Raw genomic sequence first — 72,089 nt, forward strand, 5'->3', positions numbered from 1 at the left:
GTTTCTCAGCCTGGGGGGGAGAGTGGCACCTGAGGTGGGTCTAGTGCAAGAGTGAGCCTGACACGACAGAGTGTTCTAGGCAGAGGGACAGCACGCACAAAAGCATGGGGGTCAAAAGACAATGTACCTGCGGCCGGATGTGAGTGAATCCAGGGGAAAAGGTCTGGCCTGGAGATAAGAATCTGGGAGTCATGATTAACAATGGTCTTCATGGGTAAAATCATCCAGAGGGAATATAAATCTAGAGAATATACGGAAAGGTCTATAAGTGAATCTCTGACAGGGCGTGTGGGATCTGTGAGGTCTAATCTCCTGTCGAGGAAGAGCAGCCTTTCAGAAGATGACAGGACACAGAGTGAAGGAGAGCGTCAAGGGATGGAAATTTTTCACAATTTGGATCGCTGTGCTCCCAGACACTTCCTAATTTGTCTTTATTTTGACATGTAAGTAGAATATGTTCTTTAAAAGTTATTACGTTGTCCTACCCAGGGAACGCTGGCAAGCTGGCTTACTTTACCAGTGGCACTGGAATGGAGATGCATTTTCCCCTTTGCATTTTCACATTGCATATACAGAAATTAGAGGGATATATATATATATATATATCTATCTCGTGACAGCAAAAACATTTTTTAAAATTTTATTTTTTATTTTTTTAAATTTAAAAAATTTTTTGGCTGCGCTGAGCGTCATGTGGGATCTTAGTTCTCTGATCAGGGACTGAACCTGTGCCCCCTGCATTGGAAGTGTGGAGTCCTAACTCCTGGACTGCCAGGGAAGTCCAAAAACATTTTTTTAAAAAAGCCGAGAAGAATATTGGCAAAGAACCATTTGAGAATACATCTTTTGTTATCATCCCAGTTATTTGAATACAGCTTTTTACATATTTTAATTTTAATCAATGTTTTAATTTTAAGTTTCAATTTTAAAGAACTTATAGAAATGGTGGCAACTTTTTTTTTTTTGACTTATAGTTGATTTACAATGTTGTGTTAGAGCAACTTATTAATTCATAAAGCCAATGTAGGTATTTTAGAATGACTAAAGCAGGAGAAATTTGACCCTGACAAACTTAGTTAATGTTTAAGTGTTTAGTTTCCCAAGAGAGGGAAATGGAGAGTAAGAGGAACAAAACAAAACAAAATGAAAAAAGAAAGGAAGCTGGCTGGCTTCAGGCAGATACGAAATTATCACTGTAAAGCTTTATTTTGTTTTCTCTACAGGGAGAGGAAAGAAAGTTTAGGTGTTGAAAAACACATTTTAACATATATATATATACACAAAAAATGGTTAACAATGGGTTTGGATAGTAACTGGTGTCTTTGATAATTTTATCAAGCCATGCAATTAAAAAGCCAGCACTGCCTAACTCCAAATTATGGAAACAAAGGAGGGATAAGCCCTACATTAAACAAAACTATCTTTCTTTTAGGCAAACCAGACAAGCAAAGTGCTCATAAGGGTTTACTTGCTTTCTGTTTTAAAGTACTTGTCAAATGAACTATCTTGTTCATGTCAAAAGCCCAGGGGTCCCAGATGTTCACACTATTACTGAGTTGAGAGTCCTGGTCCAAGTAATGAGCACTTTAGTTGAATACATAGTTTTGTCTTTGCCCTTCAGCCAAAGACCGCCAGGAACATACCTGTAGTTTAACAAGTTGGGTTTATTGTTCTTTGTAGCAGGGAGCACACATACTGGGGAGATGTGAGGTGTCTAATATATTAGAAAGGATTTGTTATAGGGCTCGGGTTTGTGTATAGGATATAGGTCTGGGGCTTTGCCCAGGATTCCATACTGTGTAGGGAACAGAGGTGAGTCTTTGATTTGGTAGCTTAATACAGCTAATCAGGTACAAGGAAGGAAGTGAGGCTAAAGCTGTAATAGGTGAAGATGCTAATGCATATGGGCCAACACAGGGGGCTGTTTTGTCATTTTTGTGGTTTGGACAATGCTTATGTTTTTGTGTTCATATATGATACAGAGATCTCTTGGTTTTGTTTTGATTTTTCACGGTGGAATGGTCTTGTGTGTTGTTGGTGTCATGTGAAATGGTTTATGTTCCACATAATACCATGGTACAGCTATGTCAGGCCAACTCCTAGTAACGCCAGGGTTTCAAGCTGTCATGGGCTGTTTTCCCCTCTCTCAATAGCTAAAGAAAAAAATGTGACCCTGAGAAGAGGACTTGCTGAGCAGCGGAGGTAGACAAAGACATCCAAGGCGAATGTTGGCAGTGTCCAAGCACCACGCAAAAGAGGGAACCACTGTCTGTGGGTATTTCAGTCCCACATTCATGTACTTTAAACGTCCAAATCCTCTGACACCATCCCCTTGCTTTCATGTTCATCAAGGAACTTTTTCTCTTGAATTTATCTTTTTGCGTGTCTTCACATAGGGTAAAAATGTCCTGGTATTTTTCACATGATAGTTCATGTATCAATATTTCTAATAATAAATTGTTTTAAATTTAAATTATATTTATATATACTTTATATATATATAATTATACATAATTTTAGTATATTTAAATGTATATGTTAAGTAAATACCGTGACCTCACTTTTCTCCCCTCTTCCAATCTCCTGCTTCCCAATTGTCCGGCCCAAACAGAAACCAGTTATTCTGATTTGAACTTATGCCAGGAAAAAAAGCATTCAAACCAATAAAAATCTAGGCATTTATTTATAAGCTTGCTAAGTCTTGGTTTTCTCGTGCATAAAGGTGGGATAATAATATCTTTTCCTTATCATAAAGCATTTAGTGTCTAGTGTATGGTAAGAGCTCAATAAATTACTGCTATTGTTGTGAGTATTACCTTATATTTTCTACCTCAATTTTCTCTCTCCCTTTTGTGTTCCCCTGCCTGTCAGTGTTTATGGTATATATCCCCTGCCTGCCTTCTAAACTTCACACTTCACCAGCCTACTTAAGATCGCCATAGGTTATCTCACTGGGGTCTCAACCTCAGCTGTTCCAAACTGGACCAATTCCTTCATTCCACACCCTCCTCCCCCAGCCAACTACCTAGGTTTGAATTTCTGCTCCCCTAGTTGTGTAACTCTGGGAAAGTTATCTAATCATTCTTCACCTCAACAGACACATCCGTAAAATGTGTACTAGCTACCCCACAGGGTTGTAGTAAGGATTAAATAAATTAATGTAAAGCACTTCTGAAAATGCCTGGCACACAGTAACGTTCCATAAACGTTAGCTGCTGGAGTCATCTTTTTCCTGCTCTTAATCACCATCACCCTCAATAAGCCAGCTTCACAGCCTTTATTCACTGACTAACGACACTGCCGGGCAACCAAAGCCCTAAGCTGGAGACCCCACGTTCTTGTTTCTCTTTCTGCCTCATCCCCTACATCAGATTGGTTATCCAGTCTTGTGCTTTCTCTCTCTGGAACAGACCTCTCGACTCCTCCCCTCGACCCTCCCGCGGTCGGTCGTCTGGCACTCTTCATCTTTCCCCTACAGTGGGGAAAGATGCATCTTCCCACCTGGGGTCTGTCACCTTGCAGCCAATCTGTCCCCTCCATCACAGCCATAGGTCTCATTCTGAAAAGCAAATGTCATTCTAACAAGCATGTATTTACCATGCGCCAAACACGATTCTGGGAGTTTTATAATATTAACACATTTGTTATCTGTATTCGGTGACTTCTCTCTCTTTTATATATTATTTATTCAACACATCTTCTATTGAATATTTTTTCAGGTGCTAAGTCAGCCAGGATCCTGTCAGGAAACAGATGGCATGCCCAAATGTGATTTTAGGACAGTTTAATGAAGGGACTGCTTATAGTGATGCAGGGAAGGCACATGGAAGGGCTGGCGACCACTGGGCTCCACCACTCTCGGCTGATGGAGTGAAGGGGTGTGGTCACCAGACCTGGTAGGAGAAGGTAGTGTGGAGGAGCCCGCATGACAGGGAGAGTCAGGAAAAGCTAACCCAAGGCAACCATGCGGGGAGGGGCCGGGGGAGTAATTCCCATGACCTCACTTTCCTCCCTTCCTCCTCCTACAAGGTGCTTATTACCCAGCCTAAATGGATGCAAAAGGTAAGAAAACCCATTAAGGCAGTTTCTACAGTTCATCCTCCTTAGGGGCATAGAACAGGGTGGAATCGTGTAAACGGGGGATCTGGAGGGGCGGACCCTTAGTTATACAAATATAACATGAGCAGGCAGCCACTGCTATGGGGAGGAACGTCACCGGACCTTTCCTAGCACGACAAAGGTTATCCCACTGACAAAAACCCTTGATACACAGTGTTCTAGCAAGAGCAAACAGGACAGATGGAATCCCTGTGTTCCTGAAGCTTCCATAAAAGTAGACCTTAAAGGAAGTCTATAAAATTCATAGATTCCAGCCTATTCTTCTGCCGTGCTTTCATATATATGCCACTTGCCAGCCATACAAAAGTACTTCCTGTCTCTTCCAGCGGCAGCGGGGTAGGAGTGCAGGGAACTCACACCCACTTTTTGCTTTGGGGAGGAACTAGTTCATGCTTAAATCTCACTGCAAAGAAGGCTGGAAAACGTAAAAGAGCACATGGAATCTTTTAGTGAGTACCACTGTCTCTGTCAGAGTTTCTGAGTATTTTTTGCTTACTTCCTAGTTCTTAGCTTTGTTCTATTGAACAAACCCCTAACATAGTCGGCCAGTCAATTGCAGTTCTCTTGAGATTTTTTTAAGAACAAAATGACACGCAGAAATTTTATCATCAGCTAATACACATGAGCTAACGGCCTAACCACCCGCCAGAAGGAGCTTGAGAAACATTCCATAGATTTCTGTTAAAGGAATTTGTGCCAGTAATTTTACAACTAGGTTGTGAAAGTGGAAGTAAAAAGACTGAATTTTCCTTATGCTCTCGTGTGCCGGTTATAAATGTATTGCCTCTGGTCTCCAAATTCCAACTTTATACGGGCTCTGTGGTAGAAGTTGGAGTTCCTCTGGGCCTGCCTTCCTTACAGAAGCGTGATGCTAGGCTCTGTGGGGAGAGGGCACTGAGGGCCTTTGCAGGAGGGAAGGATGACTCTTGCCGGCTCAGGCTGCTGCCCCGTTGTGGTGGGTCAGCAGTGAGGGGGCGAGGACACCGGGTGGCTTCTACTCCAGCCACGTGCCCAGAATGCACATTCCCTGCATGACCTCCAGCCCTTACTCGCCCTGGGGACCACCTTCCCACGGCCCTCCCTAGGGGGAAACCACACACGCTGGGCCTCCAGCCTTCAGTGGTGCCCTGACTCCCTCACAGGCCCACCTGTCCAGAGTTTCTCTCTCCTGGGTCCCTCCCCACGTGGCTGTGGAGTGTGACCGGCCATCTGCCTGTACGGCAGGTTTCACACTTCAGAGGCAGGGTTGAGTAGTTGTGGCAGAGACTCTGTAGTTCCCAAAGCCCCAAATATCTATGGAAAGTTTGCTGATCCCTGTTCTGGTCTATCAGTGGAAACAAACACACAAAAATAAAAAGTAATAAACACAAAGCATCTTTTAAAACAACTTCTGTTGCTCTATTTGGTTTTTCTCCATAAAAGTGGTACTTTCATCTTATTCTTTACTTCTTTATGTTAACCCTCAAGTTTTTAAAATGAACATGTATTTTTATGGATAAACTCAGTACAAATATGGATTTAGAAATACCTCCTCCTGTGCTTTGGGTTACTCTGTAATAAGAATGGTCTTAGGAGCAAACGTTGGATTTGTACTCTGCCTGTATTTTAATTCCCTCCTCACACAAGAAAGCCAACAGCCATTATTTGAAGGTATGGGTTTGTTTTACAATAAGTCCCTAAATATGGCAACCTTTATCAACTCATTGAAGAAAGCCAGGCCTTCATGAAAATAATATGGCCTTTTCATTTGTGGGTGGTACATTTCATGAAACCAGGCAAGATTTCAGAGCTATACTAATGTTCTTTTTTCCCCTCTCCCTGCCTGAACTTCGGCTGTCACCTTCCTTCTTTCTTTACCTCACTCCCCAGTTTATTGGGGTCAAGGTTGCTGGGTGCAATGATAATGAATAATGTAGTTAATTGTGTTCTTCTTTGGACTCTAATTTTTCTTGAGATTCAATGGATATAAACACTACTGCGTTCTAATTTTCCTCACAAAATATTGTTACAAGAAGTCCTGAAAACATTTTTTGCACTTCATAGCATTTTTAAAGTGTTAATTTTCCTGCATATCAGTTATTTATCTCCTGCACATGTGGTATAATTCTTACTAAATATGGATTCATTATGGTAAATGACAATAGAAAACATCTTATTTTTAGACTTCAGACGGCTAAAAAGGGGAAATACTCTGAATAGGATAACAGATCAAGGAAAAACATGTATTTGGGGAGCCATGGTTTTTTCTTTGAAAACTTTTTTTCTCTAAGGAAAATGTTTTCTCTATTTGGTTGCAGCATCATTAAGGTAATCAGTTGATACTTAGCATTTTTAAATGTTCAGAGAAAACATTTTCATTTTAAAAAAATAACTATAAAAAGGTAACATATAAATATTATAAAGGTCTGATGGGTATGTCTTCGCCAGCACATGGCACATGCAGACCTCAGAATTTTTTTTTCCAGACTGTTTATTAGCGCAGGTTTAAAAAGAAATTCTTTTAAAAAATTAGCATTGGTAAATACTGTATTCAAAGTATGAGACAGAAGTAACATAGACATGGATGTTTATCTCCTGAAATTTCCATAAGAGCCATGATAGTAGAGACCTCATCTGATTTTCTTACTACTGCTTTCCTAGCACCTAGCTCGCAGCAGGCGCTCAATCACAATCTGTGGAATAAATAGTTTGTACTCCCTCACGCCTCCCCAAACCCTCAGGTACCTCATACCATCAATTACCCTCTCATTCTCCAACCTCTCTCTCTGCTGGCTATTGACCCTCAGCAAAACGAACAGGCCAATTAAGGAAAACCCCTCTGCTCACCCAGTCCTGGCCACTTGCCCTGTCCTCCCTACTCTGCCTTCACATCCAACTACAAGGCCTTCGTAGAGACAAAAGAACTGGAGTAGGTAGTTATTTTGGTCTCACAGAAGTCCCAGCTCCCACCTTTACCAAAAGTCCTTATTTCCAGGAATGTAAAGAAGAGCTTCCCCACAGCTCATGTATACCTTCCTGAACCCAGGACCTGGATGTGTAAAGTTATCTACAGCTTTGCTCAGGAACAGCTTTGAGCTCCAGAAGTCCTGTCATAAGGCCTGTCCTCCAAACTGATTCTGGCTGAGGAACATTCCCAGGTATTAGACCTGCTCCAGTTTGCGTTCAGGACAAAACAGAAACGTGCAGTTCTACATGGGGTGGTGACTGTGGCATCTTCTGTGATCCGAAGAATGACTTGAATGCAGTAAAAAGTAGTTTAATACTAAAAAATGTCTCCCAGCTAAATATAAATAGGGAGATATTTTAATAAAGAGCACAAACTAGAATATGCAAAATGAGAATTGCAACTAGACCTTAGATGTCGCCTCGGGCTTTATGCTGATTCCATGCCATGTGGTGATCCTTAATTCACACTTTATAGTACCTTAAAGGAATTTCAAAATGATGTTAAAGAGCAATTAATGTGTAATAAAGTGATACTTGGATAAAGAAATGGTAATATTTATCCATATACCTGACTGAAGATTTATATCAGGCTTACATTTCATAGCAGTGATCTAACCAGAACAAACATTTTTATAAAACCATGATGTAAATGACAAATGCCTACCCAGAATCTCCCTAGAATCAGAACCACTGATTCTCCTTTCTTGCAGATGCAGCTAACACATGATATGTGCCAGATTTTACCAGCTAAAAGAATTTTCAGAAGATAAAACTAGCAATATTAGGAAATGACTTGTATGATAAACTATTATATACACAGCCTCCTTAATGAGAAACAGAAATCGCACCAAGAAAAAACACAAATTTCAAGCAAGAACACTGTTGCACACCAAATACCAAGGAGTAATTGTTTATGCTTAGATTAAAATATTGATTTGATGATGTAATTGTGTTCCACCTTTGCATCTAAACAAAGATTCGATTCACCTGCTGACCCACATTGATTATACTAAAAAATAATAATAATAATTCCAAAGTGGTCTATAGACGGCTTTGGCAGGATTTGCTTTAATCTGAAAGAATAAATAACTTCCAAAAGTCACATACACAAAAGATCTCAGAATAAAAATTTAAAATCCATCAAAGAAATCAGTTGTAAACAATAAAAGGCTTATTGTATTACTGTACTACCTTTTTAGGATATCACCAATTTTCAATGGTATGGGATTCACACGAAAGGCATTTAAGATACAATGGAGAGGGCAGAGTCAAGATGGTGGACCAGGAGGATGCAGAATTCGTGTCTCCGTGCAACTAGGGCACCTACCAGGCACCGATGGGGAACCATGGACACCTAAGGGGACAGCAGGAACCCCCAGTGACTGGGTAGGACGTGGGGCGTGGGGAGAGTGAAGGGGGAGGAGAAGTGGAGGTGGGACGGTACTGGCCCCCTGAGGGGCGGCTGGCGGAGGGGAAGGGATCCCACGCCCAAAGGGAGATATTGGGGGACCATTGGGAGGGCAGAGGAGCAAAAGGGAGCATGGCCAGATTTCCCCTGCCCACTTGGGCCCCCAGGAACCTGCTGAGATCCTGGGCCTGATCCTCTGCCCACCGAGGCCCCCTCCAGCCACGTGGGTCCTGAGGGAGTGGGAGGGAGGGAAGGGGGAGCAAAAGTAAAGGCCAGACCTCCGGGACCAGCACCCCTGAAGGGCAGCTGGGGGAGGGGAGGAGTTCCTACACCCAGTGGGACCCACCCATGGTTAGAGGTCCAGTGGGGATGGGGAAGACCCTGGGAGAGGCGGAGGGGTAGGGGCACAGAGGAACAGAAGGGAACGTGGGCAGTGCTTTCCCTGTCCACTTAGGCACCAGGGAGGCTGTTGGGCTCCTGGGCCTAATCCTCTGCCCTCGGAGCCTCCCTCCTGGTGTGCAGAACCCAAGCCCCGCCCCTATGCCCCCACCCAGGGCCCCACCTCTACACTCGGAGACCCCCTGTGAGACCCCTGCCAGCACGCTGGGCCTAAACCCCACCCACACAACCCCACCCAGGGCCTTCCCTGCAAGCTCTGGAACTCCACACGCCAGAGGCCCCCCCTTTGGACATGCTGCCTCTCCCCTTCCACGCAGGTCCTAAGCAGAGGCCCTGCCCCATGCTCAAATGTCACCCCACCCCAACCCGCCTAGGTCCTGCCCCACCCTAAACCTCACCCCTGCCTAAGTTCCACTCCCACCTAAGCTCCGCCCCCATAGCCAAGGCTTTTTTTTTTTTCCCACTTTTAGATTGGGATTCTGTTTTAACTTGTTGATTCATTGTTGTTGGTTCTTTTATATTTTTATATAAATTGTTTCCCCCCCCTTTTCTTTTTTCTGTTGTGGTTTTATTTTACCTTATTGCAGTTGTTTCAATTATGTTTTTACATTTCCTGATATATTTTTTATCATTCTAATTTTATTTTGTTTTTTATTCTTTGATATTGTACTGCTCCTTTTTTTCTTTTTTCTTTCTGCCACGCCATGCAGCTTGCGGGATCTTGGTTCCCAGGCTGGAGGTTGGTCCTGAGCTCCTGTGGTGGGAGCTCTAAGTCCAAACCACTGGACTAACAGAGAACCTCAGACCCCAGGGAATATTAATTGGAGTGAGGCCTCCTGAAGGTCCTAATCTCAGCACCAAGACCTGGCTCTATCCAACAGCCTGCAAACTCCAGTGCTGGATGCCTCAGGCCAAACAACGAGTAAGACAGGAATACAGCCCCACCCATCAAAAAAAAAGAAAAGAACGACAAGAAAATGTGTTACAGACGAAGGAGCAAGGTAAAAACCTACAAGACCAAATAAATGAAGATGAAATAGGCAACCTTCCTGAAAAAGAATTCAGAGTAATGATAGTAAAGATGATCCAAAAATCTCGGAAACAGAATGGAGAAAATACAAGGAACATTTAACAAGGTTCTAGAAGAAATAAAGAGCAAACAAACAGTGATGAACAACACAATAACTGAAATTAAAAATACTCTAGAAGGAATCAATAGCAGAATAACTGAGGCAGAAGAACGGATAAGTGAGCTGGAAGATAAAATGGTGGAAATAACTGCCAGGGAGCAGAATAAAGAAAAAAGAATGAAAAGAATTGAGGACAGTCTCAAAGACCTCTGGGACAACCTTAAATGCAACAACATTCGCATTATAGGGGTCCCAGAAGGAGAAGAGAGAAAGGACCAGAGAAAATATTTGAAGAGATTATAGTCGAAAACTTCCCTAACATGGGAAAGGAAATAGTCAATCAAGTCCAGGAAGTGCAGAAAGTCCCATACAGGAAAAATCCAAAGAGAAACATGCCGAGACACATATTAATCAAACTATCAAAAAATAAATACAAAGAAAGAATATTAAAAGCAGCAAGGGAAAAGCAACAACTAACATACCAGGGAATCCCTATAAGGTTAACAGCTGATCTTTCAGCAGAAACTCTGCAAGCCAGAAGGGAGTGGCAGGACATATTTACAGTGATGAAAGGGAAAAACCTACAACCAAGATTACTCTACCCAGCAAGGATCTCATTCAGATTTGACAGAGAAATTAAAACCTTTACAGAAAAGCAAAAGCTAAGAGCATTCAGCACCACCAAACCAGCTTTATAACAAATGCTAAAGGAACTGCTCTAGGCAGGAAACACAAGAGAAGGAAAAGACCTACAATAACAAACCCAAAACAATTGAGAAAATGGTAATAGGAACATACATATCGATAATTACCTTAAATGTAAATAGATTAAATGCTCTAACCAAAAGACACAGATTGGCTGAATGGATACAAAACCAAGACCCATATATATGCTGTCTACAAGAGACCGACTTCAGACCTAGGGACACAAACAGACTGAAAGCAAGGGGTTAGAAAAAGATATTCCATGCAAATGGAAATCAAAAGAAACCTGGAGTAGCAATTCTCATATCAGACAAAATAGACTTTAAAATAAAGACTATTACAAGAGACAAAGAAGGACACTACATAATGATCAAGGGATCAATCCAAGAAGAAGATATAACCATTGTAAATATTTAAGCACCCAACATAGCAGCACCTCAATACATAAGGCAAATGCTAAGAGCCATAAAAGGGGAAATCGACAGTAACACAATAATAGTAGGGGACTTTAACACCCCACTTTCACCAATGGACAGATCAACCAAAATGAAAATAAATAAGGAAACACAAGCTTTAAATGACACATTAAACAAGATAGACTTAATTGATATTTATAGGACATTCTATCCAAAAACAACAGAATACACTTTCTTCTCAAGTGCTAATGGAACATTCTCCAGGATAGACCGTATCTTGGGTCACAAATCAAGCCTTGGTAAATTTAAGAAAATTGAAATTGTATCAAGTATCCTTTCTGACCACAACCCTATGAGACTAGATATCAATTACAGGAAAAAAACTAAAAAATACAAACACACGGAGGCTAAACAATACACTACTAAATAACCAAGAGATCACTGAAGAAATCAAAGAGGAAATAGAAAAATACCTAGAAACAAATGACAATGAAAACACGATGATGCAAAACCTATGGGATGCAGCAAAAGTGGTTCTAAGAGGGAACTTTATAGCAATACAATCCTATCTCAAGAAACAAGAAAAATCTCAAATAAACAACCTAACCTTACACCTAAAGCAATTAGAGAAAGAAGAACAAAAAACCCCCAAAATTAGCAGAAGGAAAGAAATCATAAAGATCAGATCAGAAATAAATGAAAAAGAAATGAAGGAAACAACAGCAAAGATCAATAAAACTATAAGTCCGTTCTTTGAGAAGTAAACAAAATTGATAAACCATTAGCCAGACTCATCAAGAAAAAAAGGGAGAAGACTCAGATCAATAGAATTAGAAATGAAAAAGGAGAAGTAACAACTGACACTGCAGAAATACAAAGAATCATGAGAGATTACAACAAGCAACTATATGCCAATAAAATAGACAACCTGGAAGAAATGGACAAATCCTTAGAAAAGTACAACCTTCCGAGACCAAACCAGGAAGAAATAGAAAATATAAACAGACCAATCACAAGCACTGAAATTGAAACTGTGATTACAAATCTTCCAACAAACAAAAGCCCAGGACCAGATGGCTTCACACGCAAATTCTATCAAACATTTAGAGAAGAGCTAACACCTATCCTTATCAAACTCTTCCAAAATATAGTAGAGGGAAGAACACTCCCAAACTCATTCTACGAGGCCACCATCACCCTGATACCAAAACCAGACAAAGATGTCACAAAAGAAGAAAACTACAGGCCAATATCACTGGTGAACATAGATGCAAAAATCCTCAACAAAATACTAGCAAACAGAATCCAACAGCAGATTAAAAGGATCATACACCATGATCAAGTGGGGCTTATCCCAGGAATGCAAGGATTCTTCAATATACGCAAATCAATCAATGTGATACACCATATTAACAAATTGAAGGATAAAAATCTTATGATAATCTCAATAGATGCAGAAAAAGCTTTCAACAAAATTCAACACCCATTTATGATAAAAACTCTCCAGAAGGTAGGCATAGAGGGAACCTACCTCAACATAATTAAGGCCATATATGACAAACCCACAGCCAACATCATTCTCAATGGTGATAAACTGAAACCATTTCCTCTAAAATCAGGAACAAGACAAGGTTGTCCACTCTCACCACTGTTATTCAACATAGTTTTGGAAGTTTTAGCCACAGCAATCAGAGAAGGAAAAGAAATAAAAGGAATCCAAATCAGAAAAGAAGTAAAACTGTCACTGTTTGCAGATGACATGATACTATACATAGAGAATCTTAAAGATGCTACCAGAAAACTACTAGAGCTAATCAATGAATTTGGTAGAGTAGCAGGATACAAAATTAATGTACAGAAATCTCTTGCATTCTTATACACTAATGATGAAAAATCTGAAAGAGAAATTAAGCAAACACTCCCATTTATCACTGCAACAAAAAGAATAAAATACCTAGGAATAAACCTAAGGAGACAAAAAACCTGTATGCAGAAAAGTATAAGACACTGATGAAAGAAATTAAAGATGATACAAACAGATGGACAGATATACTAGGTTCTTGGATTGGAAGAATCAACATTGTGAAAATGATTATACTACCCAAGCAATCTATAGATTCAGTGAAATTCCTATCAAACTACCAATGGCATTTTTCACAGAACTAGAACAAAAAATTTCACCATGTGTATGGAAACACAAAAGACCCTGAATAGCCAAAGCAATCTTGAGAAAGAAAAACGGAGCTGGAGGAATCAGGCTCCCTGACTTCAGACTATACTACAAAGCTACAGTAATCAAAACAGTATGGTACTGGCACAAAAACAGAAATATAGATCAATGGAACAGGATAGAAAGCCCAGAGATAAACCCATGCACATATGGTCACCTTATCTTTGATCAAAGAGGCAAGAGTATACAATGGAGAAAAGAGATCCTCTTCAGTAAGTGGTGCTGGGAAAACTGGACAGCTACATGTAAAAGAATGGAATTAGAACACTTCCTAACACCACACACAAAAATAAATTCAAAATGGATTAAAGACCTAAATGTAAGGCCAGACACTATAAAACTCTTAGTGGAAAACATAGGCAGAACACACTTTGACATAAGTCGCAGCAAGATCTTTTTTGACCCACCTCCTAGAGAAATGGAAATAAAAACAAAAATAAGCATATGGGACCTAAAACTTAAAAGCTTTTACACAACAAAGGAAACCATAAACACGATGAAAAGACAACCCTCAGAATGGGAGAAAATATTTGCAGACGAAGCAACTGACAAAGGATTAATCTCCAAAATATACAAGCAGCTCATGCAGCTCAATATCAAAAAAACAAACAACCCAATCCAAAAATGGGCAGAAGACCTACATAGACATTTCTCCAAAGAAGACATACAGATTGCCAACAAACACATGAAAGGATGCTCAACATCACTAATCATTAGAGAAATGCAAATCAAAACCACAATGAGGTATCACCTCACACTGGTCAGAATGCCCATCACCAAAAAATCTACACTTAATGCTGGAGAGGGTGTGGAGAAAAGGGAAACCTCTTGCACTGTTGGTGGGAATGTAAATTGATACAGCCACTATGGAGAACATATGGAGATTCCTTAAAAAACTAAAAATAGAACTACCATATGACCCAGCAATCCCACTACTGGGCATATTCCTTGAGAAAACCATAATTCAAAGAGTCATGTACCACAGTGTTCATTGCAGCACTATTTACAATAGCCAGGACATGGAAGCAACCTGTGTCCATCAACAGATGAATGGATAAAGATGTGGCACATATATACAGTGGAATATTATTCAGCCATAAAAAGAAACGAAATTGAGTCACTTGTAGGGAGGTGGATGGACCTAGTCTGTCATACAGAGTGAAGTAAGTCAGAAAGAGAAAAACAAATACCGTATGCTAACACATATATATGGAATCTAAAAAAAAACACAGAAGGTTCTCATGAACTTAGGGGCAAAACAGGAAAAAAGATGCAGACGTAGAGAATGGAGTTGAGGTCATGGGGCGTGGGAAGGGTAAGCTGGGACGAAGTGAGAGAGTAGCATTGACATATACACACTACCAAATGTAAAACAGATCGCTAGTGGGAAGCAGCTGCATAGCACAGGGAGACCAGCTCGGTGCTTTGTGACCACCTAGAGGGGTGGGATAGGGAGGGTGGGAGGGAGATGCAAGGGGGAGGGGATATGGGGATATATGTATGCGTATGGCTGATTCACTTTGTTATACAGCGGAAACTAGCACAACATTGTGAAGCAATTATACTCCAATAATGATGTTAAAAAAAAATAAACAAAAGAATTGACACTATATATCAGAAGCTAAAATCAATAAAAGCAAAAATCTGGGGTGGATACTAACTGGACAAAAAAAAAAAAGATACAATGCGAAAGTAAGACCAGGTATGTCTAGCCTAAACGCAATGCATAGATTGTCTCACTGTGTGTATACATATGGTGTGTGTCTTTGTGTATGAAATACACACTATGGTGCCTGGATAAATCACACGAGCCCTTTCGTTCCAATACCTTCCTCTGTAAAATGGGGAAAATACCTCCCCAGGATTACTGGATAGGTATTAGTTACTACAACACTTTGTAAAGAAAGTATCAATGCAAATTAAAAGTGTTAAGCATTCTCATTCATTTTCTATGCTTCAAATAATAAAGGCTCATATAAATGACAAATTCAAAAAAGAAAAAGTAGCAGCCTTTTCTGGCTATCTGATAGTTTAGAAATGATTTAAAAGAACCTTTTGCCATTCACTAGTATCAGTTCACAAAGCTCTGGAGAAGAAAGTAATCTTTGAGAAGAAGACTCATCTTTTTAACAATATATAAACCCTCTCAATTTCTCCAAAGCCAATATATAATAAACCTAAAGGAAAATAATTATCTCTTCTTCATCCTTTAAAATTTAAAACTTAACGTGTTAACCACATTTTCAATAAAATTCTCATTCCATACCAGAAATGGTAGTTCCTTAAACCCAAGTTTTAAATACTTGCTTCTTTTCTGCCCATAAAACAGATATTATGTTTATACATTATCAGTGACACAGAGGATATCTTGGTGTAGAACATTTATTTATTTATTCCATGAAACACTTAAAGTTTAGGTCAGTGGGAAATAATTTTAATCAAAGAATTGTACATTTTCTTCCCACATATCTTGCTTTGTATTAGGAAATGACATTGTGATCCATTTCACTACAATATTACAAAATATTTACAAGAAAATATTAAAAATAACTCAAACATGAAAGGCAAGATGGGGTGAAATAAACTGGTTTTTTAGAAATCTCTACTCCAGTGCCCACAGCACACAAGAAGAGAATCAAAAGAGATAAGTAACAAAGATCCCCTTGATGACGAGTTTCCGAGGAATTGGAGTAGGGGAAGAAGTGGGATGAAAATGGTGGTATGAACGGGGATGGATGTTAGCAGCACTGCTTCAATAACCAATCTATTTTGAATGAAATACCCTCTTTTATATGCAGTAAATTCTGAACAAGGCTAAACTTTAGGATATTCCTTGAACTGAAATTAAAAATACCCTGACAGTGAAAGTGGCTCTTTCACCTAAGTTGAATAAAAGCCTCTCTCTCCATGAACCACTGACGTGAAGAGAAGCCTGTTCTAGCATCAAAAGCTGTCACAGCAGCCCTTCCATCTCTTTCATGAACGCTTCATAAACATCATCCTTAGTTTGTACTGAGACGGGAACAGATGGACCGGATTTGGGGGCTGCTTTGGCGAGAGGCACAGCAGAATCATCCTCTGACTTTCTCTGGGGAGTAGCAGTAGCCCCTTTATTCTCCCGACGTACCCTCAGTGCGGTGGGCACAAATCTAGTAATCTCCGCCTTGGGATTAGTGATCTGTGGCTTGGCACTGATGGTAGCTGTGGCTTTCTTCTCAATGGTGGCTGCGCTTGTATCATCCGCCTTGGGTCGCTGAATCAAGTTGGGTGGAGCACTTAAAACCCCTGGGTTCGGCAAAGGAGCTGGTGGGAAAAGCCCAGGTGGGGCAGGTCCAAGTGGAGGCACCAAAGGTGGGCGCATCATGCCAGGACGAGGTGGAGGGATACCTAAATGAAGGAGAAAAACGGGCAGATGAATACCACAAGAATAAAATTTAACTACTATTAAGGGTGTTAAAAACATAGGTTGACAATTTTTTTAAATGGACAATTTATAGAAAATAAATCATGTTGTTTGCTATTTGAAACTCAGGAATATATTCTGATAGTAAAGAATATCTTTTATAAAACAGTATTCACCTTCTGTTTGTATCCCTGTACTTATGCTTTTTCCTCTCTCAATAAGGTACTCCTTTAAACTATAAAGTAAAATTAACAATATCAACTGGTTTCAAATATGATCACAAATTGTCAAATCTGAAATTTGACAGCCCAAGATTCTATTCTACCTGTAGACCGCAGATGCTATCAGAACGAAGGTTGCGGATTTGATTCCCATCCGTTATTTACTGATTTGCACAACACTCCTCCCCCTCAAAAGGTAACTCAATGGATAGGAAATATAATTTTAACCCTGGGATGAGAAAATCTAATCACAAAATGTCACCATTACTGGAAAAGAATTCACGTCTTACTGTTGGCTCAGACATACGATAATTATTTACCAGGAAGTGCAGATTTAATTTCTCCAAATGCCTCTTTTAAGACTGTGAGTATAAAAGTACCAAATTTCATCAAACCTAAGATGCTATTGCTTATACAGACTCATAATTATTCCAAATACCACTGAGAGAGAAAAAAAAAGTCCAAGTCCAAGCTGAGGAGCTTAAAAGGAGACCTTCACATTAAACTGAGACAGTCAGTGTAGTACACCATACATACCTGTCACATCTAAGAAGATCACAAGGAAATTTGCATATCTAACCTTGATACTGGGTAAAGAGAATGGAAAAAAAAAATCTCCCTTGTGATTGTAAACTAAGTTGACACTCATGCAGATGTATGGCATGACTTCACAATTCTAAGTGTAGTCCTAAAAAAAAAAGTCTTAAATGAAGAATTGAATCCAAAGTGTTCTCTGGCTGGAAAAAGTCCCTCATGTGATAGGTAGAATCAAAGGCAAATACCATCTGGAAGAACTCAACTTCAATCTAAGCCAAAAGCAAATAAAAAACACCATTTTAAGATACCCCTTGATTTCAGGATATTGAAATGTGAAAATGTCTTAGAGCAAATGAGATATATAGTAGACAAGTTTTTGTCATAGAAATCAATGCCTCACCTGGAGGTGCAGGGGGAGGTAGCCTGGGTGGGGGTCCCCGAGGAGGAGGGCCAGGAGGCAGACCTGGAGGTGGACCGGGGGGAGGGCCAGGGGGTCGACCTGGTGGTGGTCCTGGAGGTAAAAGTCGGGGTAAAGGCCCTCGGAGTCCTGGCATTCCGGGTGGTCTCAGGAATGGAGGAGCTCCTAAAAAGAGAAAAGTGATTAGTTAAGGTCAAACAAATATATTCGAAGTAGTAACTGTGGTATAAGGTGACTGAGATTTAGTTTAACTTATCACTTGAACCTGAAATCAGGTAACTTCAACATTTATTATGGACTATTTCTCTTTATTTCCCAGCACCGACAAAATGCATTCTCAATCACAGCTCTGCTGGGCTGGAAATATATGAGGATGAGACTTCTTAAATGGTTCCAATATAAGCTGAAAATGGAATACAGAGCAGGGTGCTTTAAGGATCCCCTGAAACTCATTAAGATATACAGACAAAGACCACTGAGAATGTCATAAGAAAGGTAATTTTGCTTTGCACCAATCAGAAGAGGATGAACTCAACTGAAGATTTAATTGGCTGACTACAGGATGAAGGACTAAAATCATAATTAGCCAACAAGTTTTACATGTTGTTTCAAATTGTAAATAAACTTTTTTATACTTTTAAGCCAACGACTTGATTAACACTGATGACTCTGTCTCTAATGATTACACTGACATCCAAAAACTCCCAACCAAAGAAGGATACGCAACAGTATTTACCGTGCTCTGGTCTTGCTTGCTACCAACTCACAACTGGGTCAACTTGTCATATTAAAAAGTAATACTAAAGAAACCCCCAGTTACATACTCCAGGTTTCTGCCAACTAAAATCAGAACTAACCCTGAAAAAGGAAGAGCTCTGGAGAAAAAGATGGCTGTCAGAAGTACTATGACTTGCAAACAATGTTGTAGGAATGAGCAAGTTGTGCTTATCCTTTGAGAATCTTGATTTCTTAGGGAATTACACTAGGGGGAAACAAGAAATCATCCACACTAATGATGCATATTTTTTGAAATAACTTCATTTTAACCACATTTAGACTTATTTATTTACAACGTGTAAGTGCTTACCTGGAGGTGGTCCAGGAGGAAGGCCTGTAGGTGGTCCAGGTGGCCGTAAAGGTGGAGCAGGTGGTGGTCCAAGAGGAGGTGGTCCTGGCATGGGAGGTGCTTGTATCTGAGAGGGAGGAACAGACTGCGGAGGCCCCTGCTGCTGGGAAGAAGCAGATGTGCCATCAGAAAGAGATTCCTCCTTATGCTGTTTCTGTGTCTGCTTTTCTGCTTCAGAATCATCAGAATCTTCATCATCGTCTTCTGAAAATTCCTCTACTTCTCGTCCCTCCTCAGGGATTTCCTGACCTGAAAGAAATTTGAAACCAGGCACATGGAGTTGATTCATTTCTTACAGCCTGTAAAACAGCGATGCCTGAAACACATGCTCAATAAATGCTTTCTTAAAATTACCAATCAAGTCTTCTTCAGTAAAATACTTAGATAACGCAAGAATAAAATAGTATTCTACTTATCCATGCTAGTGTAGCAGAGTGGAATGAGCCCAAGTTTTAGAACAAGACAGACCTGGACTTAAATGCCACTCCAACTACTTACTAGTCATGTGACTTTGGGCAGCTGACCTTAATGTCTCCAAACCTTGACTTTTGAAAAACAAGGATTTATTACTTGATTGCTGACATATTAAATAGGAAAATATATGTAAAGCAACTGGCAGGAGGAAATACCAAAAGGTGATTCACTGTTCTTTCCCTGCCTTACCTGCCATTCGAAGCATCATGGCTTGAAGAGGAGTCAGCTCCTTCATGTTCTTCTTCTTCTTCTTCCTTGATTTCCCAGGCATATCTGCAAATCGTACACTCAGACCTAAAGGGTCAGAGAAGGGAGAGTGGAGTGGATTGGGATCAACAAAATTCAGTATATGCTTACTATAAGACAAACGCTATAAAGTACTAGATATAATTGCTTCCCACTACTTGGCAGAGAGACATAGCCATATTAAAGATCGTAAATCAAATGCCAACTGGTGGCAAATATATGCTACAGTGATTTCAAAGTTACAAATTTAAAAAATTTAAAGAATACTATTAACATCTTTATGCCAATAAAATCAACACCCAGATTAAAATAATAGATAATTTTCTAGAAAAATATAAATTACTTACAATTGGTCAAAGAAGTGATAAGACCAGAACATAAAAACTTAAAATGGTAGTCAAAGATCAAGCCCCTCAAAGGCACCTGGCCCAAATAATCTTACAAGAAAATTCACCCAGACGTTAAGTTACAGAAATTTACTGTAAAAGGGCACAGGAAAAGATGGAATGCTACCCACAACTTGAAGCTAGCATAACCCTAATACCAAAACTAACCTGCTGGCCAACATAAAATACAAGCAAATTGAATTCAATAGTGTTTTAAAAGAAAAATACATCATAAACATGCAGCATTGGTCCCAGAAATGCAAAATGGTTTAACATTAGAAAAGCCATGAATGTAATTCATTACAATAAACAACTGAAAGAAAAATAATAACATCCCAACAGATACTTAAGAAGTATTTATAATAAAAACTCTTAGCAAACTTAGACTAGAAGGAAACTTCTTAACCTGACAAGGGCTCTCCACTAGACACCTAAACATGCTAAATGGTGCAGTATTAGGAGCATTCTTATTCTTAGATGGTAAACATTTACAGCAGGATAGAAGTTCCACGTGGGCAGGGCTTCAGTATTATTTACTCTGCATACTTAGTGTCTAGAAAAATGCCTTGCATATAGTAGAAACTCAATTATTAGCTGAATGTCAAATTATAGTTAGGATAACCATTTCCAGCACATGTGCACTGATGAATATATATAAGAAAAACTAACTAGTAAAAAAAAAAAACAAAAAAAACTAACTAGTTGGCTGAAAAAAAGGAAAATGAGGCAAATGATCGCAGTCTAGAGAAAAAAAGAACTGCTGTGGCTCTAGCAACTTTCTATTGATATTTTAAAGTACTAGATCCTACCTAAAGTGTCCTTTATCATTTTTCATTACCAGCTCTCTCTATCCACCCCTTTACTCTAGCTTTCTGGTTTGCAATCATGATTCTTAAGAAATATCAGGAGAAAAATTTATCATCATTATCAATACTAATATCAGTAGTATTACTAATATATACTGTGTTGCAGCCTGCAAAAACAATTACCAAAGAAGCTCCAAGACTACTGAAATGTGACAAACTATACATTTTGTAAATTTTCTTGATGAATGCCATAGCTACTTTCTAAAAGTATATGTAACTCAGTCTGAATTTATCATAATCAAACAAACACATAACACACATTATAAGTATGACATGTTTCCATTAAATCATGACTCCACTCACAGGTGTACCTTTATGTTAACTATGGTTCTCATTCACGTAAGATACCACGAGCACAGAAAATTTAAAGGGCTTTGAATGCAGATATTTAAACAGACTCATTAAAAACAACCACGTGGTTTTCTTGATATAATTATGTGGTTATTCCCCTCTCTTTCCTATACATATCCATGACAGGACATCTTTATGCTGTTGAATAGCTAAGAATAGCTATCTTTTCCCCAAAAGTGGACTTTACCACATAGGCTTTTTTTTTTTTTATTACATATACTGTTTAGATTTTTTTTTCCCCTCATAATTATCCATCTAGTACTTACTATGTGTCAACAACTTTGAGATTTTAGAAATATAAAGATGAATAAAGCACTGATCCCTCCTTTCAAGGACCTCACAATTACCTTCACAGATCCATTATTAAATCAGGACCTTCAGCTTGTGTGCTTCTTATTGATCAATACCATGGAATTTTCACCTGCACATACCTGACTTCTTTTCTTCATTGTTTTCTCTCTCATTATCATCACGGTGCACAAATTCATCCCCTTCACTTTCTCCATCTGATCTGTCAGTGTCGCTGTCATCAGTACTATCGTCATGCTTATCTTGATCCATGTCTTCAGGATAGCCGTCATCTTCACTGGTGCTGGAAATATCATCATCATGACCCCGTTGAGCTGAAAAGGGAGGAGGAAGCCGGGAACAAGTTGTATATGTGGATCCTCCACTACATGGTACCCCAAAATACAGAAAATCAGGCTATTTAACTCAAAATAATTTGTTTTAAAAATTTCTATGTATGATCTCACCTATTCATATAGTCTGACAATATTTTCACTTGACAATCGTTTTAAATTCTTTTTGATAATGTAAGATTTTTCTTTAAAAGGTTCAAATTTGAAAACAAATTCTACTTAGAAGGTTATATACAGACATGCACATAACACAATCATTGTGAGTGTATACAATGATGCTCTAGTCTGATAATGATAAAGCTAAAAGGGAAACGGGTATCCAAGTTACCCAAGTCTTAAGGAATTGATGGTAAGAGAGTGACATCTTCAAGAAGCCTAATTTCAAACACAACAAACACTTCCATCCTTCCTTGTGCACGCTGCTTTTACTTGGGTAGCTGCTATGATTTATGCATCTGTTGGTGCGTACATGCCGTCCTCTTTTATTCCCCAAGCTCTGAGGGTGCTGAACAAGATGGTTAAACAGCCAACGTGGAAAATGACAGTGGAAACGTTCTAAGAGCAAAAGGAACTCCTCACCAAGTTCGGGACTATATAACATGTCTTCATCTCGCCTACGAGGGGGAAGATCCAGGGCAAAGCCCACTTTACGGCCATACATTTGCAAGACTTGAGGAGGAGGTGGACCAGGGGGAGGACCAGGAGGTTTCCTGCCAGGGGGCAGACGTGGAACACCATGTCCAAGAAGAGGAAGTATAGAAACTGCCCGAGTTGGAGGTCTGTAAAGAAAATTTACAGTAATCACATTAACAGTCATGAGGTATCTACTTCCTCTTCTAAACAATTTTCAAAGGATTTCTCATTTCATATCTAATCAAATGAGGAACTGCTTACATCCCCACTGTCCTTTATTTCCCACTGCATTAATTTTGGCACAGGACAGTCAAGAGACGCTTTTACTATACGCTATTTGACTCTGTTGCCACTTCCTTACCCATAGGCTGAGGTCTTCTTAAGGATGGAGGGTGGCTGGGCGCCAGGAAGTGGAATGTCCTGGATCAAGATGTTGGAAGGAGCATGCGGCATATCTGGCAAAGGAATACTCTCCACTTCCACATGCTGAGCATTCTGAAACAGAGAGAATCTTTCAATAGGTAAGAGTAATCCCCAAACTCAACACTAAAAATTCAACATCAGCTGTTTCATAACCTGGATTTGCTTTCCACCTAACATAAATATCATGGAAAACAAGAATACAGAGCTGCAAGTCAACATTTCTAAAGACTGCCAATCAACTGAAACTTCGGAATAATATATATTCAGTGGTAGAGCGTGGGCTCTAAAATTAGTCTGCCGTTGCTGAATTTCTGTCACATATGAGCTGTATGACTTAAGCAAGTTACCTTAGCTTCCTTATCTGTAAAATGGGACCCATACTACCTACTTTACCAAAATTATACCATTTTTTTTTTTTTTACATTTTTATCTTGAGGCAAAATTTACAATGAAATGTACAAATCCAATGAGTTTTGACAAATGCATATACCTCATACTCCCTCCCAATCAATCCCTAACACTGTCCCAAGGCAACCACTGATACAAAATCTTTCCTCCATAAATTAGTTTTGCCTGGTGTTCATACAAATGGAATCATAACCATGAAGAAAGGATCGCATGTTTTTGAGATTTATCCATTAAAAAAATTTGTTTAAATCTCATGTTGTTTTGAGTATCAGTTGATCATTCCTTTTTACCATTGAGTAGTATTCAATTTTATGAATATATAACAGTTTATCCATTATCTTCTTAATGGACATCTGGGCTGTTTCCACTCTTCAGCTATTACTGTATTGGCAGGTAGATCAATTTCTCTTGTATAAATACACAGATTTATATTTGCTGGCTAATGGGGTAGGTGTATGTTTAGTTGACAAGAAACTGCCAAGAGGAGGAGGTTCAACACGATCAGGTCTCCCATGAACAACTTTAAGAGCAGATCTAAACATAAAATTTTAGTTTAGCTCTGAAAAGAAACTTGATTACCTTGACAGCATCAAAATATTGGCTAAGTTGAGCCCTCTTCTGTTCATATTCTACTTCTAGCTTTCTCAATTCTTTGTAAATATCTGGATTCTCTTTCTCATAGAGTCGTAAAATACGTTCAAAGGTTTCACGTAGCTTTTTACGCTTGTCTTTCAGCACTTTCTCATTTAACTGTGGCTGTTGCACTGGGTTAAACTCTGAGAGAAAAGAGCAGATTATGAAATTAAATACAAAAAAGTCACTGTGTCTAGGTATCAATAGGCTGTATCATTTAATAAAAATCTCCTTATATGTTAAAACTTTTCAAAAGGATGTAGACATCAGATATATTCTTGTCAAAAGAAATGCACTATTTATTAAAATTCCACCACTTTAAGAAGGCCATTAATTTTACTTTCTTTTCTAAGAAATGTCACCTAAATGACTTTATCATCATTGTAATAAAAATCAATTTTCACTCCTCTATGCTAACAACCTGATATAGTGAAGCTTCAGTCAGACACACCTGGGTTTACATACTACACTGGCTCTGTCATTTAATTCTGAGATCTCTGGCATTTTACTTGAATTCTCTGATCTTCAGGTTCTTCATCTGGAAAATGGAGACACCAGCTACTTCACAATCAAGCTCTGATGATCAAATGAGACCACAAATAAAATATCCAGCGGTGTCTGGCTTACCACTCAACTATTACTTTTATATGGGTTAGTGTTCCTTGTCTAGCTACCATATAAGCCTTTCTCTCCCATGTGTTCAACATGGGGCTTAATTTCAGGTCCCCAAAAGGGACTAAGAGAGATTAGCACAGGACTCCCAGGCCTGCCTAGTCAACCATACCTGCCTCCCTCCATCCCCCCTGCCAGTAACTGACTCAGAGATTAATCGGCATACGATCCAAACTGGGACCAGATCCTCCTCTGAGATTTTAAATATGGGAGAGAGAAGCTATCACAAGCAGGAATGAAGTAAAACTAGAGCAGTCTATGGCCTCATCTCTCAACCACCACTAATTCCACACACATACTTCACCTTCTATACCAAGAAATTCACTAGCAGTATGCTGACAGAGTGGTCAGACAGATGGACAGTCTTGCTAATGCTATCTGGGTTTTTGAGACAAGCTTCCCTCCAGGATTTCCCAATTATGGGAGTCAAGGTATACTTTTTTCTGCTTAGTTTGTACTGAATTTTATAAATTGTAATTAGAGCTCTGATGAATAGTGTTCCTTCCTCCTTTTTCTTAAAAGAATCACAAGCTTAATTATCGTCTTTCTTAAATCCTATTAACTATTAACCTTGATGACTTATTCAAAACCAGAAGTATGGCCTCAAACCACACTATTCCTAGTGTGATTAATGAAAGTGCTAAATGCTTGACTTTAAATCCCAGCTCTGCCACTTCCTAACAGTGTAACCTTGAGAAAGGTACATAACATCTCTGTGCCTGAGTTTCCTCATCTGTAAAATAGGGACAATACACCTACCCAAAACAGTTGTCATGAAGATTAAATGAAAACGTGGGGAAAAAGCCTGGTATGTAGCAAGGTAAGAGCTCAATAAACCTCAGTTATTACTATACAATTTGGGGTCATTCAATAGGCAATATCCTGACATCCTAGGGCTAGGAATTGTCCCTACCAATATTTAGAACAGGCAACAAGTGGAATCAGTTATAGCTGAACTGGGAAAGATATGAGATGATAGAGCCTGACCCAGAACTCTTGCCCAGGCTGGCTGCAGAGGCTCTGCCACATTATTTCAGAAAGCTTGTAATACCATAACCCCATATAACTGGATTTTTTTGAACCCCATTTAATGCATCATTGAGAAGTTCCACTGTATCTCTTTTACTCACTATCTCTGTTTTTTAGGCAAACCACCAAACTTGTTTGGAAACCTTTGTAAACAAAACTTGTAAAGATCACTTTAACATGCAATTAAAAAAAAAAAAAAAAAAAGGCAGGGGGCAGAAGACAGAATTAGCAAAAATTTGACAGCTGAAAAGCATGGAGTTAACTAGACTATTTCATTTTTGGATATTTGAAAGCTACTAAAAAAAAAGGAAAATGAAAAACTCCATGTTCTAAAGTTAAGAGAAAGGGCTGAATACGGAATCCATTTTCTGACTCGTCCTCTGTATTAATTATAACTACTTAAAGCCACTTTGCACCATTCTGACTCCTACTTTTACTTAATTGTATAATGTTCTGTTAAAAATACTTTCTAGGATTTTTTTCCTCACATACCTGCAAGTATAAATTATATAAATAAGGAAGTAAAGGTTAATTAAATATGTTATAGGATCTTTGGAACTTGGTAAAACTGCATTCTATTTTGAAGAGGTTTTGGTTAAACTAAAGAAACTTTTTCGTGAGTTAGGATTAAACTTCCAATGGCAGTATCACAGATGATTCTCAAGCAACTCATATACAAGAAAAGACAACATGCAGTTATTTCATGTGATTCCAGTTATGACAAAGCACTGATATTGAAGATGCACATGATGAGACTGGATAAAATCATTCTGTAAAGTGTGAAAAAGGAAGAAATCCTAATATGATAGTTTTTAAAATTTGATTTTAAGTATTTGATTTCTTCTATATCCTTACTAAGTGGTCAATTATCTTTGCATCTTCTCATTGGAAAAGATGGGAAATTGACTTATATTCACGGTGGCCCAATATTTAGATTTACATGGTAGTTGCCAATATTAAAATACAAAACAAAAAAACCCCAAGGTGACTTCAAAATCCAGACTTAGTATTCTCTTAAAAAAATGAGCAGGCCAAACTGGGCTTTTGTTAACTTATAAAAAACAATTAGCTAAAGCTAAATATTGGCTTCCCTCTTATGCTAGATGAGCTTTCCAGTTTGTAATAGCCCCTGACCCCATTGTTCTTCTAACACTAAAACTAAATCTAAGCATCACATGCCATAAGCTTTTCTATATTTCTTGTGTCTGTGCTGTTTCACTCATTACCTGCCTGCCTCTATGTATCAGACTATTATCCCTCTTGTAAAATCCAGCCTTTTATAAATTCTTACCCATTTCATCCAATTTTTCCATGTCCCGGATAATTTGTTTGGGATCCTTCATCTTTAAAACTGCAGCTCGTACCATCATGCGCTGTTTTTTGTTCTTAGAAAAATGAAAAAAGAGCAGAATTTAAAGAAGCTGAACACTCGTGAGTTTTCGTTTCAATTTGTTTCAACAATCCATTTAAACTGAAGCTGAACTTCTCCTTGGTTTCTGATCACTTGTTTCAACCACCAGAAACAGAGTTATGTAATTAATTCCTTACTCCCCAAAACGTTTCAACTTCAGACAAAAAGATAAATGTTATTTATTAGAAGTGTTTTCTTAGGCAAGTATTTCTTTTTAACCTTGTGAGACTTTTAGCAGTTGCTTAAGTATTTTAAGGGTTTTTTTTCTTAAAACAAAGTTTGTAGCTAAATTCTAAAATTATACATTAGAGAAAAATTTTGCAGAAATTTAATGTCAGCAATGAAACAAGAATAAACAGTTGAAAACTATTAAAAAACTAGGTTCTCTCAATGTGTTAAGGTCTGATACTAAAAAGTAAACCCTTTCTTATTCTGGGGAAGCTTTCTGCCACAAACTCAACAACTACATAATCAAGAAAATGGATGTACAAAGCTATTTATCATCACATTTACTTCCATTCACTAACTCAGTGGCTTCTAACAAGGCAGTATGTTATAATAAATAGCAAAAGAGAATTATCTTTTAAAGTATTTATTTAAGTCACTGGGAAGGGTAATCAAATAAACCATGTTACAGTAACCCATCATGTGCTCATCTACAAAATTATTTCAGTTCAGTTTCTAAGTATAGTATTTTGGCTTAGTAAATCTTACGGTTTGTTATGAGAAGCATAAGATATCTTTTCTGGCAAATAATTGGAAATGTTTTCTAAATCCACTCATCTCAAATAACAAGATGTGTCAAACTACATTTATATCTAATAGGATGCTTCTGAAATCGTACCTTCTTTAATTCTCTCTTCCGCGCTTCTTTTCCTTAAGAGAGGGAGAGAGAAAGAATATAAAACTTTAAAATCCTGAACGTCAGCATTTTCTCCAATTTAATACAGATTACTGTCGGAGGTTGCCCCGTGCACTGTAGGATATTTAGCAGCATTCCTGCCTCCACCCACTAGATGCCAATAGCACCCTTCCAATTATGTCAACCAAAAATGTCTCAAGACATTTTTAAGTTCCTTAAAAAATAACTATGAATCTGAAAAGATGCCATAAAATACTGAATAAGAATTTGCAAAACAATTTGTTCAAAATTCCAAATACAAAGAGAATTGCCAATTCTACTTTGCAAATCAATCAAATTAGAAACACGGGTACTAATTTTTTTTTCATGCTTAAAAGTTTTAATCATGTGCCCACTAGAACACTAGGTAACTTGATACAACTGACACCTCCTAACACTGCTGATCTTATAATTAAGAAATAATAAAATAGACTCCCTAAAGCTTACAATTTTTACCACCCCTCTTCTTCATCATTCCACATTAATGGACACTTACTGGCTTGGTCTGTGGGGTTCATAAATTTTCCACTCTTGGTGGATGATGTAGATCTCCGTCCCATGTTGACAATTTGTGTGGTTTACTTGCTTGTTTAAAAAACAAAACAAAAACAAAACCTAAAAACCTGCAAAGACAAAAAAATAGCTTATTTTTCCTAGATTTACAGAATTTCTTCCTTATTATATTTATAAAATTTTCTTCCTACCAATCTCTGAAAAGAAACTTTGATTATTAAGACCTTGTTCTTTCCCTAGTTTTGACTTTAGTGTGCAGGAAAGACAGCCTCAACTTCTCTAACCACAAAAAATTAGATTCCTATTATTATTTATAACGGTAATGGGTCTGAAGACCACTATGAATATCATTAAGTCGTCAATTAACTTTCTTCTATGGATCACAGCATTTACTCGTCAATTGAAAAAAATCAATCAAAAAATGCTTCGACAATATGACATAAACCATGTAGATGAGAAGCCATTAGTTCTTTTCCTATATCCTCCTTTTATTTACATGTAGGGTGAAAAAGGAATAAAAAGGCAACAGGGTAATGATCTGGGCTCAACGACAAATAGCTCACCCTTGCCTCTCTCCATGGTTTCTTGGCATGTATTCCCATCATCTCTAAGACAGTAAAAACTCATTAATTTAAGCCTATTTAATTCAGATTTAGTTCTAATTCAGATGCAATTCCTGACTCTCAAGCAGAAGCTTAAACCATAACTAAAAACACAAATATTCAAAATAAAGTATTGATATCATATGAGAGATCTTCTAAAAACATCAACATTAAGATATTTTATTAATAATGCCTACTTGACTCTGATTTGTATTTTTTAAGGCAACCGAAAGGGAAAACTGTGTTTGAGGGAAACTATTTTATAAATCAACACTTTAATTAACCGAAGACACTATTATATCTCTTCTTTCTGTTATTCCAAATGAATGAGGTTTAGCTTTTTGATACTTGCTCTTTCCAGTAATAAAGGGTGATAAATTTCCTTCCTTTTGAAAGCAGACACTTTTCAAGGGTGGGAAAGGTAAGATCATGAGGTAGATTTTTTAGCAGACCACAGAATTACACCTTCCCTTCATGAAGATTTTGTCAGGCAAGTTTATTGGTTAATGCCTCTTTCAGCAACTGTTCAACTGCCTTGCTTTCTGCTAAAAGCTTCCAAGCTGTTCCAGTGGCAACTGATTTGCCCTGTCAAGGGTTTCCTTCTCAGAAAAACCGGGAGTGGGGGAGAAGGAAGCGGAATCAAGCAAAATTAGCACAAGTAGAAGCTCTTACATCTTTGATGGCCTGGATCTTTTCTGCCTCCCTCTTTCAATTACCCTCAGGCCCGTGTTTTTAACCCTCCTCTCCCACACCTGAAACCTAGAATAGATACGAAATACAGAAAATTTTTACAGAAGACACTGGAGCCTTAGTCTGCACAGACTACTTTTCTGTCTCAAAGCAGAGGCGACAGGGAAATCGGGTCACGGGGCTGTTCAGGGGAACTCTCAACAGTCAAAGAGGCTACAAAGGGACGGAGCCCAGGTCCACCATAGGAGCCAACAGCATTAGCAACTGCCAAAACCACAGCGACGGCTGACCCTGACTCGAGGTACAGGACATCAAGCCTAAGGCTACCAACCGGGCAACGTCAGAAGGTGGCGCTGACCGACCCGGGCGAAGTCAGCCGCTTGACCGCTGGACGCCGCGCCGCCCCAGGGGATCCCCTAGTCCGCGATCGCGGAGACCCCAAATGCTGAGAGCAAGAGCAGGGCGGAAGGGCCTGGTGCCCCCGAGGCAACCGCGCGGGCCCCGGGAAGAGACGGGAAAGATGAAAGAACGGAGTGGAACGGTCCCGCACACTCACACTTCTGCTGGGCTCCTGGGACTGTGAGAAGCGGGGAGGGGACGATTTTCGGCCTCTTTGACTTCGTAGGGGCCTTCACCTCTGCCTCTCAGTCAGCCCCCCAGACACCGCCATCTTGAAACCTCGCGCCCCTCCGCCACCCTTACGTCACTTCCTGTCCCTACGGGCCGAAGATCTCGGCGTTTCTTCGCCCTGGAACCATAGAGAGTAACCAAGAACTCCAGGACCAGAGTCTCTTCCGCTACAATACAGTACCGAATTGGTTGGTTATAGGCTAAAAGCCCGCCTTCACCACGCAGTACAAGAGCTTCATGTTGATTGACACTTATCTAGCCCAATAAGAATATGAAAATGAAGCGGGTCGGATATATGATTGGCTGATGGGACCACTGTCCTACCTCGCCGCAGGCATTCTGACCTAATTTCCGGGAGCTCTATTTATTGAGACGCCCGAGGCTTGCGGATATCTGATAGGGAAATGTTTAGCGCTGTGTCCGTTACCTTGAATTGTGTTTTGTAGGGTTTTTTTCCCCTTCATGACGTAAGCGCGTGCGATCTTTCGGGAGTTTCCATTTGAAAACGAATCCCCGAATGATGCACTTCGTTAGCGTGCCGTGCGCCTGGAAATTAAGTAGTTGTTTTTACACAAAGAATATTTGTAGACCTAAGCAACTCAGTGCCCGTATTAGAGCCCCAGAGTGCTAATCTACAGGATTCGTGTTTTTGAAGAGGAAATATGGGGATATTTGTACAATAAGTTTTAAATTTACGAGTGTGGAGGTTGGTTTATATTGGCTCTTTTACTTTCTGGTCTTTTCACCCACCAAAAATCCTTTATGATGTCACCATACAAAGGAGATTATTCCCTTAGCTCTAATCTTCGTCCTTTCCTTATCTTTCATCTGCTCTTTAAGACTCCTCCCATATCTTTTCCCCTTAAAGGTGAGTTTAAACATTAAAAAAATATCAGTACTATCACTTATAGGAAAATGTTAGATATAGGCCAATTCTTACTATCAGTTATAAATATTCCAATATCTTGACGGAGATACGTATTAATTTTTAGAAAATATTTAAATGTGGGCTTAACCTGTAAGATTGATCCCTTACCTAAACTAACCTTTGTTTGAGAAAATTCTTGATTTGGTTTTAGACTGAATTCTGAGTCCACAAGAGCAGTAACAAGATATAAGTTTATGAATCAGGTAATAAATACAAAATAAAATTTAATTTTGAAGATGAACTAAATTGTGACGTTTTGCAACTAATTTATAAAAGCAATGACAGAAGGTAAAGAAAAGACTACATTTGAAAAACTATAGTATTTCATGTAGCTTTTTAATTTTTAAGATATGTTGAGCTTTTAAAATTTAAAGACATTTCTTGTACTTGGATGCAAGAATCAACTGTAATGAACATTCTTGCATGAATGACTTAAAATAATTTTGTAAGTAGAACCTAGGAGTCTCAATGGGGAGTAATTGGTTGGTGAAGGATTTAGAAAAACAAACACTTGGCATCTTCAGAAATTCAACTGAACCATTAGGCGTCTGTAGCCTTGGGATTTTCCTGAAATTAGATAATTAATGAAATGGATCACCTAAAGTTTTATATAGCAAGGGAAGCTTCCTCCGTTCTGCTAGTATTGAAAGTAAAATTTCGCTTTTTTTAAAACTCATAAAGTAATAAATTACAACTTTCCTTTAAATGACAATTCTTAAAAGAGTAAGTAGCAGTTTCTTCTCCTGCATACTAAATTCACTTATATACCTGGGATTTGCTTGTTTGCTTGTTTTTAAAATGTTCCAAAATGTTCAGACATTCACTTGAGGGATATTTAATCATCACACCACAGTTGGTCAGGGTTGATTGCAACTATAGAAACAACTTTTATCTTTTATAGTTTTAACTTTTCTCTCTTACAGGTCCATCCAGATTACAGTGTGTAATTAGTAGAAGTTTACAGAACGATTGCCTCCTTTCATCGTTGATGTAAATTGTTACAAACCATATTTCAGTCTCTTCCAACTTACAGAAAATTGGATTTAAACTGATGGTCAAAATTACGGTAGTATTTCTATTCCATTGGAAGGCTCAGTGTTTGCATGTGGGCAGAAGTTACTAAGTATGTCTCTTAGAACTAAATGATGTCTGAGCTAGTGGTAGGAGTGAAAGTCTGTGCATTCAATGCAGATTTGAAGGATTTTGACTGGGAATTAGAAAAGAAAAAGGTAACCCCTACACCTGCTGCTCTACAATAACATTCACCCTAATGTTGATCTGTAGAGCACAGTGAGAAGACATACCAGGATGTAATCTTTTACTCACAGGGTCTAGCACCAACTGATCCAGGCATTCATCGTTGATAGAAGACTCTCTAGAGTCATCTAGTTTTAGCATCTTTTGAGTCCTCTTTCTGAGTTGTTTATGGTATTTATGTCTATTTGGAAGCTTATGGAAAATGAGCCTAATCGAAGTAGCAAAACACTATTATTGAGAAAGAAGCAGAAAAATATTCCAGAGGCAGATAAAGTAACTGTTTATTTCATTTGGTGTTTCACTGTGTTGGTGACCTCAATAATGGCATGATGATATTTTTCTGAGGCTGACTTGAATTCCACCAGATGCTTCTCATAACTTTTGATGGCTTCTTGAAGCTGTGTTTTCTCCACTGCTCCCAGGATGGCACGGAAGATCATATCTATGCCAAGGCCAAGAACAGCAACTCCTATGCTACCAAGGAGAGAAGCACCAATTTGAGCTAACACAGTGACCAACTTGTTAATTATGCCAGTTGTGATGTTTGAGCCCACGAGTTTAACAGCCACTGCGCTGGCAGCAGAAGTAGCTTCTCCCAGGATGACTGAAATAACCTTTTGTACTATTGCAATTTTCTCGGTTTCTTTTTCCTTAATATCCTGAAGTTTTCTATAAAGGGTTGGCTCTAGTTTATCTTTTAGTGCTTCATCAACCTTTTGCAATTCTTTTTGGATCTTCATCATGGCTTGGATGATGATATCACAGTTTTCTTTGATGGTTGCATCTCTTTTCATTTCAATGGAGGCCAGCCTGCACCCTAAGTGCGTATTTAAAACCCCAATCAGCTTATTGGTGGCATGGAAGCTGTCAGATAAGCAGTCAAGGAGCTCCTGGTGAAGACGATTTACTTCTTGCCGCCTTTTTGGGTTCTCTGGGTAGAGGAAGTCACTTTGAGCCATATTTCAAATATGATCTCTGAAAAATACAATAATAAATCTTTACTAGAAATCTTGAAAAATATCTGCTGGATGTATAGATTTGACCAGGAAACCTTTTACTTTATGAATAGCAATGTAGTATGCTATCTAAGGAATTTCTCAGAAAACTCAAGTTCTTCAAAACAATTTTTTGAAACTTGGAGTCAGTGTATGAAAATATGGGTAACATGATACAACTTGTTGATGCATTAATTATGGCATTAGATCTTGTGGAGGGGGGGGAGATCCTAGATAGGAAAGATTTGTGTTTATCTAGCAGCTGATTATTAATAAATGTGATTATTTCCAAGTAATATTTAATAACATATTTGAAATGGTTAGCTCTTGATTACCAGTGCTCCTTAATTTCCTCAACCTCTGGTCACCACATTGAATAGACCAACCAGATTGATTTTTCTAATATTTGGAATTAAATTAGTAGAGTCAGAAGAATATTAAGATCTCTGAGTTTACAGGGCAATAATTGCTAATTTTGTTTGTATACTCTGTTATCTTAATTTACAATATTCAAAACACTCTTTATGTCTTTACAGGTCAATTATTTGCTCTCCAAACCTAAGAGGCATCCAAAGGCAACACATATAACATTAGAATGTTTACCAAAAAATCCTCGTGATAACAGTTTATTTTCAAGATTCCTTAGATTACAATCTCACTTGGAGAGACAGTGGGCATCATGGAAGGGACAGGGCGGTTCTGACTATCTCTCTGGTTCTCCATTGGCAAAGCTTATAAATTAAATTATTTAGAATTGTCTATATTACACTTGACCATTATTCAGATACACTGGAGTTAGCCTCAGAAAGAAGATAATGTCATTTCACAAAGGTATTAGGGAATAAGTAGCGAGGGTACATCACAGAATGAGTAAAATAAGCCTGGTGTTTGTAGCCTGCTTGCGTCTGTACTTTGGGCTCAGAGAAAGAAGGAATAAGCAACACCCTTCTGAGTGAATTTGGGTGAAAGTTTGAAGCTGGTGAGAACGATGTCCCTGAGTATGCACAGCTGGAGTAGCCTGACGATGCGCCTGACACGTGGATATTTCATTTGAATTCTTGGGAGGAAAGAAGGAGAAAATGGAGTCCTTTATACCTGTGTGGGATCTGGCACATCCTCTCTTTGTGTAAACAACATCCTAATTAATCTGGGCCCTATCTTTCTAGGACCATTGTTCTTAGCCTAGATATTGGGAACCTCAGAAGCATGGGGGGAAGGAATGAAGATGTTTTCTCTCAAGAAGGTAAACATGAACATAACCTATCCTCCAAGTTATAAAGATACAGTTTGGAAATGGAAAGGGGAAAATTTTTGAAAATGGATTAGGAACATAATAATTTTTGCTCTTAATTTTAGGAAAATGCACTAGTACCCCTGGTGGAATAAATTGTATCATGGTCAGAAATTCATTTTTATCTTTGATTTAGATACAGTACACACACACACACACACAAACACACACACACGACAGATACAAATGTCCACAAATTAGAATATAACTGTTTTCTCTTTTGGTTCCTAGTTTTCAGATCTTATCATGAAGTGAAAACTCCAGTTTCTGACTTTGAATTTAGAAGATCACCAACTACATCCCCGTTCAGATATTTAGGTGAGAGGAGTCTTTCCTACCCTGAAAAAGTGGGAAATTTCTCTAAAAGCTGTCATATGCCATTATCTGAAGGCATAGCTTTTACAAAAGATGTGTGGTTCTATTTACCTCAGGATAAACACATGGAGAGATGAACCTTTCCCCTTGATGGGAGGTTGAATGCTTCCAAGTGGTCAGTTCCTTCCCAATTAATTCATTGTTTTAACACAACTTGACAAATTAATCATAAAATACATCTGAAAGACTAAATAGGTGAGACTACTTACTTTTTTCAGGAAAAGTAACGTTGGGACTTTTTTCCTCCTCAAACATTAAAACAGTATAAAAACACAATATTAACAAGTATCATATAGGTGCAAGAGTAGGTGGAATCATGGAACAAAGTAGTCCCCGAAGAAGACCCTTCTATACATTTGACTTAACATATAATAAATGTAGAATCTCAAATCAATAGAAATTAGTATTCCATAAATGATCCTGGCATAATGGGCTAGCTTGTGGGGTATTAAACATTAATTTAAAAATATCAGTGTAACATATGTAAAAAAGATCAAATGATAAAATAGCTAGAAGAAAACAGATAATTTTCAAATGTATATGGAGGGCTTTATAAGCTTAAAACCAATGGGAAAAAGTCACAAAAATTTGACTAACAAAGATGACCACGTAAGAAGGACTGAAAGCAAACTGGTTAAAATGCAGGAAATATTAAAAAGTATTGGTTTCTAACTAGTCTTGTTATTAATACAGAAAACAGTCATAATCTAATAGGTAAACATGCAAACAACTCTGAACAGACAGTAAAAGAAGAAATAGTAGTAATTAATTGATGAAAACTTTCAGTCTTACCAGAAATCAGATACAGTACTTTTTCAACTACAAAAGTAGTATTTTCTTTCCTTTACATACTCAAGCCCTTGCACATGCTCTTTTATACCCTTCTTCCTAGGTTGCAGATATCCATAATTTTGTGCCAATAACAAGTCTGAGTAAGAGATATCATGATGTGCTCAGAATTATTTTTCACATCTAATGAAAAAAGACTTATCTTTCTGAGTCAGGCTTACCTTCTTTTTTTTCTTCCTTGGGGAAGGGGACTGAGGGTTCCTTATGCAAAGAGATCTTCGGCAGCCCTGCCACCATACCTGCCCCAGTACTGAATACAGTTTAAAATTACTTCCATCCCAACAGTGAGATAAATGCTAGAGAATTAGGTGGAGGAGAGGTGGGGTTTGAAGGTGAAACCAATTAATTATGTTTGGGACAAGTGAAATTTGAAGAGCCCGATGAAGGAAGTAATTTAATAATTCAGTAGCAATTTACCTAATGGAGAGTAGTACTTTACTGTTATAAGGTAGTATGCTAGGCTCTGTAGAGCATAAAGAAATGAAAGAGACATGGTCCCTGCTTTCGTGAAATTTCTAATCTAGTTAGGAAGTTAAGACAGATTTAAAACTACAACGTCAAGTTGAAGGCACTACGTCGTACAAAATTATAGATAGAGGTGGTGCTTGCCTTTGGCAAATTCAAATTTTAAAGAACTCACACTGTGAAGTAAGACAGAGAAAGACAAATATCGTATGATATCACTTATATGTGGAATCTAAAAAAATGGTACAAATGAACTTATTTACAAAACAGAAGTAGAGCCACAGATGTAGAAAACAATCTTATGGTTACCAGGGGAAAGCGGGGGAAGGGGGGAGGGATAAACTGGGAGATTGGGATGGACATATATACACTACTATATATAAAGTAGATAACTAATAAGCATCTACTGTATGGTACAGGGAACTCTGCTCAGTACTCTGTAATAACCTGTATGGATAAAGGATATAAAAAAGACTGGATATATGTATACATATAACCGATTCACTTTGCTGTACAGCAGAAACTAACACAACATTGTAAATCAACTAGACTCCAATAAAAATTAAGAAAACGAAAAGCAAAACAAAAGAACTCATACTTTAATAATATTTACACTGGGGCCATGTGGAGACAGTCCGTCATCTAGGGAGGGTTAACAATTTGTAAGCTTTCCAACTGACACTCTTAACTATGTGCTTGATACTTAGAGGAGAGGTTATACACCACATGAAAAATCTTAGTTGGCAATGTGCAGCATTTCAACTATTGCCCATGACAATTTAGTTCTGATGCTTGAATTGCTTACTTGTCTCAACAAAACAAAACAGTCTGCAATTAGTTGGAGTCACCCTTCTTAAAGATCACAGTTGTTACTTAGGCATGCCTCAAGTGATGTCTCACCAGTGATATATAGTGCTTGTACCTGAGAGGAGTTCTGGGCCATATACTGTCCTCTATCTTATTGCATTTTCAGGGCTGATCTTTTAAATATTGACTTTAATGTTCAATCTTTTAAAATCATGTTAAAGTCATTTTAAAAAATGACTTTTAAGATGAGCATCAGCAGGTAGCTAAGTGGTGTACTTAATCCAGCTCTGATCACCTGCATCTTTTGTATGGCAGATGTGAACTCTTACACTATTTGTTATAACCTGATAGTGATGGGCAGTTCCCATCCACTTCTGTACAGCGGAGTTTGTGCTGCTATTTGAGCATTTTATTGCAGTGGTTCATGAAATAAGTTCTAAAGAGCCCTGGGGCAGCCTGATGGGGAATTGCCAGCCAGCAGGTGGAGCGCTCGGTCTCTGGCACGCCAGTTTCACCCCACCCTTTGCTGAAGCAGCTATGCTTTCTTTGCTGCTCTATCTGGGCTGTGGGTGGGAAAAGTTTGTGTGATGAGAGAGTTCTTTTGCTAAAACAAAGTTCGGAAATCACACGTATTTTGGCTTGTTATTTTATTTAAAAAAAGGAAGTAAACAAATCTGGAAGCACTGATACTTGATCTGCTCATCTTAGGAACTTGGAATGAAAACAAAGACTAGCTTCAGATGGATTCTTATTGGACCTAACTCATCAGTTTTGTTGAAATAAGACGTAAACACTCATGATTAAAGAGCATATAAGAAATGGGAGAAATATACTGACGACTGTATCTAAAAGTTAATTTAGTGATACTGTACAGTTCTTTTAGTTTTTCAGGAAAGGAACCACCTTGCAAAATAAAAATGTATTGATTATCACATATGTAAGTAAAATTTTCTCAGGATACTTTTGTGAATAACAGTACTGCATTGACTGTCAAGTGCTATAGGAATTTAAAGAGAAAATTTAATATGGAGGTCATTAGAGGAAGATTCATGGAGAAAGTGACAGGTGATTGTGCATTGATAGACGGTAGAATTATAACATGATGAAATTAAAAGATTTGATAAAACAAAGTATTTTAAAATAAAAGTTTATAGCAATAATATATAAACACTTTAATATGTAGGAGGAAAAACACCTATAAACCTACCATCTTGTTTTTCTTTTATTATTCCTTTCCAAAGTTTATTTAAATGCATAAGTATTTTTACCAAGTTGTAATAATAAGAAATAAAATTTCATCTTATATTAATTTACCTAAACACTTTCCCCTATTTCTAGTTTTATAATTATTTTATTGGTTATATAAAATATACATATTTATATTTATATTTTATAAAGTATTTCATATATCTTTACCATAATTTAATAAATTCTTAATTGTTTCACTGTCTTAATATAAGTATTTTAATACACATAGTTCTTTTTTCCCTCTTCAATTATCTGGATTATTTCCTCAGGATAAATTTCCAGAGGAAATTCAGATTATATAAATATACAATTTATATAATCAATAGGAATAAAAATTTATATTACTTTTGATATGTATTGCAAATGCATTCCAAAAACTTTTACACTGACATCAAAAATAAATTTTTACAGCAGGACACTGGGTGTGTTTCAAAGTCAAAGACAATTCTGTTAAATATTATTGGTTTGAGGAGCATAAGGTCAAATTTTGAAGAGTTCTTGCCTTTGTGGAAATACATCCTGAAAAATTTAATGATGAAATGATACTGAGGTTTGCTTCCAAATAATCTAGAAGGCAGATTGGAGTAGCTTCATAGAAGTAATAAGATCAAACTTGTTTTGATAATTTTTGAAGCTGGGTTATGGGGGTGTGGGAGTTTATTATATTATTGTCTTTACTTCTGTGTATGTTTGAACTTTTCCCATAATAACAATTAAAAACAGAAAGAAAGGAAGAAAAAAGAAAAACCATGACCCTGTCCAAGCTTCTGATGTTTGGTCATTAGTGCTCTCTAAGGTTTTACCTTTCTCCAATGTGTCTCTTGTCCTCACTACCCATATTGGGTCCAGCTATCCTGCACGGTTCACTTATCTGGGAGTGTGGGTATAGGGTATGGGTAAAGTCAGAAGCTTTTCAGGAGAAAATAACAGCTACTAACTAGTTCTGAGCTTCCTTCTTTAATTTAAATCAAAACCATGGCCTTTCATTAAAAAAAAACAAGGTTGATCATGGTGTGATGACACTCTGATATAAGTCTTTAAAAGAATATTTCCTACCAGAAAGCAGAATATCGAGGTCATTCACCAGCATTTATCAAATGTTCACTTGAGAAACCTCTGCCATATGCCTTGAGTAGACAATGTTCCTTGCCCTCAAGAAGATAACAGTCTATTTGGAGACACACAGCAAAGGCCCAGTGATATTTAAATGTACTATAACTTATGAAGGAGCATAGCACTATACATTAACTAGAATTAGATCACACATTCATATTTTCACAGATACTGAATGCTTAAATTAATGTTAAAGACATAAAAGAAAATGTTACATTCCATGTAAACAACACACATTCACACAGGGGTCATTTCATCCTTATTCTTTTCTAAAATTGATATCTTTACGAGCTTATCATCCCCTCTGACTTAATTATATAAGCTGTTAATTTTCTTCTTTCTTGGTGTCTTCAGAGACATAAATGATCACCAGGAACATGTCATGGGATCCGCTTAAAAAAAGTTGTTTTGTTGCTTTATTATAGTTATGACTAGGATTCAAGTCTGACCTGTTACTGCAAACACACTTTAATATGGAGAAACAGAGTATTATATCAATACTGATAGAAATACCCATATTGCTTACCTTGCCGTGTTTCTGAGTTCAGTGGTCCCAGCAGTTGTTGGGGAGTATTGTTGCAGTGCTTTTTCATCTGGTTTCAACTGGATGTTTCTAATGGAATGTGATGACTTACAGGCTTTGCTAGTCTCTGCTGGGTCCCTCTGCCTGTCTGGTTCATCGACTGTTTCTGCATGGTTTAGTTCTCAGAATTCTTTTGTTTTCTATATTAATATAAACTTGGTATATATTAAGTAATATTAATTATAAGTAATAATTATAATATTTATTATAATAGTTATAAGTAATTAGTAGTGCAATGGTAAAACATTAAAATTTTTGTTCTTTAATGGACTTCTTTGTTCTTGAAAAGTGCTATCCAACTGAGCTAATTCAATTCAGTAGACAAGATGCCTCTTTGATTGAAGCTCTCAGATTTTGGGTTCCCATCATGTCAACTTTTCCAGATATTAAACTTCCTTTAGCTTCTGTTGCATTTTGTACCTGTTGCTGATTGATCTAAGTTCTCAAGAGATATAGATACAGATATTTTCAGCCAAATGTGTGTTTTGTGTGTGTGCTCTTCTTTCCTGGCTGGAAGTTCTGCTGTTTATCACTATCTCTCTTGTTATCTTGGTTAATTGTCTTGACAATATAAAAACCTTAAAGATCAACTTGACTCCTTTCCCTTAATGCTTAGATCAGAGTCTCCCATGCTTCTTTCTCTAGGTTCTGTCCTAATCCCCACTGATTCCTCTACAGCAAAGACACATCAGAAGCAAGAAAATCACTCAGCCTCAGTATAACTTACTGGAAAGACCATGGGCTTTAGAATTGTACAGTCCCTATTTTGTGTACCCAGAGCCATGGGTTACGAGCCATGTAACCCTGGGAAAGTAATTTAATCTCTCTACTTTTTTTCATAGATGTCATGTGAGTACTAGTTTGTAATTTATGGATTGGCATAAAAGGACTATGAGATAATAAATGTAAAGCACTTGGCCAGTACCTGTTTTATGGCAAAAACTTACTAAATGATAGCTATTCTTAGTTAATAACAAAAATTCCTGTTGTTATTGAGTGGGTAGAGGATTCGGAACCAAGATGCCAGCTAGGAGACTTGTGTTGTAAAATCTAAAGGTGCTGCCCTATAGTTGTAAAGAAGGACCAAGTGGGGTATTATTTTACTTTTGTCCCTCTGGGTCATTTTGCATTTGACATAGCCTAGGGCCCCACCATATAGGAACATGGGGAAAAAGGGAAAAAACTATTTGTGGCCAGTGTAGCCGAAGTATGGATGGATGGATAAGTAGGATTTCAATAGATGTGTAAGGAGGTTGGGTATGAAGGAGATGATGCAGGTGAAGGGAAAACTGTGAACAAAAAACTGTGGAGCATTTTCAGGGAACAAAATTAATCCACTATGCTGGTGGCACAGAGTATATGTGGGAGCAGTGAAGGGAAGGCAAGTAGTGGAAAATTGAGAGCAGTTTGTTGATGGCCTTAGATGCCATGCTAGGAAATTGTATTTTATTCTTTAGGCAATACTGAACCATTGAAGGTTTTTGGTTATGGGATAATATTAGGAGGTTTGGATTTCAGGAAAGTCAGTTTATACAAACTGGATTAGTGGGTATGGACAATAAAGCATGGGTTACCAACTCCAATACCTATAGTAACTGGACAAGATATGTAAGTAATTGAAACACTCAGTGTAAGGCAATAGGGTATAGAGGGTGAATGTCTAGTCTAAAGGGGACAACCTCAGCTCTAGGAAATTTCTCCAACTCAGAAAAAGGACTTAATGCTACCAGTTAATTTCATTTTTTCAATAATCAGTAGAAATCCAGATTTCTATGTTTCAATTTTTAAATTTGCAACTGATAAAAATTTTGAAAATACACTGTGGTAGGTCAAACAAAGCATATCTGCTGGTTAGATTTTGCCTGTGGATTGCCAGTTTGTGACCCCTTGACAAAAATATTGAGATCAAATGTGAGACCATTAAAGTTGTCTAGATGAGAGTTAACTGGGGTAGTAGTTATGGGAATGGAAGGGAGGGGATGGATTGAAATAAGTTCAAAGGGAGTTAACAAATTTTAGGGACTGATTTAATATGGGGAAGAGAAAAGGAAAAGGGATTTGAGCCTCAATAATGAGGCAAGGATTAAGAGGAGAAAGTGTTTTCCGAGGAGATGAGAGCAGTTTTGGATAATTGTATGGCATATACTGGTGCAGTCACCATGTGGAGATGACCAGTAGGTAGTTGGAAATGTAGATCTGGAGATCGGGAGAATTGCTGAGCCTACGCAATGAGGTTTAGGAGTCATCTGCATACAGATGGCATTTGTAGTTATGAGATCTTGAAGGGAGAAAGTGTACAATATAATGGGGGCCAAAAACACAGCCTTGTGGCACTTAGGAGACTGGAGAGGCATTGGTGGTATAAGGAAGAGAAACCTATAAAATAAATAAATGCTTAGAGAGGATATAGAAGGACCAGAGTTATACAGCATCATGGAGCCCTCAAGAGGAAATAATCTTGAAGTAGGAAGAGGTATTCAGCAATTTTAATAATGCAGAGAACTCAAGATGGTTAAGGCCTGGAAATAGGCCAAGAGATTTGATAATTAGAAGTTATTGGTGCCCTACAGGAAAATAGTAAGGGATAGAATAAATTACAAAGAATCTCTCTCTTGAGAAATTTGAGAATTAAAGGAAGGAGTGGGATGGAATCATTACTTGAAGAGAAATCAGAGTCAAACTTTTTTTTTTTAAACTGAATAGGGCAGGTTTTTTTTGTTTTTGTTTTTGTTTTTTTGCTGCACCATGTGGCTTGCAGGAGCTCAATTCCCTGACCAGGGATTGAACACAGGCCACAGCAGTGAAAGCCTGGAATCCTAACCAACTGAGTAGGGAACTGAGTATGCATGTAGTTAAAGGAGAAGGAAAAATAAAGAGGGAGTGATGGAGGATGCAAGATGTATTAGTCAGCTTGGGCTGCCATAACAAAATACCATAGACTGGGGGCTTGGGCAACAGAAGTTTTATTTTCTCACAGCTCTGGAGTCTGGGAAATATAAGATCAAAGTACCAGCCCATTCAGTTTTTGGTGAGGGCTCTCTTCCTGATTTGCAGGCAGTCACCTTCTTGCTGCATCCTCACAAGGTGGAGAGAGTGAGGGAGGGAGCTCTCTGGTGTCTCCTCTTACAAGGACACTAATCCTTTCGTACCAGGGCCCTGCCCTTATTACTTCATTAACCTTAATTACCTCCTGAAGGACCTGTCTCCAATTACAGTCATACTGGAAATCAGGGTGTCAACACATGAATTTTGGGAGGACTTCAGTTCACAGCACAAGAGAAAAGGGGAGATGATTGATAGAGCAGAATTCTAGAGGAAATACCAAAAGAGGATTGTGAACATTGGTTAGAAACATTAACATTTTTCTCTACTGCAGAAGAAGACCAGTTGTAATGAAAGTACAGAAAGGATAGGACAGACATTGGGAGTTTGCATTAGATGGCCTTGATCTTCTTTGGAATATTGCATTCTCTACCTCCTCAGTCTGCTGTTATCCACCTTTCAGAGTTACTTTATAGTTTATATATTCTGTCCATGATTTTTAGTTGTCATCAGTAGGAAAGATTGGATGGAGTGTGCTTGCTCTATCTTAACTGAAACCAGAGCCCCTCTATGTAATTTTTAATGTTTTATCCAATCTTTTTCACTAGATTGGATAGGTATTGAGGGTAATACCTGCGAATACTGTCACTCCATATGTCAGCATATCTAATTCAGGATCTAGCATGCAATATTTGATATGTGGTTTAAATTTAACAAAACCCCCCGATTCTACTCTGTTTTAATTATTTTTAATTAAAGCACAAGATCATTTCTGTTTTAAAGCTTGTATAGCTTTCCAACCTTTGATAAGAGTTTTTCTCATGTTCAGATTATACTTTCAGTCTCTTTATGGTTGACAAATATACTTCTGGTTTTCATTTGGATTACTACTTGTTTTACAGTGCTGAAACATTTCTGCTGAAGAAATGTCTTCAGGGTCAGAAAAGGATAAAGAGAGGCTCGTTCAAGCTGCCAAAACCTTCTTCTTTCACATGCAAGATCTTGCTTCCTTCACAAATGCACTCACCGAATTGTTTAACAGCAGTATGAACACTCAGATCTTCTTGACGGCTGTGAAAGAAGATGGTAATGTTAAGGATGTCTTTGAATGGATGCTCAAAACTTTTAAGGAGATGCAATCTGCAGTGGTGGCACAGCAGGACAAAATGCAAAGTGAACCTTTATGTTCCAAGATTGCAACAGCTATGTGCTCTATGCTTGAGAAGAGTAGCAGTGTAAAGGAGTTGCAACAGTCAGCCAAAGAAATGTTCAAAAATGTCCATACACCGGTCATTGCCTCTGTGCTGAATAATGGTAACATCCTTGAGAGTTTGGAATCTTCTCTTTCACTCTTGATGAAATATCCCATCATGAATCTTCAGTTAAGTGACTTCTACAGAAAAGACACCAAAGAGCAATCAGATGATACCACATCTGAGAAAAGCCCAAGTCCTGGTCCATCCAAAGCCACTACAATAGACACCTTGAAAAAGTTGCAGGATGCACTAAACACTGAGAATGCCAAGGATACCATCGAGTCAGCTGCAGAGCAGATGGAGCAAATTGTCAAAACTATGGGAGCAATCTTAGAGATCCTCCAAAAAGCCACAAAAACTATGGAAACCAAGTTTTCTGTGTTTAAGAAAGCCAAGGACTAGTAGGAGTGCAACAGTAGTGCTCATTTCTGTCAGAAAACCAATTCAAATCCTGCGAGTTTTTATAGGACTTTCTAAGACCTTGGATGCCAGACATGTGGTCTGTTGGGACATGAGTTTGAAGAGTAGTCACCTGGCAAAGCATTTACCTCAAGTTTTGCTTTATTCAAATAAAAATAAATAGTCAAAGAAACCCTGCTTGAAATGGCAGTTCCTGAAAAGAATATATTGTTCAAAAAAATCAAGTATGGTATTATATTTCAGGATGTTTCTAAACATAGTATTTCATCTTAAAGCATAATTGAAATAACCCTCAACTAATTCCCACTCTTAGTAATTCTATTTCTAGTTCCTATAGTGCGAATTCCAGGTAAATGTGTACACTATCACTAAATAATCTGGTTCAGGCCTAGGAAACAAAACTTTTGCATTTTTGTCGCTCATATACCAATTTCTGTACACTTCAAGTGGCTTGCCTATCATAAACCATCACTAAATACTTTTGATATGATTTATCCAGAAGTAAATAAGAATAATGAATGAGGAGTAATAGCATTTTCATGCCTATGTGAATAGGGCCAGAGCAGATGAGTTATTCTTTGTCTCCTACTGAAGTCTTATGATTAGGAGATAATAGAGGTTGAAAAATGGAAATACTCTAACATTTTACACAAAAAAGGACCTAGTGCTTGTTACTTGACTGTAATAGAAGTAGGATTTCTGAGATGTGCTTGTATTGGGGAAAAAAGTTAGACAAATCCATTTGCCTACCAAAAAGTCTTGAGCTCTCATGAATTGCAAATGAGTGTATGCTCTCAAGATTGCCATATTTCAAAAACAAACAACCCAATCAAAAAATGGGCGGAAGACCTAAATAGACATTTCTCCAAAGAAGACATACAGATGGCCAAGAGGCACATGAAAAGTTGCTCAACATCACTAATTATTAGAGAAATGCAAAGCAAAACTACAATGAGGTATCACCTCACACTGGTCAGAATGGCCATCATAAAAAACCTACAAACAATAAATGCTGGAGAGGGTGTGGAGAAAAGGGAACCCTCTTACACTGTTGATGGGAATGTAAATTGATACAGCCACTGTGCAGAACAGTATGGAGGTTCCTTAAAAAACTAAAAATAGAACTACCATCTGACCCAGCAATCCCACTACTGGGCATATACCCTGAGAAAACCATAATTCAAAAAGACACATGTACCCCAATGTTCATTGCAGCACTATTTACAATAGCCAGGATGTGGAAACAACCTAAGTGTCCATCAACAGATGACTGGATAAAGAAGATGTGGTACATATATACAATGGAATATTACTCAGCCATCAAAAGGAACGAAATTGGGTCATTTGTAGAGATGTGATGGACCTAGAGTCTGTCATACAGAGTGCAGTAAGTCAGAGAAAAACAAGTATCATATCATTAACGCATATATGTGGAATCTAGAAAATGGTACAAATGAACCTATTTGCAGGGCAGGAATAGAGACACAGACGTAGAGAACAGATGGGTGGACACAGGAGGGAAGGGAAGGGTGGGATGAATTGGGAGATTAGGATTGACATATATACACTACCATGTGTAAAATAGATAGCTAGTGGGAACCTGCTGTATAGCACAGGGAGCTCAGCTCGGTGCTCTGTGATGATCTAGATGGGTGGGATGGGGTGGGGAGGGAGGTCCAAGAGGGAGGGGATATATGTATACATATAGCTGATTCACTTCATTGTACAGCAGAAACTAACACAACATTGTAAAGTGATTATACTCCAGTTAAAAAAAAAAGACTGCCATATTTCACATGATACCTAATAGGAACTTTGTTACGAACAAGAAAGGCAATTAATAACTTTAGTTTGTTTTTTTTTCTTTATAAGAAGTATGGAATTTACTACTTTAAAAGCAGTTAACTCTAGTTCTCTATTGGAATTTTCCTTTCTGAGAATACCTAAGATTTTTCCTCATTTAAACATTTTCTTGTTTAAAATTTTAAATCCTATTTTCTCTTTAAATAAATGCTTGCTTCTTATCTAAATCTCAGAGGAGCTAAGTAGCCTGGACTTTCAGAATTCAAAGGTATGGAACTAGCTCTCACCTTCACCCCATTTAGCCCAATTAGTAGGGTCTTTAGAGACCTAGCAATCCCCCATCACCCCACTTATCTTGTCTACTACCTGAAAGAAGAGTCGGGGAACATTCCCAGCTGTGAAGTTCGATGATTTATACTTCTTTTTAACTGTTTGCACATAATGGGGACTTAATATATCTTTGATATTTCCTTGGTAATTAGATTTTTTTTTCCTCCTTTATCTCCACATACATACACTTGTTTTCCTAACAAATGTGCTTAAATTTGTGATGAAGGCTTAAAATCTAATTTGCCATAAAGTCCTCTGTGAATTAACATATGAGTTTAAATTTTAACTTTTGTAATACTTTAGAAGAAACCTGTGTGCAACACCCCATTACTGGCAGTCAATGAGATTCCACTAACATCTTTCATTAACCTTCCCTTTTGTTTCTTGGGTTTCCATGTTTCCTCCCATCTGAGACTACATTGGTTTGGTCTTGAATGATGATAAAAATCTCTAAAAAAATTTAAAAATAATAAAATTGCTTGACATCAGGGAAAAAAATCTCTAAAGAAATTTCACACCTTAAGTATGCCTCTGGGGCTCAACGCTGTCTCATTTGATGAATTTGTCCTTTGCTTTCTAACTCAAGAGTCTCTGATTTGTTCCTAATATTTAGGATCATTAAATAAAAAATAAGGGAAAATCATTGTATTCATCATAACACTCCTTCAATTGTTTAAGATAGAAAATTTAATTCAAATTATTGAAGCAAAGATATAATTTATTGATTTATGTAATGAAAAAGCCCATGGTATCCAGTTTCAGGCACAGTTGGATTTAGGGGCACATAGACTCTCACCAAGATTCACTTTCTTTTCATTTCTCAGCTCTTCTTTCATGTGTTAGCTCCATTCTCAGGAAGATAGGGTCTCTCTTCTCAGTAGCAAGATAGCTGCTAGCGATTCTAGGCTCATATTCTGCTTTCACTAATCTCCACTCAAAAAAAAAAATGGCCCCCACCCCACTCCCAGCCCCAGTTCCAATAAAGTACCCTGATTATGTCTCACAGGCTCAGATTGAGTCAATTTCTACCCAACATGAATCTCTGTATCCATGAAGAAGAAATATACCTACAGGTCTACCCATAGGCAGTGGACTGAGCCAGCTCTGAATCAGTTGATAGCTGGGCAGAATGATTCTTTATGGGTATTCAGGGTGCCCTGACTGGAATAAAGCAAAAGGGTACAGGGAAGGCAAAAACCACAACCTTCCTTTATGCTCTACTTTTGGAAGAGATGATGACACAGGTCAAAAATGAGAGGGAAGCAATAACTACGGGAGTAGGGATGCACTTTTTGCTGGAAGCTGTGAAAACAAAAAAACATAAAAAGAGTTAGAGATGTCTTAGGTAGCAGAGATTTTTTTATAAAAAAACCACCTCATTTCTTCTTTGGTTCACTTTTTAAACTTAGAAAATTCCTAACAAAAATATTTGAAGCTAGCAATTTTTTAAAAATTAATTTCTTTTTTATATGGCAGGCTCTTATTAGTTATCTATTTTATACATATTAGTGTATACATGTCAGTCCCAGTCTCCCAATTCATCCCACCTGCCCTGCCACTTTCCCCCCTTGGTGTCCATACGTTTGTTCTCTACATCTGTGTCTGTATTTCTGCCTTGCAAACCAGTTCATCTGTACCATTTTTCTAGATTCCACATATATGCTTTAATATATGATATTTGTTTTTCTCTTTCTGACTTACTTCACTCTGTATGACAGTCTCTAGGTCCATCCACGTGTCTACAAATGACCCAATTTCGTTCCTTTTTATGGCTGAGTAATATTCCATTGTATATATATACCACATCTTCTTTATCCATTCGTCTGTTGATGGGCATTTAGGTTGCTTTCATGACCTGGCTATTGTAAATAGTGTGAAGCTAGCCACTTTAAAAAAAATATTCTCTCTTAGAGTTCTCTAACTGACAGCTTGCTTATTTTGCAGATGATAAAACAGGTACCAAGAGGTTAAGAGGTGTACCTCAGGTACCCAGCAAGTTGGGGGTAGAGATCTCCGGATTTCCCATCTTTATCATCATCAGCAGCAGAATTATTACCAATACCATCATCCCCATCTTAATTATCACCATCTTTATCACCATTATGAAAGTGAACATTGATTAAAGGCTTACTCTGTGCTGGGATCATTGTAAGTACTTGCTATAAATTAACTCATTTAATCCACACAAAAACTATGAGGCATTTATCCTCATTATCCTCATTTTTTAGTTGATAAAACTGTGACACAGAGATGTGAAGAAACTTGTCAAACATCACGCATCTAGTAAGTAGTGTAGGCAGCCATCAAACTTAGGCAGTCTGGCTCAACTCTGTATTTGTAACCACTGTATTATCTCTCCATATATTGCATGTCCATTCATCAGATTTTTTTTATTACAAGGTGAGCAAAGACAATTCACACAGTCCTGTTTGGTGTGTGTGTGTGTGTGTATACTGCCTACACGTACACACTCTTCATGGGAAAGGGTAGCAGCCACTAAGATGTGGCTGATGGAAGAAACACTGAAATATAAAAAATTATTGTCAGGTATAACTATTAACTGGGAGTACAATGGGATAAGGATATAGAATGAGATGGAAGATGTAAACCTTTAAAAAATGCTCTAGGGCTTCCCTGGTGGTGCAGTGGTTAGGAGTCTGCCTGTCAATGCAGGGCACACGGGTTCAAGCCCTGGTCCAGGAGGATCCCACGTGCCGCGGAGCAGCTAAGCCCGTGGGCCACGGCTGCTTAGCCTGCGCTCTAGAGCCCGCGAGCCACAACTACTGAGCCCACGTGCCTAGAGCCTGTGCTCCGCCACAAGAGAAGCCACTGCAATGAGAAGCCCGTGCACCGCGGTGAAGAGTAGCCCCCGCTCGCCACAACTAGAGAGGGCCCATGTGCAGCAACGAAGACCCAATGCAGCCAAAAATAAAATAAATAAAATAAATAAATAAAAATTTAAAAATGCTCCAAAGAGTGGAATCTCCTTTTCCACCAGCCTTTGCTGATTATTTAGCACAGAAAAGACATTTGAGGTAGAAAATCATTCAACTTTGTGATTGCCTCAATTCTTTGATGACCATATTGTTTGATAGGGTGATCAGATGATGGGGAAATACTTTTCCATTACTTCCACATAATATATAAGATCCCTTGAGTTTCCTGGAATTTCTATTTGGAAAATTACCAACAGTAATTTTCAAAACCCCACTTTTCTTAGATAAGAAAAATTAATAATGCATACTTATTTCTAAGCTTTTGTCAAAGTTTGTGTTAAAATTGTATTATCTGAATTCTCACAGGGACCTAGGAACGATCAATACCACTTCAGCAGGTCACTCCTTAGAATGATTCTTAGGCATTTTCTGTTTTGTTTTCTCTTCATTGAGGCTAGAGATCACACGGACCTCTAACCCCACCCTTTCTCACTTTTTCATGGGATAAGATTCTACTGAAGAGTTGTCAGCAACCGATTGACAAGGAAACAATGTAACAGAAAGATTATGATTTGAGGGTGTAATTGGCTTTGGTATTGAAGCTCTACCCCTAGATGCTTGACTGTGATCATTTTTGTTACTTTCATTGGGCCTCAGTTTTCTCATCTGTAAGATGAGAGCACCTCCAGGTTTTTGGAAATACTAGGATCACCACCACTACTCTTCACTTTGCTTCACTGTGATTATGCTAATGTTCAAGTAAGAGACAAATATAGAGACATTACTATGTGGTAATCATACTCATCCTTCAAAACCACCTCTTAAGCTCCCTTCATAATAACTAGGATATTAAAAATAGCTTATTTCAATTTTATTTTCTCAGGTTAACGTAACTTTTCTTTCCTAACTCTCTTGATACTTTTTCTCTACCTCTCATACGGTCATTATCATTTCTACCTCACATTATTATTATTATTATTATTATTATTATTATTTTCACACAGGCAGACAATATATTTAGGAGAATAAATGAAAAAAATCTGTGAATTAAATGAATTACAATCTACAAAATTTCTCATTTCAGAACAACTCACATTAACTTTACTTTTGTATTTGTCTTTACTTTTCTTCTAGACTATTCAATGCTTTTTATTCCCTCTGTCCCTAGGACAGTACTTTTCAAATTGGAGGTTGTGATCCCATTAATGGTTTGTGACATCAGTTCAGTAGGTCATGGCCATCAATCTTTAATAATGTAATAAAATAGGTTAAGATAAAAAACACTAGTTAAATGAATGTGAAAAGATCAACTATTATCTTGTTATATATACATTTGTGTGAACGTATTTGTATATTTATATGAATGTGAAGTGTGTTTATAATGTCAATAGTCAGAGTCACAGAAGATTGAAACCAATTGTAGGTTCTCAATAACATTTTTGAATGGCAAAATAAATCTCCTGAAAGTGACCTACAGAGAAAACTGTCCTGGACTTTTTGTCAGAAAAAATGGGAAAGGGTCTCACTTTTGTTATTTATAGCCTGCTTGAATAATCTTACAAAAACCATTTAACCTTTCTAATCCTCAGTGCTCACATCATTATAGGGGGGTCAATAGCCCAAAGTACAGGTGGTTGTAAGAATTAAACAGGTAATGTGTGTGAAAGCCTTTTGTAAACTAAATTTCTACACAAATACCATTTTATTGGTGTATTATAACCTGAATTTGGTCACCTCTGCCTTAGGTATACAGTCTGGGGAGAAATGCATAATTATTATGCCTTTTATCTCATGAAGTCTGAATCTGTGAGTTAGATTGTTCAGAAATACATATTCAATCTCTTGAAAAAAGCAAAAAAAAAAAAAGGTAAATGTGACATGCAGTATATCTAGTTAATCTTATTTGGTGGTAAATGTTATCTATAACCTCTTTCTGTCAAAATTTAGAGTGATGAGTGTTATTCTTTTAGAATGTTGTCTATGGGACTTCCCTGGTGGTCCAGTGGTTAAGACTCCGTGCTTCCACTGAAGGGGTCCCGGGTGCGATTCCTGGTGGGGGGAACTAAGATCCCGCAAGCCGCATGGCATGGCCAAAAAAAATGTATTTCTTCTGTCTCTTCCTTTCTTTCTATTCTAACTGTCAATATTACTGAAGTAGACATTTGTGCTATTAAACTATTATCCCAGCTCCATGTGCAAAGTACTTTCCCAGGATTTTTCAATTGTGTTTGAGAGGGTGGGTAACAAGTGCTATCACAACTTTCCCTCCAGGCAAGTATTGCCCCCATATTATAAATGAAGAAACAGGCTCAGATTTGTCATTTGCACAAGGCCACAGAGCTACTAACATATGCCCAGCTCTCACTGGTTCCACCATCTCTGCTCTACCCATCATGCCCTGTGGTCTCCAGATTCATCCAATTACTCATTCTTTCATCCATTCGTCTGAGACAGACATGCTACTTCAAGGTAAGTGTGATGCCACAAATTGGGAAAATTACTTTGGGATAACTGAAGCCCAGAGTAAAAGAAAATAGGAAACAGTAGGTTAATAAAATAAAGACTTATAATGGTAATAGTAATAGTAGCTAAAGAGTTTTGATTACTTACTTACATGTGTCACATACGGTTCTAAGAGCTTTTGCGTGCGTTCATTCGTTTTCTCTTCACCAGAATCTTACAAGGTAAGTTTTATTTTTAAAAATTGTTCCCATTTTATATATAAAGAAACTGAGGCACAGAGAGACTCAGCCATTTGCCTGTATTCTCACTGCTAGTAACTGGCAAGATTAGCATGTAAAACCACACTGACTACAAACAATTGACTACATTTTTTCTAGAAGCATGCTTAAGAATTTTAATTATGTGAAACATTTTCGCAAATAAACCCCTCTTCTTTGTGAGTCCAATGATACAGAACAGAGCATGTATTTGAGTGTCTACAGATTTTTGGCACAGATTATTTTGCTGAAAGAAGCAACATTTAAGGACAAATAACTAACATAACATATTTTGAGTCTTCTAATGGGCCTGAAAACATGTTTCTATGGTAACAAGTACAGGTCATGGGAGGGGTGAGAGAAGAATTAGAAGAAGAAGCTATTAGTTTAGAATGTCTTAAACAATTTTTCTTTTGCCAACTCACTCCCGTCAATGTGTTATGCTACCAATTTGACCTCTTGACTCTTTGAAGGCCACAGATTCCTAGGAACTCTTTGAACTTGAGAACTTCAGTTACAGCTTAATGGAAGCAATTTTGAAATACATTGAAGGACTGGGGAAGCTCTGCTCTTTGATCTACCGTCTCTTCATTGGGAGAACTGCAGTGTCCCTGGTTGACCCATTTTAAATGCCTTCATGTTGCTTTTCACATATTGCGTCTGTCAGATTAAAAGGGAACCAGAGGGGGAAACATAAGTCACTGGCTCACAGGGACTTTTGGGGACATAGAATAGTTTGTGGCTTCTGCTGGTGAAAAGATCGAAAGGAGAAGAAACAGTTTCCTGAGAGGATTCCAGTTTCATGAGAAATTAGATCCTGTGAATTCCCCAGGCTGAGGTGAACGGTTAGTCCAGGTGATTGGTCAGAAGTCAAGTGGGCAACAGCACCCATCTAGAAAAACAGGGCTGGGGAGACCACTGACCTTACTCCCTCCCAGTGAAGGACTCTCAGATAAGAAAAACAGGCCGCCTCCCTTCTCCCATTGTTCATGTTTGCATCAATCTAATACTGCTCCAGGATGTTGCAATAAGCAGAGTGTTACTTATCAGTTAATGGAAATGACTGTTTCTGGCCTTACAGATAGGCCAGAGTGAGCAGGACCTTGACCTCAGTGTGGATGCCAGTTTGAGGACATTTGCAACACTGCAGCCCTGACGTGTTGAGAAATGCTGACAGGCTGAATTATTAACAGCAGCAGTGATGATGGGGTAGAGGAAGATTTGGGAATATTTCAAAGGTAGACCCTGTAGCTGGGCTGCAGTTGACTTTGAGTGTAAACGAATGCACATGTGGATAAGGACAGTCTTCCTCTTTCGGAATCAAACAGGGTACAGCATTTGCTACCGAATTTGCACAGCATTTGCTCTGTCAAACGACTGTGGCTGGCAAAATACAAGGATAAAATGGAATCAGTCACATGTTTTTCTAAAAAGAGACTAACATATTTTTATTGTGATAACCCTCATTTCTCCTGCTTTGCTTCATTTTTCACAATGTCACCAAGGATCTTGCTACAATACTGATCTGATTGATACTCCATTCCTTACAGACTTCTAATGGTTTCTCACTACTTACAGCATGAAGTTTGAAAGTCCTTGGCATGGAATACAAGAGTTTTTTTTTTAAACAATCTGGCCCCATCAGAACTCTCCAGCCCCTATGAGTCTCCTACTTCCTTTCTACTCTTGGCCTCTTCCTCTGTCCTACACACCCTGCATTCCAGCCATCCAGAATTTCAAAATTTCCCTGAAGATACCAGGCTGTTTGAAATCTCTGTGATTCAATATATGCTTTTTTCTGCTTGAAATGACTTTTTCTCTCTTTTTTCACTGAAAACCCCCATTCCTACTTCAAGTCCCAAGTGGTCTCCTATTGTGAAGCCTTCTCACTTTCCCCAGAGAGAACGAGCAGCTTCCTTCACCGAGCAGCCATAACCATTGCTTAAACATCTGGTGTATACTTAGTGCTCTTGTGTGTAGACATTTGTTCATATTTCCACTTCTCATTAGACTAAAAATCCTCCTAGGATAGTAATTTTGCTTTATTCATTTTGTATCGCCTGGGTCCTCCTATCCCAGTTCCTGGAACAGAGAAGAGGATTAATAGATAGGAGTGGATGAATAAATCACACCTCTTGCTTTATTTTTAGCACTTCTTGTTCATGAAATGACCATGACAAAAAATGAGCTTGAGGGAGAAGGTAAAGTGCTATATTTTATGCACTACCTTTTCCAGTAGAGATATTTACTCTCTCTGTCTAGAATGCCCCGTATATCCATGCCATTGCAAAGCACATTTTCCTACAGGTAGTTGAGGAGATAGAAGAGAGGAGAAACCAAGAAACAAGGTGAGTTTTCTCTAATCTGCCAATTCCACCATTACTGAAGGCCAATATCCATGTTTTTGGCCTTTTTCCCCCAAGCTCACTCAGAAAAACAACTTTTATAAAAGAATAGTGATGTAGAAAATAAATTTATGGTTACCAGGAGGGAAAATGGGGGGAGGGATAAATTGGGAGATTGGGATTGATGTATATACCCTACTATATATAAAATAGCTAACTAATAAGGACCTACTGTATAGCACAGGGAACTCTACTCAATACGCTATAATGACCTATATGGGAAAAGAATCTAAAAAAGAGTGGATATATGTATATGTATAACTGATTCACTTTGCTGTACACCTGAAACTAACACAACATTGTAAATCAACTATACTCCAATAAAAATTTTAAAAAGAAAAAGAAAAAATTAAGATTAATAAATAAATATTTCTTTGAAAAGATTAAAAAATAAATGGTGGCCTGCAATCCTGGTAAAAGTGGATTCAATTTGGATCAATAACAATACCTTTTAGCAGCTGACAGTTATACGTGCTCTGGGTCCCAGTTGACCGCAATTGCAACCAATTTCCTCTTGGGTGGTAGCTCGTATTTACAACTTCAAACAGCTCATAGGGAGGGACCAGGACCTCCTTCTTGAGAGAGAAGTCTTGTACAGGTGCCCCCAGGCAGGTCAATATGGTAAATAGAGTTTGGTCCCCAAACTTCTGTGCCTCTTCTCTCAGGAGAGAGGTGGAGAGGAATTGGCCAAAGCGAATGGTGGCACCCATGGGGGCTTCCAAGTAAACGCCCTTCACCTCATGGTGCACCTCATAACACAGAGAGTCATTCCTTGTGACAATCTCTTTCCTCAGCAGCTGGATTGCCGTGGTCAGGTAGTAGTGTAGATATTTGAAATGGAATGAATGTTTATATTGCTGGGGAGACCCAGCAGCACTGGCCATGGCTCTGGAGAAGTCTGAACGAACACTGTCGTTCAACGAATAAACCAAGATGGCCACAGCATGTGTAATAGTCATGTTCTCAGGGAGAGCTTTTCCTTGTCTCAACCAGGTTAAGTGTGCACGTTGCCAGACCCTGTGGTAATTCCTACCAGATTCTAGTTCTTTTGTAAAATAATCCCCTTGAATCAGGTCCTCCATGACTTGTTGGCTGCAGCCTTGGTACTGATCATCAAAGGAACTTGGTGCCAAGTCAAAGTCAATTTTAACTGCGACCTATAAGGAAAGAAAAATCTTGATTTTAATTTTTTAAATCCGATGGTGAATCTTGTTGACCTGAAGTAAATAGAGTGCCAGGTATTTCTGCAGCAAAGATAGGTCTATTCAGGATCAGCAGAGAGTTGCAATTCAGGTTCTGTGACTGCGGTGCGCCATGTACAAGTCCCTACAGGGCAAGGGAAGAAGAATGCTTTCATAGAGAAGAAAAGGAAGATGGGAGGGTATAGTAAACAAAGAGTTCATGGCTTTACATTCGCCCAGTCCTTGCCAGGAAAGAAGAGGTGTTTTTCTTCTTCCTGCTGGACTCTGCTATGTCGCAGGGCATGAGAGCTCCCCTTTCTGGTCTCCCGACTCTATTTAATTGAAGTTTCTGTTTTTTAAATTTTTACGGTGTGGTAGCAGATTTGCTACACTGTATAAGACCAAGTTGTCTGCTCAAAATCAGTATTTGCTGAAGTAAGTTTCACTCATAACCATTACACTGATCCAGTCCTTCCTGTATTTGTGACCCATGCTAGATGTTGAATTTGGTTTGACAAATATTACTGAAAGCACAAAAAATCCTCATCTCCCCACGGAGGAAGTGACCCTTTTTGTATCAGTGAAAACAGTCTTTTTGCATATTGAGTATTTTGAAGAAAAAAATTAATAATCAAAGTTTAATTATACTATGTTTCCTCTCCTAACCCCTTCACATTCTCACACGGGTGTTATAAGGAATATCTCTTTTATGAATACCTAAAACCTATATTAAGTCTTTGGCTTTGATTTAAGAGAAGACTTAAGTGATGAGTAATGTTGGGTTCTCCAAGGGGCCCCGCAGTAAATGACAACCCTCTCCTCTGCTCAGGACTTGAAACGTGAAGGCTAAAATATAATTTTTACTAGTGAATGAGAACACGTTGGAGCACCCATCTTTAGGTCTGATGGCTGGTGGGCTTGTTAAGGGTAAACCCCAGAATGAGCTGACTTGCCCACTTAGCTGCAGGCAGTATTGGATTGCAGCCTGTCTAGGTGAGATTCTTGTCATGGGAGGAACACAGAACTCATGCCTTTTGCCATTGGGTTAATTCTCAGGAGGAAGAAGAGCAAACACAGCATATCCAGTTATTCTTCCTGACGTTACCAGTCAAGTAACGTCTGTCCACCTCCAGGGGAGCGATGTGAGGAAAGGGTTGGACAGAGGTCAGTGGGGTTCCTGGTAAAGTCCTTCTTAGAAACCAGGAGTGGGAAAAAGACATTTTCTCATGGGTAGCCAATGGAATATTACTTATTGATACCCAGTGCATATTAAATTAAAGTTAGAGATTTGAAGACAAGTTCATTACGTATCATCCGTCCATAATTGAGAGCCATATTTTTCAGTTATGTAAATTTCAAGGTGTTTCCTTCTTGGCAAAGAAATGATGCTTTCCTAATGAACAGTACTTACTAAGGAACATATTAAGAGATAAAATTCCATCCAGTGAATGTCAACAGTGTTGTAGCTGGAACTCCAAAGCATACCATTTGGTATTTTTACTATGTTATTTATGGTGAGAAGTCATCTAGTTGTGTGTAAACTGGAACAAAATTTTAAGACTGCTTAAATGATTTTAACCGATAATTCTTTATAGCAGATTTGCAAATAGTTCTACAGAATCTATTTAAGCCAAAACAAAATAAAAAATATCTTCTATCAAACCTTGTAAACTCCAAAACTTTAATCTATTACTAGATATCAAATGGGTATTCTGTTTTCTTTCTTTCTTTTTTTTTTTTAAAGTTGAGAGTTATGTTTTATTCGGTGGGAATTTTTAGGACTTCAAGCCCGGGAGATGGCATCTCAAGTAACCCCAAGAGAACTGCTCTGAGGAGGTGAGGGGGGAGCTAGGATATATAGGAGTTTTGTAACAAAGGACAGGTACTCGGAACATGAAAAGATTACTGTTAATTAAAGAAAACCAGACATTAAAATTAAGGAATTTAGTGCTTTTCTATTTATGGGAAGATGCAAGAGTCTGGGCTCACTGAAACTGTTTTCGCTTAACAGTAGGTTATTTTTCATTATATAGAACTTTATAATGCCTCTTTTGAGTTGATCCATATGATACAGGATAAAGCCAACTAGACTTGGTTGATTTTGCTTTGTCCTACAGAAGCAATGTTTTACTTAAATTTTATGGAGAATCAAGAAAAAAATGCTATGCCTCTAGCATCTGTGATGCCAAATCTGTGAACTGTAAAGAACTCCACTATTTTTAATAATCGTTTTCAACCCTCTTTGCCAGCATTACTTGTTAGTTAAAATGTCTAAGTGAAATTATATCCCAAGGGACTAAAGGTCATCTAAAGGTTGCACCAGGAGAATGCTCCTTTGGAGCCCTGATCATAAAGAGATCACCTCCTCCGTGGTAACTCACCGTGGGTCTCTGCAGACTTGAGCACAGCAGCAGGAGAGGAAGTTGCCCTCTTAGGAGCCAGATTCTCACCTCGGGGGCTGCAGTATTTGGGAGAAGAATCCTTCTGCATCTGTTGGTCAAAGGGCAGCATTTGTTGGTGTTAAAAGCACTTCTTCGCCCTTGCAGCTTCATCCTGAAATCAGTTCTCAGGTTGCTCCTTCGGGGTTTTCTTCGGGTGAGTCTCAGCAAGAACCTTCCTCGCCTATGTCTATGTTGAGACTTCTGTTGACCACCACCAACTAGCAGTTTCCAAGGGAAGAAATCAACTCCAACTGACTTGCAAAGCTGAAATCTCTGTTGAATAGCCAGACTTGTGCACCAAATAAGGGATTCTGTAGTGAACTCAAATTAGTCTCCAACTTAAAAAAAATCCTGATCTAGTCTCTAGGCCGGGAAATTCCAAAGTCTTGTTAAGAGTCAGGACCACCAGCTTAGCCTTAACTTTCTTAAGAAGGCAGGAAGGGGCTTCCTTGGTGGCACAGTGATTAAGAATCCACCTGCCAATGCAGGGGGACACGGGTTCGAGACCTGGTCAGGGAAGATCCCACATGCCGCGGAGCAACAAAGCCCCTGCACCACAACTACTGAAGCCCTACGCCTAGAGCCCGTGCGCACCGCAACAATGAGTAGCCCCCGCTCTCTGCAACTGGAGAAAACCCACATGCAGCAACAAAGACCCAACGCAGCCAAAAATGAATAAATAAATAAATAAAAGAAAAAAAAGGCGGCAGGAAAAGGCATGCACCGTATGGTGTTTGGGGCCAAGTGGTTTTATCCTGAGCTGCAGCCTTTGAGTGCTATGATTGGCTCGTGCAGGTCCCTGGGAAGATGCCACCTCAAGGTGGGCCTATGTTGGGCTCATCTGGTACTGCTGATAGGCCCTGCCCAGAAGGGACTGCCACGAAGCAAAACAGTAGGGTTACTGCCAAAAAGAAAGCTCTCTTTGCTGCTTTTCCACTGCACGTTTGAAATCGTCCATACTAGAAATTATACCTGTTCAGATCACAGATCTTCTATGTTTTCTCTTCTAAAGGCATCAGATTCTCAATCCACACTGTTTCAGTCTGTAGCGAATCCAAATGACCACTGTCAGAAGACAGCCTCTGAGCGGCCGACAGCACTCAAAAGTAGGTGACATCGATCAAGAACAGGTTCCAGCGTGCTGTGTTCATTCAGCATAAATGTCCTATGAAACACTATCTCTTAGACACTTCCCTTTCTAGTCTGAACATCCTTCCTCTGTTCCCAGTGCTTGGGGTAATTGTTTTTCTTGCAAATCTTTCCCACTTACACTTTCCGATTCATTATTTAACTGTGAAGGGAAATGAAATCTTGTTCTTGGAAATTCTGATATTTTTTTCAGCAACAGTAAATATTTTTAAACTAAATTTTCTGATAATCACAGCAGTTATGTCTCATAACAAAAGTTCAGAATATCTAGAAAAGTATAAAGGAGGAAACAAAATTACCCATAACCCATCATCTGGAAAAAGGTACTATTTAGATTTAGATTTTGGTTTTACACACACACACACACACACACACATTCTAGGACTGAAATAATGTGTGCAATTTTGCATGCTGTTTTTTCCCTTATTTTTTTCTTCTACATCTTATGTTTCCCTTTTTAAAAAATTGAAGTATAATTGATTTCCCTTAATGTTTTAATGTAAGCATGCCCACATGTAACTTAATACTTACTGAAAACAAGTTTTTTTATGGCTGTACAATATTCTACCATCAGTGCTACCATGCAGTGAAATATGGGGTGGATCCATGGACTATACTGTCACAAAAACAGATTGGTGAATAGGACACGGACTCTTGAGAAAGACATGTCAGTTCAATTCCTGGCTCTCCTACTTGATGTTTGACCTCATGTAAGGTACTTAGCTTCTCTGTTCCTCAGTTTCCTCATACGGTTTTTTGTTTTGTTTTGTTATTTTGGTCTCACCGTGCAGCATGCAGGATCTTAGTTCCCGGACCAGGGATCGAACCTGGGCCCCCTGCAGTGGAAGCCCGGAGTCTTAACCACTGAACCACCAGGGAAGTCCCTCCTCAATTTGTTAAGGGGAGATAATAATAGTACTTACCTCTCTGAATGCTTTGATACATTTATAACCCTTTAACAGCACCTGGCACTGAGAAATTTTTTAATAAATAAAACCATTATTATTTGTACCAAAACATTTGTACCAAAGTTTATTGAATAAATGTATTACATTTAGCCTGTTTTCAACTTTGTACTATTACAAACAATGACTTATGAACATGTTTTGGACATAAATCTTTGTGTGCTTTTCTTCTTGCAATTTTAAGACACAATTTAGAGATGTGATCACTTATCAATGAAATGTATATAGTTTTGGACTTCACTGAAAACATGAGTAGTGTATGAAAATATCCCTTTAAGATTTTAATAGTTCCTAAGATTCCTTGTTATCAACTGTTAGTTTGGGATACTGAGGTTTCATGAAGAGAACTAAAATTAGAGTCCAAAAACTTGGATTATGAGTCTAGTTCTACAGGTTGGTAGCTGAGTTAACTTAAAAAAAAACCGTGCAAGCTGTGCTGAGCTTCAGTTTCCTTAACCTTGTAGAGCTGTCAAAAATAAATAATGTGATAATAATTACCTTTTCTGGAGAGTGTACTGTGCTTCAAGGCCTTTTGGTATGTTATCTCAACCCACAACACAACTATAAGGCAGAGATATTTTAACCTCCACTTTATCTGTGTATTTGCTGAAACTCTGTGAGGGCAAATAACTTGTCAGTGATCGCAGGCGGTTTCCTCTTACCTCCCTGGCCCACTGTCTCCAAAAATTCTAAAGGACTGTAAGTGTCTTTTTTTTTTGGCCGTGCCGCGTGGCTTGCCGGATCTTAGTTCCCCAACCAGGGACTGAACGCGGGCCCTCGGCAGTGACAGCGCCCAATCCTAACCACTGGACGGCCAGGGAACTTCCTTGTTAACTGTCATTTTATTATTATTGTCTGTGAAGGTTTTGTTGATTTTCCTAATGTGACTGCCGCTTCCAAAATAAGACCACTAGGGGGCAGCAGGAACCTTTGTAATCTTTTTGTACAGCTGGAATTTAAAGGTGGGGAGGAGGAGGGAGGAGGGAGGGAGGAAGAGCGAGACAGAGAGACGGAGAGAGAAGAGACTGAGACAGAAGAAGGGAAAGAGGAAGGGAAGCAAGAGAACACCAACAGTAATATCTGGGTAGGGAAAGGCCACAGGTCTGGTGTGTGAGTGTGTGTATATTTTTGATTAAAATAAAGTTTTCTGACAATGTTTAGAGTCATTGAAAAAAATCATCTTTTGCCTTGAGGGCTATTTTATTAAAGTTCCCATGAGAAAATTTAATATTAGTTAATTTAGAGCTTGATGTTCACCCAGTTACCATTTTCTTAATGATGCCCAGTTCTTCAAAATGCAATCTGCTGTCTTGATGGGTAAAAGGGATATGGGTCTTGAAGTTGTACAGAACTGTGGTGGTATTTTGCTTCCATGATTTCCCAGCTTTTGTGAATCTGAATAAGTAATGTCAGTTCTCCGTCTCAACTTCTTTATATATAAAAGCCAAGATGACAACGCCACTCTTGCAGGGTCGTGTTGGCAATGAAATTGAGATACTCTGTAAAATATCATGGAGTGGATCCATGAACTATACTGTCTCAGAAGAAGATTGACTGATGAATAGAACATGAGCTCTTGAGAAAGATACTTCCGCTCAATCCCGTGTTCTATCACTTCCTTAACATTTGACCCAGGCAAGTATTTTACCTTTCTGCTCTGCAGTTTCCTCAGTTTCCTGATGCCACTGACACTTAGCAGGTGCTCAAAGCATGTTGGCTACTCAGATATTTGAAGACCAACAACTCACAGGGTGTTTAACAAAGTGAAAGTTAATTTCTATTAAATTTTTTTATAAACAGCTGTTTAAGAAAATGTTTTGCTGATTTTCTAGAATACATTCTGAACATTCTAGACTAGTTTTTTAAAGCTACTTTCGGAGCATGGGTTGAAGTAGTCACTAGAGAGCCTTTGAAGGGAGGTGGGTGGGGCATGTATCTTTTGCCACTGGCCTCAAGGTTTGGAAATGGCTCTTGGTATTCCTTGTTTGGATCTTACTGAATGCCTTGGACCTGAGTTAATTTAATGGAGGCACTGCCAGAAGTCCTTGTTATCCAAAGGAAAGTAGTTTGATAATGGTCTCAAAATTAGGTAGTCAGGATGGTTTTAACATTCTAACTTATCTGTTCCTTTACCCTCAAACTCTTATCGAAGTGAGCAAAACTCCTTCAATCATTTCATATTTTTTATAATTTTTTATTTAGATAAAATTTTAAACTTAGAGAAACATTGCAAGTTTCTGTACAAGGAACATATGTATATTCAAGGAACTCCCATGCCCTATTGTAACTGAGCAGGACCCTACGGGGCCTTCCTGGTACAGACCCCTGCCCCATATTTTCTGCTGTAGCTCCTCTTTAAAGTACCCAGATAAGAGTATCTCATGCATATTTCCTGAGTTTTTCAGATGCTAAAAACCACCACCAAATGGAAGAAATTAACTACTTGATGATCATGAGAATGTAGCCCCCAGACCTACTGGCACCTAAGGATTGATAAGGTTAACTGCCCTGTTCCTCACCATCAACCAATCAGAGAACGGTACATGAGCTGATCACATACTCTGGAACACCCCTCCTTCACCCGGCCTTTAAAAAGGCTTTGCTGAAACTCTTCAAGGAGTTTGGGGTTTTTTAGGACATGAGCCGTTCTCCTTGCAAGGCCCTGCAATAAACCTTTCTCTGCTCCAAACTCTAATGTTTCGGTTTGTCTGGCCTCACTGTGGGTCAGGCACACGAACTGCATTCACACTATCCACATTCATCGATTGCTGACATTATATTTTGCCCCACTTGCTCTATCATTCTCTCTTTTTTTCTAAACCACTTGAGAATAATTTGCAGACATCATGCCCTTTGTTAATCGATAAACTGAGGCATATTAAAAAATTTTAGGAGTTTGAGCAAAAATCAACTCACTCAAATTGGGCAGTTGCCAAACAGAAGGGGTTAGGAATGCTCCACTGAGAGGAGCTGGGGAGAGACATATAGAGAAAAGATGAAAGCAAAGCAAGGAAATTGATTGGCTGTAGCTTAGCATCTGTCATATTTGGAAAAGCCTCATTGGCTGTTTGTGATGAGTAGTCCTTGGGTTTTGATTTCTCCACCTTGAGGCCAGTACAGACTTAGGTTTTGGCTTGTTTGCATAGGCTGCCAAGGTATTAGCACCACCTCAGTCTCATGGCCCCCTTGTTTAATTAATTTAACACCTGTAGGGGCAGAAATTTTTCCCTTCCTCCCTTACAGGGTCTTTGGCTGGTCATCTGAAAATTAAACTGATGTAAGACAGAGTAACAGGAGAAAAACAAATTTAATTTTGTATGTGTGGGATTCCCATAAAAAATATGAAATCCAAAGGCAGTCAGGTAATTGAGGCTTGTGTGCCATTCTGGCTAAGGAATGGGATATGGCCCTGGGGCTGCAAAGGGGACGAGGGCAAATCACAGGAAGATGAGAAGAGCAGATATTTGGTAATTAGATGTTTGCCTTGCCAAAGAGATAAAAAGTTATCTCTGGTGATAGCTCTCTTTCTGTCAGGGCCCTATTTAAATTCTTTCAGGCAGTGAAGAGAGGTAAAAGGTTTCCTCCAGTCTGCCCGGTCTTGGTTGCCTTCAGTTCAAAATAACCCACATGCCAAAGTGACACATTTTGGGGAGACCTATTTTGCTCCCCTTTGCACACTTTACCCTTAAATACCTCAGAATTTATTTCCTAATGACAAGGACATTCACTTACACAACCACAGTACGGTTACCAATATCAAGAAATTTAACATTTGTACAATACTATTCTGTAATCCATAGTCCATATACAAGTTTCATCAACTGTTCCTATAATGGTCTTTATAGCTGTTTTCCACGATCACAATTTGCACTTAGTTGTCAAGTCTTTTTGGTCTCTATAAACTGGAACATCTACTCAGTATTTATTTTGCTTTTTGACCTTGACATTTTTGAAATGGTTATTTTGCATTTTGTTATTTTGTAGAATGTCTCTCAATTGAGGTTTGTCTGTTATTTCCTGATGATTAGATTCAAGTTACGCGGTTTTGGCAGGGAAATCACAGAAGTGGTGTACTGTTCTCAGGAGACACTAGCATCCATAGTTTCAATGTATTTTATAACAATTGTTCAATTGCTTCATTATGAAGCAAGTTATCTAACCTTTCTCATTTACACTTTTTTTTTTTTTTTTTTAAAGCATAGGACCTTATTGTTGGGAAAGAACTTTGTAATCGTCTTTCACCCAGTGTGAATCTCCTTCTCAACATTCTTGACAGAGTAACTTCTGCCATGTACGTTCCTGTGATACTGTGATTTATAATAAATATACATTTGGTCTGGTCCATGGTTACTGGCACACAGCTCCTAAAACCTTTGGAATTTCCTAAGTGATAAGAGCTATGAAGCATCTTTTGTTTCCAGTTCCTGAAATAGCTCCAGAGCCATAAAAGTGAAATGGGTGTCTTTTTTTAATTGAGATATAGTTGATGTACAATGTTATATGTTTCGGGTGTACAACATAGAGATTCATAATTTTTAAAGGTTATATTCTACTTATAGTTATAAAATACTGTGTTGTACAAAGTATTCTTGTAGTGTATTTATTTTGTACAAAATTTTGAAGACCTAGTTGGGATTGAAGGTACTGAAAGTTAGTTCTGTTTCTAGGGAGGGTCCATGATCCCAGATAACTCTTGAGAGCAGTTCCTGGATGGACAGAGTAGCAACAGAGAGGACCTGCAACCAACACCAGGACCCTGGGCCCTGGGTCCCTCCAAGGGGTCCATAGGAGGCAGCATGTGTGGCAGTAGGGAAAAGAGCAGTGCTGGGCTTTTCAGAGGTGGAGTGAGGGAGTTCATCTGTGGGAAGCTGAGGATGGCAGAATCAGGAGAAGGAGTAAGGAGCGAGCAGGCACTGGGACAGGAGCAGCTAAGCACTTTCATTCCAGGGAGGTTTCAGACATTTCTGTTTGGGGGTGTTAACTGAAAAAAAAATGCACAACCTAAGAGTTGAGAATTATGTTTTACTTGGCGGACTTACAGAGGACTTAAGCCCAGGAGACAGTCTCCCCAGATTGCTCTGAGGGACCACTCGGAAGAGTGAAGGGAAGAGCCAGGATATGTAGGAGCCTTTGCCAAAAAAAACACACCAGGGAGTCGGATCATCAAAAGATTACTGCTAATGAAAGAAAACCAGATATCTCAAGTTAATGAATTTAGTGCTTTTCTATGTGTGGGAAGGTGCAAGAGTCTGGGTTTACTGAAATTGTTCCTTTGATATGCACCTTAACTATCTAGGGCCAGAATCCTGTTTTCTCCATCCTGAATCCCCTCAGGGTGCACCGTCTGGGGTGGCTGCAGAGGCTGACGGCTTGATGGCGACAACATGCTTTGTTTACTGATATGGCAGGACATTCTTTGTCTACAGGGGTTTAAAAAGTGTGTGTGTGTGTGTGTGTGTGTGTGTGTACATGTATGTGTGTGATAACATGATATTTTGGGCAAGTATTTTCCATGATATAAAGTTTTCTCTTGAGCTGTGTTCCTTCATTTTCTGCACGTTCCCTACTTTAGCACGCATTTTGATTGAAGTACTTCTTGTTTCTCATGTACATCAAATTTGCTAAGTAGACTGAGGTTTCTGACCTACAATAGCAACTCTCTGCCTTCCATGGATTAGTAGTTGTAAACTTAGTTCCACACTCACGTTAGCTCCCAGACTCCTTAGAAATTAAGATACTTCTCTTTTGGTATAACAGTTTTATATTCAATAATTTTTTCTTTACACCTGTTCATTAAGGTGCAATGAATCAGAGGGCTTTTACCAAGTTTACATCTGTTTCCTGTGTGGTCGGCCCTTTCCTTTTATTTCCTATGTGACATGTCTCTACTACTCAAGGCAGAAGGGTATAATTCAGGGAGGATGAACTTTTCTCCTGATGGTCACAGTGAGCAAATGCTTCCTATGGCTCAGAAGTCTGCCTCCTGAAGTTTTCTTTTAACCTATAACCCCACCAAAGATAAAGGCTCTTATCCAGTCTCCTATTACTCTGGGATCACAAACGACTCCCTAGAAATATAATTAACTTCCAGTACTCTCAGTCCTGACTGCATCTGGAAAAATTTGAGGCTTTTGTCCTCGACTAAAAATCGATGGCCTTTCTCCTCCACCCAGGTATCCCTTCTCAGAGAAGTGAAACCTGGGTTTCCTGTCCATTGCTGGTCCTTGAGAGGCGGGAAGAGTAAGCTATTTTGTCATGGATGATGATGAGAATAAAAAATCATCCATGCTACAGCCATTTTCCTCCTAGGTTCTATGAATATTTAAAGTCAAATCTATTTCACCAATTTAAAGATGAATTTTCTTTGAAAAACTCCAATCTTCTACTTGAAAAGTTAATATCATAATCATAATATTAATCTTATTCTATAAAATTCATAACTCTGTCCTTATGCTAACAGAAATTTGCTCTCCCCCTGCTCTAAGACATGTGACAAATCTTCTTACATTAACAGTGAAGGGTACAAACATACATCACATTTCTCAATCATTAGTTTTTTGTTTGACTAGAGGGGAAAATGTTTGTCTACCTTACCCCAAATGTAATAACATATCAAATAACACATATTATTACATCAGTTTCATCTAATCCCAATCCATTCACTATTGTTTTAAATAACTTCTCATCTCTGGGGGCCAAATCCCACACACACCCCCTCCACTGCCTCTGTTCTTTTCTAGTATTTGAAGATGCTGTCTGTTCTTTCAGGTTTCCCTTTCCAGACTTAACATTCTGACTCAACTGTTCCTCAGACTATCATCCTGGCCATCTTCCTCTTTCTAAATTCCAGTAAGTCAATGACTCCTGTAAATATGGCAATAGGACACCACGCATGTATCTAATCAATGGGGCTAAAGGCTTCTTTTGTTCTGAATGCTTTCTTTCACTGATGCAACCTAAGGTGAAGCAGCTTTTTTGTGTAGCTATGTCATTTTTTTCACTTGCTGAATTTGTACCTATTAGAAATCATAGAGTCATTCGGACATGAACTTCTATTATTAAGTCAGATATCACTGATCCTATGCAACTGTAAATTTGAAGTAGATTTAGCAAGCTCACTTTTATTTATTTATTTATCTATTTAATGATGCTAGCTGATAAAAAACATTTATGGAGCAGACAGTCTTCCACAAGCCACTATTCATTATGAGTGCAAGCTCACTTTTAGGACCTTACGTTTATGCATCCTTAGCCCCTTTATTTTAACTTGTCAATGCCTTCACAAATCCTGATTCTAATACAAAGTATTACAGCAATAACTCTTGGTTTAGTTTCATGCAAAAACTGGAATACCATTCTTTTCATACCTTCATTAAAACATTAATTAAAATATTAAAAATAGCACAGGGTTAAGTAGAGATTCCTGGGCATAACAATAGGAATCTCCTTTTAGGTTAAAAATGATACATTTTAAGGTTCTTTTTAGTGATGCATCAACCAGTTGTTCAACCAGGTTTGAACACACCTAATTCTGCCCATGTCTTAACCAGGGATCGCAACTTGTCAGTTGAATTCAAAAGATGTTTTTGACTTAAATAATTCAGGCGGGTCATGCATTCTTCATTTAGCCGTAATTCGTACCTTTCAGTCTTAGACTAGCTTAATAATATATGTTACCTATTTATCTACACTCTTCAGACATTTGTAGCCCTGTCTGAATCATTCCACTTAGGGTAAAGAAACCTTAAAAGAATGTCATCACCACGCTAAAAATGAGAAAAAAAAAAAACCCAGACATCTACAAAATCATAAAATTTCTGGAATCCATGAAACAGCCAGGGTCACAGGACAGAAGAGGCACCGTTCTCAAGCTCTTTTCTAAGCCTCCACTGGGTGTTCATGAAAAAGATTGGGGGCAGGACAAGAGAACAGAGAAATTGCCCCCCTTGGTGATGAAAACAGGTACAAAACTTCTCTTAGTTGAAGTGAAGCCATCTGCCTCTAGTGGACAGGCAAGGAAACCTGTCTGTCTCAGGAGCCTGTGGTGATACAAAGAGAGGTCTACAAGCATTGGGAAGGGCTGGAAACTCTCCATGCCAGAACCCCCTCATAGATACCAGGCAGAGCTGGTCTGCCCTGGTGGGGGGATGAGGGGGGATGAGTGCTGAGATAGTCCCATCCCAGAGGTCAGGTGCAAGAGTCCTCCTGAGTGTGAGGCTGTACCAGAACTGAGAACCCCTTCCCCTACCTCACCAGGAGCCGAGCAGCAAGTAGCAAACCACAGCTGACCACTGCATGGGGCAGAGCAAGACTGTGGAGAGAGACAAGCCCCAGGTCCCGGGAGTGCAGGCTCACGGGGCCTGCTCAAAACTGAGAGCAGAACAGAAACGCTGAGGAAACCCCTCAGGCACCTCAGACCCCAGAGGAAGCACAGGCTAACAGCAGCTCACCCCTGGAGGATGCGAGGTCTATGGTACACTGAAGGCAACTAGAGCAAAACAAAACTCAAATGCAGCTCAACTACTGACTACGGCGACATATTCCCAACATTAAAGCCTGACGGATGTGTGTCTATTCAGGGCACAAATACAACTGACCTCTGTCTTCATTGTTTTTTCTACACCTAGCGTCTAGCATTCAACCCAAAATTATGACACGCACACATAAAACCAAGAAAACCAATCCATTGTCAAGAGACAAAGCAATCCCCAGAAACAAACTTAGAGATGATCCAGATGGTGGAGCTATTAGTTAAGGACAAGAATGTAACTATGAGGAAGAGGTTAAAGACACGCTAAACGTTTGTCAAATGCTTTCTTGAAGTCTAAATATAACACATCTCAACCCTCTTAATTCAGCTGCCATCTTAGAAGTCTCTCTCTATATTTGGGTCCGTTTTTCTCTGAACCTCTTGAAACCTACTTCGTTAGAACCTGGTCTGTGAAGTTTATTAAAGCAGATTTCTTCATGCTAATCATCTTGTTTGTTTGGCTTAATTCTCTAATTTCCCTCACCACTTGGTTCAGGTACTCATCAAATATTCTCCATATAACTTTAAAAAATGTATTGATTTGGTTTGATTGTCATCACTTCTGCCTTTTCTTCTCTTTGTCTCCCAAATCACTTGACATACTGGATGTCTCATGGTTTCCATATTTTTTAGCTTATGCCACAGGTTTGCTTAATTCTCTCTTGGGTCCTCCTGAAACTTTTCTAGCCTTTTAAGCTTTGCTATAATTGCCCTCCCATTCCTGTTATTTTCTCTTATGTATTTTGTAGCTATTACTATGGATCACATCACTATAACAATTACAGTTCATTCATTTTAATATATTTAATTTGTTCTAGAATGTGACATCATTTTATTGTCAAATTATCTTATAGGTTCCATGAAGCTGAGTAGAGAGAGGAACTTTTGTTTTAGATGAGCCTTTGACATTTCCAAGTGAGCCCAAGTGATCCCCAAGTTTCCCATATATTTAACAGCTAAATGTGTTAGGAGTTAAGTATACCTTTACTTACATGTATATGCTTTGGAGGAAATGGACAGTGTTTTAAGGGTTTGCTGTCTTTGTCTTCTTTTCTGAATAATAGATTTCTACTCAGTATGTTGTTATTGTTGTTCTTTTTTTTTATTTTTTAGTTTTTTTAGAATTTAAATTTACTTTGAAATATTTTAACGTGAACTTTTATTTATTTATTTATTTATTTATTTATTTATTTATGGCTGTGTTGGGTGTTTGTTTCTGTGCGAGGGCTTTCTCTAGTTGTGGCAAGCGGGGGCCACTCTTCATCGCCGTGCGCGGGCCTCTCACTATTGCAGCCTCTCTTGTTGCGGAGCATGGGCTCCAGACGTGCAGGGTCAGTAGTTGTGGCTCACGGGCCTAGTCGCTCCGCGGCACGTGGGATCTTCCCAGACCAGGGCTCAAACCTGTGTCCCCTGCATTGGTAGGCAGATTCTCAACCACTGCGCCACCAGGGAAGCCCTATTGTTGTTCTTAAAGACTTTTTTTTTCTAAAAAAAAAAAAAGTTGTGTGCTTTGTGTTTTTAATGGCTTGGATGACTCTGTGCTGACTCTTCTCTGTCTTGAACAGCAATAAAAATTTTTGTTTTCTCCTCCTCTTTAGTGCTATTTTTAGCCTGGTCCACCCACTAGTTTCTACTAATAAGTAAAGGCCTGTGGGTCTATCATCCTTAGAAAATCATATTACCACCCTAATTTAATATGCAGTTCAGATCAAACAAATACTCAAGTAGCATTTTCAGAGTGTAAGCTTCATGAGGGCAGAAACCATATCTTTTGTTCACCGCTCTATCACTTAGGCTTGTAATAGTGCCTGTCACCTGAATAGGCCTTCAATGAATTACTTTTGTTGAATACATTTTTTTTTTGTATGTGTGAATGAAGCAAACTATGCTTGCCAAATACCATGCTAAGCATTTTCTAATATATTCTTACTTAATCCTCCCCATGATTTTGTGAGTAAGTATTTTAGTCCCTTTTCTACAGATGAACATGTTGAGACTCAGATAGGTAATGTAACTTGCCCAACGTTGCTTAGCTAGAGCAAAGCAAACAAGATTCAAAACAGGTCTTCTGACTCTCAGTCAATGAGTATTTACACTAAATGCACTAAATAAGAAAGCTGAACATGGCCCTCTAAAACAAAACCACCACCTACATTTACTGAATACTTTCTATAAACCAGATATTGTGCCAAGTTCTGTATATGTTTAATCTTACTTAATTCCCTCAGTTGCCCTTTTTGGTAATAGTATTATCATTATTTCAAGTTTACTAAGGATCTGAGGTTTGAAGTAATCAAAGGAACTTTTAGCCTTCTTCCTAGTTTCTGTTATGTCTTATTACCAGATCCTTTGTTGGGGTGAGGGTAGTGGAGAGGTGTTTTGTCCTTACTCCCCTGACTTGAGTTTATGACCCTTTGCATTCTGAATCTTATT

General features: G+C 38.5%; 4 protein-coding genes across 4 annotated transcripts; 1 reads left to right on the forward strand and 3 right to left on the reverse strand.

Annotated features, from left to right (window-relative positions):
• Positions 1-15,736: 15,736 nt before the first annotated feature.
• WBP11 (WW domain binding protein 11) lies at positions 15,737-30,642 on the reverse strand. The gene is made up of 12 exons (XM_068561196.1): positions 30,494-30,642; positions 28,629-28,755; positions 28,076-28,107; positions 27,112-27,205; positions 24,066-24,262; positions 23,017-23,150; positions 22,602-22,801; positions 21,813-22,004; positions 19,722-19,826; positions 19,020-19,307; positions 17,915-18,097; positions 15,737-16,740 (listed from the first exon to the last, which is right to left on the reverse strand). The coding sequence occupies exons 2-12, from the start codon at positions 28,690-28,692 to the stop codon at positions 16,307-16,309; spliced, it is 1,923 nt and encodes a 640-aa protein (XP_068417297.1). The 5' UTR covers positions 28,693-28,755; positions 30,494-30,642; the 3' UTR covers positions 15,737-16,306.
• A 1,765-nt stretch (positions 30,643-32,407) lies between these two features.
• SMCO3 (single-pass membrane protein with coiled-coil domains 3) lies at positions 32,408-40,499 on the reverse strand. The gene is made up of 2 exons (XM_068560735.1): positions 40,422-40,499; positions 32,408-33,727 (listed from the first exon to the last, which is right to left on the reverse strand). Exon 2 carries the CDS (start codon positions 33,709-33,711, stop codon positions 33,034-33,036), a length of 678 nt encoding a protein of 225 aa, XP_068416836.1. The 5' UTR covers positions 33,712-33,727; positions 40,422-40,499; the 3' UTR covers positions 32,408-33,033.
• Positions 40,500-44,446: 3,947 nt separating this feature from the next.
• C13H12orf60 (chromosome 13 C12orf60 homolog) lies at positions 44,447-45,178 on the forward strand. Its single transcript, XM_068561925.1, has one exon. It carries the CDS (start codon positions 44,447-44,449, stop codon positions 45,176-45,178), a length of 732 nt encoding a protein of 243 aa, XP_068418026.1.
• Positions 45,179-48,321: 3,143 nt separating this feature from the next.
• Positions 48,322-59,863, reverse strand: ART4 (ADP-ribosyltransferase 4 (inactive) (Dombrock blood group)). Its single transcript, XM_068560774.1, has 3 exons — positions 58,953-59,863; positions 55,839-56,547; positions 48,322-48,631 (listed from the first exon to the last, which is right to left on the reverse strand). Exons 1-3 carry the CDS (start codon positions 59,121-59,123, stop codon positions 48,540-48,542), a joined length of 972 nt encoding a protein of 323 aa, XP_068416875.1. The 5' UTR covers positions 59,124-59,863; the 3' UTR covers positions 48,322-48,539.
• Between the last annotated feature and the right edge of the window lie 12,226 nt (positions 59,864-72,089).

Source organism: Eschrichtius robustus, chromosome 13, assembly GCF_028021215.1.
Source record: "Eschrichtius robustus isolate mEscRob2 chromosome 13, mEscRob2.pri, whole genome shotgun sequence".
Taxonomy (NCBI): domain Eukaryota; kingdom Metazoa; phylum Chordata; class Mammalia; order Artiodactyla; family Eschrichtiidae; genus Eschrichtius; species Eschrichtius robustus.

Excerpts from the sequence above, each read along its gene's own strand:
- WBP11 (XM_068561196.1), bottom strand. The coding sequence starts at position 28,692 with ATGGGACGGAGATCTACATCATCCACCAAGAGTGGAAAATTTATGAAC. Across the intron at positions 22,005-22,601 it reads GTTATATAGTCCCGAACTTG|CTCAACGGGGTCATGATGAT; the intron begins GTGAGGAGTTCC and ends CTCCCTTTTCAG. Across the intron at positions 16,741-17,914 it reads ACCTCCCCCTGCACCTCCAG|GTATCCCTCCACCTCGTCCT; the intron begins GTGAGGCATTGA and ends TCCTTCATTTAG.
- SMCO3 (XM_068560735.1), bottom strand. The coding sequence starts at position 33,711 with ATGGCTCAAAGTGACTTCCTCTACCCAGAGAACCCAAAAAGGCGGCAA.
- C13H12orf60 (XM_068561925.1), top strand. The coding sequence starts at position 44,447 with ATGTCTTCAGGGTCAGAAAAGGATAAAGAGAGGCTCGTTCAAGCTGCC.
- ART4 (XM_068560774.1), bottom strand. The coding sequence starts at position 59,123 with ATGAAGCTGCAAGGGCGAAGAAGTGCTTTTAACACCAACAAATGCTGC. Across the intron at positions 56,548-58,952 it reads CAAGTCTGCAGAGACCCACG|GTCGCAGTTAAAATTGACTT; the intron begins GTGAGTTACCAC and ends CTTTCCTTATAG. Across the intron at positions 48,632-55,838 it reads TAACTGTCAGCTGCTAAAAG|CTTCCAGCAAAAAGTGCATC; the intron begins GTATTGTTATTG and ends TTGTTTTCACAG.